General features: G+C 35.7%; 1 protein-coding gene and 1 non-coding gene across 2 annotated transcripts in view; both read right to left on the reverse strand.

The window, feature by feature from the left end:
- The window catches only part of LOC145676664 (uncharacterized), a gene marked incomplete at its 3' end in the record, with an annotated part of 6,290 nt that extends 4,448 nt beyond the window's left edge, over window positions 1-1,842 (reverse strand). Inside the window, exon 1 of the mRNA XM_081747509.1 lies at window positions 706-1,842. Within this exon, the coding sequence (XP_081603635.1) occupies window positions 706-1,724 (1,019 nt within the window). The remainder of the gene's footprint in view (window positions 1-705) is intronic.
- Window positions 1,843-24,786: 22,944 nt separating this feature from the next.
- TRNAR-UCG (transfer RNA arginine (anticodon UCG)) lies at window positions 24,787-24,860 on the reverse strand. Its single transcript has one exon. It is a non-coding gene; the product is annotated as a tRNA-Arg (tRNA).
- Window positions 24,861-72,089: the final 47,229 nt, after the last annotated feature.

A 72,089-nucleotide genomic window follows, 5' to 3' on the forward strand; every position in this document is an offset into this window, starting at 1 on the left:
GACGTCTTAGATGTCATATTGATGTTAGAAAGTAATTAGTGAAAAAGCTACAGAACTTTCTTGGTTACCTTTTTAGCAAAAAATTAAATGAAATCTTTAAAGTCCTGTAGTTATGGCTAGGCTGAAGGTAAAGGACGAATAATGAAAGTAAATAATCATGAAAGAATTATTAGTCCGAGGTAATCTTCGATAGAACCCATGGACACGATGCTGTCTACCACAGACTCTTATGGCCAGGTGCTGTATCAGGAACCTCTTGCACAAGAGATGAAATTTCTACCACTAAGCTACTTTGTTCAGGGTTTCACGTAGTGTACTCCATTTAAGAGATTATTCGATTTCTAATCATTATAAAGTGTTATAGCTACGTAAGTATTAATAATAATATTTTCTAAAATAATTTAAAAGTATCACTATTGCATTTATATATACAATAATTCTGGTTTTAAAAAATAAACTAAGGCGAAGTTTTGATAATATTCTATCATTTTATGAGACGGATACATTTCATTCAGAAATTCCTTCGACCACTAAGGATCATGTATAGTGATTTGCAAGCAAATTTTATGATCTTAATAATGATGTGTGAGTCTTTATTGATAGATTCAGATTAAATTTGGTATTTTTCTCAGTAGTTTGATGTTTTTCATGTGATTCGACGGTCTTTGAATCTAAACCGAAATAGAATTTCAAACAAATATTTACCTCTTATAGTTGAGAAAGGCTTCCAGTGCACGAGAAGGAATAAACAGCATTATTGTAGTAAAGTAAGCAAAAAAGTTTCCTCTATGTAGGTTTCTGGCTATTTGAAAGCAAAGAATTATTTCAGTTGCGAGGCTGAATAAGATCAGTATGCAAGCGGTCATTAATAGCTTATATGGATTTTGAGTGATGTTTCTCACTTCTTGATTTTGCATACTGATATCCTCTGAACTACCTTCAACATTACCGCAACATCCAATCTCAGGGTTATTACACTTTGGATCCTTGGTGAACAACGTATTTTCTTTGGTGTCTTCAACTTGCGACTTCCTGCATGAAGAATTATTGAATGACAAAACATCCTGAGCATCTTGTAGCACCAATGCAGTACTTTCCCATGAGAATTTGTAGTCTTCAGGGTCAGAGCACAATTTAAGTGATGGAGTTTCTGATAATTTTGTGCGTTTATTGCCAATTCTATATCTTGGAGCCTCAGACTTAAAAGGTGGAAGTAACACGTTCAAAAGAAGCTCCTCTTGTTCAGGTCTTTTTATTCCATGTTCCAATTCGTCGTACTGAGATGATATTTTTTCCCATGGTTCACGTATAAAATTAGAATTTAAACTTTGAGATTCTGGGGCATCTGGATTTTCCTTAACGTCTTCCAAAGATTCTGCACTATTCCCACGTGGTATGTCGCAACCATTATCAAGCAATTGGTTATAGGTTTTCTTGTTCTTGTGCAAAAGATGTCGCAAAGACGGAGGTAGTTTCTCATAAAATGACGAACTGTGACTTGCACTTTGCCAATTACTATCAAATTTATGTATTTCTGGACGTTGATCCACAAGTTCTGTTGTCAGTAATTTGTCCTCTTGATCAATACTTTTATGACATCGCTTCACAAGCAAATATTTATGTTGTTCCTTCTGTGAATTAGTAGAATATGAACCTGTTTCATGATTGGACTCAAACTTATTGTCGAATATGTTGTTTATTTTGAACATATTAACTGCTAGCATTCTTTTGCTATATTTCCCAATAATATTCTTTAGCTGTTATCATCGGTCTCCAGTATATAATAGAATAAAAGCAATTAGATAATATTCTTCCCCTTCTTCTTCTACCCCTCGCTATCTTCTTTCTTTCACTACCTTAAAAGGTGTAAAAGGTGTACAAAAACCCACGTATGAAAGAGTTTGATGGTCTACGGCCTGGAAACTCATTATTTCAAATTAAGGATTTTGTATTGTATCAGGTGCAGTCATAAGTTCTTGTCATCTAACTAATTTGTTATTAATGATTGGGTGATGGTGTAGTTTTGACACACCACATTTTGGAAGATTTACACATAAAATTGAAAACTTCGCGTTAAAAAATATATATATTTGACATATTTATGAGGAACATTTTTCTGCAGGGGACAGAATTAAACACAAAGTAATACAGCAAGTATAAGTTTACTAGTGTAAAATCATTACAAGTGCTTTACGACGGATAAAATAAGTTAGTGCATGAAAACTAACTCCATTAGATGCGATTTTTCATCCGTGGTGTATTTCTGCACAGTATACAGAAGATACATTTAATGTTTATAATTGGAGTGTTACTGTATGAAACCATGACAAGTGCTATTGAAACACATATTATTCCCAAAACTCACTTTTTGTCACTACCTTCGCTTATGTATATACTCACCATCGCTGACGCTTCTGCTCCCTTCGGACGCACCCCCGCGTTACCACACGGGCTCTCGAGCTTCGCACTGCCACACTTGGTTAGATATTATTCGTGCATTTTAGTGGCCACCTAACATATATGAATTTGTTTTTTCACTGTAGATTTTGTCATACATCCGAAAGCTGTTTTTATACTCAAATTGTAAAAGAATTGTAATGTTTTAACTATTACTTCTGGTAGGTTTTTTTTATTATTATTATTTATGACAAGTGTGATACTATCCTGTCGCCCAGCGCAAATCTTTTAGTTGACAATAAGAAGGAAATTAGTGAAAGAATTATAATTTTTCAACAGTTACTTCGGGTGATGTGCTAAAAGTGAACCTGCACGTATGATTGTATAAAAATATAAATTAGTAGTTCATCTGAGTCCCTCATTTAAATTATTTTAAGAATTCCACTTCTGATAACTTTTAAAAATGCTCTAGTAGAGGTTGTATTTTGTAGAGTACGGTATTTCTAGGTCTTGTGGTAAGAGATCTAGACAAGATAAATAATGTCCTTTCATCTTTAAACATTGTTTTTAGTATTACTTTTAAGCTTATAACAATAATTATACTATAATTAAGTAGCAAACGTATTAGTGAGCGTAATCTTCTGGGTAAGTCTTCCATGCATTTTTCATGTAAATACATCGTTATGTTCAGTTCTTGTGAACTGAAAAGAACATATTCAGTTCAGTTAAAGAACACATTGAAATAATAAAAATGTTTAAAAATTAAACTTATAACAAATTAAAATGTCAAATATAGCCAGCACTGATAGATTTTTTTTTGTATTTGTTTACCTTGTTGAAACTCCATCTCCGATATTCTTTCATATCAATTCAAGTTTTACATCTTCAGATACAGACATAATTCCAATCCCTATATCAGTAAGTGATGTTATTAATAAATGTTCTGTATGTTAGTAAATTCAATGTAAAAATTGACGAAAATGGTCATCGAAGAAGAGTTTCAATCCCTTGATATTATTTTAAAACTTGTCAGTTTGTTAGCTGTTTAATCCAACAACTTAAAGTCCGATCCTAACCACATGAACTTCTGCTAGAAATCGAACCTAGGTCTTCTGAGCAAAAGTTGAGTACGCTAATCAAGTAGTCCCGAAGGAGTTCCTATTATGAAAGAAAGACAATGATATACTGTTTATTTTTGGTAGTGGTGATATTCAGTGCTTAAAGTGACATCAGATGAGGTGACGGTATGGAACAAATATGACCACTTAGAGCAGTAAGTTTGACAGAATCCTAAAGAGCATCTCTACTCCTGACAATTTTGCACCACTTTTGACGTGAAAAATCTATAGGAAAAAAAAGAGAGAGAGTAAGTGAGGACTAATATACTAAATGTTTTACTCCCCATTATCATTAACCTAACAGAAATAAATATGTATAAAATGATTTTGCTTTCCTAAGATTTTGCTTAAGCATATCGGCGATCTAAATATGGAAGAACAGGGATAGTACGTTTACTTAAACATCGCATTTACAATAACATAGTGATCCAACGCGGCCTTTAAGTGGATTAAAATAAGAAACCACATATATGCTCATATTCTTTTTCGTCTCGTTTTCGTTTCGTAGGCACTCTCGTCTCATCTGTAAGCATCTAGTATGATTCTTTTCAATCTCATTTCCATTTTCAAAAGCTTGTTCTGGTCTCGTCTCGTGGTCAACACTAATTTTCTTATAATTGTAAACACAGAAATCCAGACAACGTGAAAAGAATAAGTTTGAACTTAAAAAACAGTCCTGTCAATGCCAGAGGCGGATCCAGGTTAAACATTTTAGGCAGGCGGTACGGTACTTATATATATATATATATTTTTTTTTTGAGGGGGTGGAATTACTCGCACAAATGTTGAAAAAAAATCAAGAGCACAAATTCTGCCATTGAATAAGGTGATAGAGAACTGTTATTTCTTTCGAAGCAACAGACACGAATTCTTTGATAGTTCAAACATATTTGTTGATTCAATGCTAAATGCACCTATTCTTTTCTACACACAAACTACAATTTGAATTAGTTATTTTTACCGGTATGCCATACCGGCCGATTTTCTAACTTTCGAATGCATAACCGACTCATACCGGCTCACTTTAAGCACTGGTGATATTCATATCATGATTGCATTTTATCATCAATTTTTTCACTGCATTTCTATGATTTTATGTAGTAAATTGAGATGTGATACTGTTTTTAACCCTCTAGCGCGCAGCTTTGCATATATGCAAAGTTTACTTTGAAAATGTATTGCACGATGTAGTTTCTAGTTTGGACATAGAAAAGCAGCTTCACGTATCAGCTAAGATGTCCTTTCACTAATGAAGTTCTGAATTTCCCGTTAGATGTCATAGTAAGCCAGCGTTGGACGCTTTGTCTTACTTGCTGGACGCGGAGTTGTCATCTTGTCATCTTTGAACTTTCTTTGCTCGTTCAGGTGGACACGTTTTGAACTGTTGATTTTTTCTATGTTAGACAGAAGTGTAATGAGTGCAAAAGTGTAAGTACGCTGACATTCATCGCGTTTTATTGGTTCTATCTGGTTTTAGTGGACTTTGCAAATGTCAACGCTCAACTTTGCATAGACCCTATATGTAAACACCATAAACTATCCCATAGACCACATATTATTTGCATTAATTGTTTTTTTTTAAATCCCTTGTTTAATACACAAAACCACTTCAAATTTTCAAAAAGAAAAATCAGTTTGACCGAAAAAAATGGTGCGTTAAAGGGTTAAGAAAAAGATAATACTAACTTACGACACATCATTTTACATGGAAGTATTCTAGTCTACTCTATACCATTTATAATACCGTGTGTGTGGATTTTCTCTGGGTTCTCCCGTATCCTCCCACTTCCTTCATTCCACCATTTCATTCATTTCTCATCATCATCGTCTCTTTTAGCCTAGCAGGCATAATCGTGGGCCGTAAAACTTAAAGATTTCCTTTTTTCACTATTTGTAAAGTAATCTGTTCTACTCTATTCGACACTACTCTGACTAAAGAGATTTTACTCAAAGGATTTACACTTTTACTAATTATCTTTTTACTGATTTATTCTGAATCTACGAAAATTTTCATTTTTGAAGATAATATTACAATGGTTCCATCAATCAGCTCATAGCAAGCTCACTTACCACGAGAATTTTAAAACAATACAAACAAGTAGCGTAGATTTAATTAGAATTAACTTAATTTGTTGAATTGTCTGAATTTTGAACCTAGTAAGAAATGCAATGAATATAAATTTAAATATTCTAATTTCTGGAGGTGAAATGTATTGAATTGGAGCAGCAAGCAGATGCAAGAAGTTAATATCATTCCACGCTATATATGTTTCGTTTCCGATTCACAATTTCGTAAAAAGTTGATTCTTCTCAATATAAATTGGCAACTTGATTTAAATGTAATAATAATAAACAAACCCTCTTGCACAATTAATTAACATAGCACAATCTGTATTATGTAGTAGTGGACAAGAATCAAATCAAATTGTCCTTGCATAGCCGTGTGGGGAATATTCATCTCTGACGTACGTAGTTTTGAGGTGAATGTTCAGTTAGTCAAGCACACTGTCCGTTTGTGTGATCAGGCGAGATGTGATAAGATTATTACATCACGGTTTCCATTACAGAGCAAAAAGGTGGTTAATGATATAATGAATAGATTATAACATACGTCACGACTTTACCTGCAGAGATAGCTCCGAGCATTCCAATGGAAGCTATATGTAACTCCTAGTTCTTATGCCTTTTCTTTAATTACGTGATATGTTTATACTTGTCTCCATTAAGGAGGGCTAGGAGCACGTCCTCGGTAAAGCAAGTTTCAGTCCCTCACAGTTCAGTACTAAGTATAGTAGACAAAGAAAGTAATTTGTATAGTGTGTCATCATGTGCATACGCCGGATTTTTTTTAGTTTTTCCTAGAATTTAAGGAATGATATTCGTTTGTATAACTGGCAATAAGCCTACAAATTAAAAGTAACATGTGGGTAACTATTAGAAGCATGCGAACTGAGAAAAACTTTGAGTCCTGACTGACTGATGAGAACAGTTATATACAGACAACGTAGGTCTTCTGCTGAAACTCCGATGAAACATTTGTTGTCCTTATTCAATACGAGTTAAATGGCGGAGCTGACACCATGCAGCTGCAATATATAGGAGCTGTTACCAGAATGCTATTGGTGCACACGGTGGATTTGTCAAAAAGGGTATTTGGACGGAGAATGCATTCGTACCACCGCAGCATACGAAAAATGAAACATCAAGACAGATTAAAAAGGAATGCGAAATCGTGATTATTCAGAAAAAACGTAGATAACATTCGTACTTCATGTAACCTCCAAGTGTAATGCTCTTTACAGTCGTAGCCTAGTAACAATTCCCCCACCCCTTGCCGCTGTTACCAGCACAAACTCATCCCTCTCCCAGCTATGATTGTGAGATTTTCCTTGACATAGGTCGTCATTTGGTATTTGTTTAGGGGCTCCGGTGACTCAGGTCGTCATTTGGTATTTGTTTAGGGGCTCCGGTGACTCAGGGTTCATTTCTGATGCGTTGCGTCTCTGGTTCATCCCTAGCTTGCGCCAAACGAGCTTTGTGGCTGACAAGCACCAGGTACGTTGGTTTTTCGGGGTTCTCTCGTTTTCTCCCACTTTCTTCATTCCGACATTTTATTCATTCTCATCATCTCCGTCTCCTTTAGCCTACACAGTATAACCATGGAACGTAAAACTGAAAGATTTCATTTAATTATCATGTGATGTTTGACTGTTGCCCAGTGTATATTTGGAGTACACAGTTCTGTGACAAATACTATAAACATGACTTATATTCTTTCCAGCACCAAGGTCCCTTAGACAGTGTTTCTTACTCAATCTCGTATACGTATATAAAATGGTAGCCTATAGCTTCTCGCTTCTTTACTTTTCTCATTGTGAGCCACGGTGGTTTCGTTGTAGAGCACGAATCTACGGTGTTTGAGATCCCAACTCCTACGAACAATTCTTTTTATACTTAGCGTCCTGCTGTACGTACAGTTTATCCACCGTACAGTATCTAGAGTACGGCAGTATTATCCCTATAGTCGTGGGTACGTACCCCTCCCACAGATGACTCACTACATTCGCTTGATGGTGTTATACGCTGGCCCACTTAGATTTAAAGTTACCATACTAACGTAGGGCATCACCAGATTACAGGGTATTTTTTCTCTCTCCGTGTGTACCTATTAGAAGTATATGCGTAACTGATTGGAGTATGTGTGTCACTTTTAAAAGTATGTGTTTCATCGTTAGAAGACAAGGTAATCAGCAAAAGATACAATCTGCTAGTTAACAGAGATTTTTTTTACATATACAGTTTATAAATAAATAAACAATCTACGCCATCAAAATAAAAAAAAATGTCAATTCTTATTGGCAACGACCAGCATACTTTATAGCATCACTCAACTCCATTTCGGATACTACGCAAGATAATTTGGTTTCAAGCAACTTATTTTGTTTAGATCAATTCGATGTATTTTTGGACAAATTAAAGTTTAGATTTAGTCATTTTGGACGAATCTTATTACCCATACAACGCCTTAACCCTTTGGGGATCCATGGTACAATTTTGTACCATACGGGTGTTTCATAGTACATTTTGTTATAACTTTTATTTGAGCTTTTTTGTCCGTTTTTCTTTCAAGTCCAGAGGCATTGTAGAAGACATTACGTATGGTTTCAGACCGTCCTGCGTCAAGACATAGGAGGTGATGACGTCATAATTTTGAAATATATATTTTCCCTTATGAAGCCTATGTTCATTATTTTTTGGCAGGCTTATTTTTTCACGTAGAAGATTGTACCGAGTAGTATTTACCAAATTTTTTCTGATTTCTGCGTTAAAACAGGGGGGACCCAGAGGGGCAAAGGGTTGAAAAAAGGGATATTTTTACCCAAAAATCCCGTTTTTCAGGATTTTCCCACCTCACATACATGATGGAGGCAAGTGAGTCATACCGTCTGAAAGGCAGTTCCATTCTAAAGAGAATGACGGTCGAATTATTATCCTAGGGTAATTAGGGATGCCTCAGCGAATTTTTATCAAAATATACTTCTGTATAGGGAAAAATGGGACATGGTCGGTATATTTTTTGTGGGCTTATTTTTGCACGTAGAAGATTGAAATTTTGCACAAACATTCAGTCCACCGAGTAATATTTACCATTTTTTTTCGATTTCTGCGTTAAAACAGGGGGTTCCAGAGGGGCAAAAGTTGAAAAAAGGGATTTTTAGACCAAAAATCCCTTTCTTTGGGATTTTCCCGCCTCACATACATGATGGAGACACGTGAATCATACCGTCTGAAAGGCAGTTCTATTCTGAAGAGAATGGTGCTCGAAACATGACCCTAGGGTAATTAGGGATGTCTCAGGATTTTTTTCCCTGAGATCATGGTGTTTTGCGGTAATTTGGGGCATTGTGGGGATTCTTGATAAAATTTCTCCCGCCCTTACTATTCAAGATATAAACTTGAAATTTTTTACACACATTTAGTTTATCAAGTACTATTTTTCAGATTTTTTTGAGATCTCTACGTTCACACAGGGGGGAAGGCCAGAAGGGCCCAAAGTTTGAAAAAAAATCCCTCACAAGTTTCCCTTTGACATCACTTTTCCCTCTCCTGGTATATGGTATGGGCAAAGGGTTGAAAAAAGGGATATTTTTACCCAAAAAATCCCGTTTTTCAGGATTTTCCCACCTCACATACATGATGGAGACAAGTGAGTCATACCATTTGAAAGCCAGCTCCATTCTGAAGAGAATGAGGTATGAACCATGATCCTAGAATAAATAGTGACGATGCAGTAGCTGCTTGACTGAAAGTCTAAAAAATAGCCCAAAAGCCAGGATCCGGAAAGGGTTAAAAAAGGACTTGATAAATGTATATTTCCCTAATAGCATTCCAGACTTTTAATAGCCTTACCTAAGCCTTCAAAGCTAACTCTGTAGGCTTGCACAAGCTTGCATTTACACAGCTGGAGGTCTAACCAAGGAACAGCAAACTTGCTAGTTCTTCGATTGCAAGTTTGTTTCACACTTGTCAGTAATACGTCATATAAGGCCAGCCTTAAAATTTCTTTAAATTGATTCACCTGTTAAGTATGACTTAAAATTTTTACATTTTGAAAAGTCATACACAGAGAGAATCTCTGAAGGCTAAGTCCAAGGCACACACGTTTTTGTGGAGCCTTCATGCTAACATCTGGGCTAATCGTATACAGATTTCTGCGTTAAGGCTATCAAAACTCGAAGCATGACTTAAAATTTACACTTGGCAAAGCCATACACAGAGACAATTTCTAAGGTGAAGTTTATGAACGGAAATTATGTGCAAATTTAGACTTAAAGTAGACCTGCGTACTTACTGGATTCATGTGCAAATTTAGACTTAAAGTAGACCTGCGTACTTACTGGATTCACTATCAGTTTCATGTTAATAGGTAGTGATTAATAGGTACATAATCAACTTTTGTTTACAAAAAGTGCTCTTTCTCCATCATTTTCTCGAAAACTACTCATGAGGATTTACACTAAAAAACATATCATTTTGCTAAGCTCAATGAGGCCTATTGATTGGTATATGGCTCATTTCTGAGTCTTTTTGTTTTTCATTATGCGCAAATTCTACAACACATATTATTAGCGTTTAGAGCCTTTCTTTTTCAACTGTGGGCTCGGAAAATATGTGAAACATACTTCTGTCCTATCACCGCTGCCCTCATGTGGAGGGAACCTTCCCTTTGATTGGGGAAAGAACTGAATGACCTCTGTTGTGTTGCCAATTTGCCATTCAGTCGTTTGTTCTTGGCGAGTAAAGATCGCAGGCTACTTAAAATGGCTAACAAGACAGCCCGTGAAATAATTCATTGTGGCAACCCTGTTTGCATCCGACTATTTAAAGATCTCGGTCCAGCAACTTGTTCTTCCTCTTTCGAGGAAGGTACGGAAAAACATATATAGACAGCAGCGCCAACAGGATCGCAGTTGAAATAGAAAGGCTCTACGAGTAAAAAAAAAAATTCAAAATGAGACATATACAATTGATATATCTTATTGAGCAATAGACTACGAAATAAGATGAGTGAGTGTAAAAGTTTGAACATAGTTTCCGACGAATTGGAGGAAAGCAAATCTGGATATTGATGCTGTACTGAAATTATGTCACTTCTTGAGATGAAACTGATGCTGAAATAAACCCTTTTTAAAGCTCTACTTGCTAGCAGATTGATAGTATATAGTATTCATCATCATCATCATTATAGGTATTCTGCAATTATTGCAGATCACTTGCCGCAACTGACAAGCTTCCATGCTCCATGATCTTCCGCTAACCTCTTCGTCTTCACATGCGATCTCTTCTGTTTTAATATCGTTCATTAATTATAGTCTCCTTTGTTCCCTATCTCTCTTTACTGTCACCATACCCTCTAGCACGTCCCTCATGATATAGTTCCTTCATAGACAATGTCCCAACTAGTTTCTCTTCCTCTTCTTAATAAAAACTAAAATTATTCTTTCCTCCCCCACCTTTTCAAAGGCCCCTCATTAGTTTTCCGCTCGAGCCAGCTAATTCTTTAAATTTTCCTCTAAACCCACATTTCGAAACCTCCGAGTCGTTTTTCATCATTTTTGCATAATGTCCATGTTTCTGACCCATACAGCACAATATTCCACACGAAGCATTTTATGAGTCTTTTTCTCAACTCTTTATTCAAAATCCCACAAAATAATATTTTCTTCCTCCTAAAGACTTCTTTCGCCATTACTATCATTCCTTTTATTACACATTTACACTTCATATCATTACTAATAATACTAGCCAGGTATCGAAAAATAGACACCTCTTCTATTTTCTCTCTTCCTACTTCTATATTTGACACCGACCCCTTCGGTCTAATCAGAATGGCTATTGCCTTTCTCACATTTATTTTCATCCCATATTCTTCACAGCTCTTCCTCAAGTTTTCCAACATCTTATTAGTTTTCCTTCCAGATTCTGCAACAAGCGCCACATCATCTGCAAACCGTACACATCTAATCATTCTACTTCCTATTGAAATGCCATTTTCATTTTGTAGGCTCTTTCTCCCTATCTCTTCTATATAGATATTAAATAACGTAGACGAGAGACAATATTCCTGTCGAACTTCCGTTTAAATTGCACTCCCTTCTGTCATTTATTAATTAATAGTATGTATGATTAATGAAATAAAATTAACAGACTCATAGCATAAAATTGAAATTATTTGAAATTTTAATTCTAGTTTAACTAAAATATTGACCCAATATAAGACGTACACTATGTGATCAAAAGTATCCGGGCACCCCCAAAAACATACGTTTTTCATATTAGGTGCATTGTGCTGCCACCTACTGTCAGGTACTCATTATCAGCGACCTCTGTAGTCATTAGACATCGTGAGAAAGCAGAATGGGGCGCTCTGCGGAACTCACAGACTTCGAACGTGTTCAGGTGATTGGGTGTCACTTGTGTCAGAAGTCTGTACGCGAGATTTCCACACCCCTAAACATCCCTAGGTCCACTGTGTCTGATGTGATAGTGAAGTGGAAACGTAAAGGAACACGTACAGCACAAAAGCGTACAGAACGACCTCGTCTGTTGACTGACAGAGACCGCCGAGAGTTGAAGAGGGTCGTAAAGTGTAATAGGCAGACATCTATCCAGACCATTGCACAGGAACTCCAAACTGCATCAGGATCCATTCCAAGTACTATGACAGGCGTGAGGTGAGAAAACTTGGATTTCATGGTCCAGCGGCTGCTCATAATCCACACATCACGCAGGTAAATGCCAAACGACGCCTCGCTGGGTGTAAGAAGCGTATACATTGGACGATTGAACAGTGGAAAAACGTTGTGTGGAGTGACGAATCACGGTAAACAATGTGGCGATCCGATGGCAGGGTGTGGATATGGCGAATGCCCGGTGAACGTCATCTGTCAGCGTGTGTAATACCAACAGTAAAATTCGGAGGTGATGATGTTATGGTGTGCTCGTGTTTTTCTTGGAGGGGGCTTGCACCTCTTGTTGTTTTGCGTGGAACTCTCACAGCGCAGGCCTACATTGATGTTTTAAGCACCTTCTTGCTTCCTACTGTTGAAGAGCAATTCGAGGATGGCGATTTCATCTTTTAACACGATCGAGCACCTATTCATACTGCACGGCCTGTGGCGGAGTGGTTACAGGACCATAACACCCCTGTAATTGACTGGCCTGCATAGAGTCCTGACTTGAATCCTATAGAACACATTTGGGATGTTCTGGAACGCCGACTTCGTGCCAGGCCTCACCGACCTACATCGATACATCTCCTCAGTTCAGCACTAGTGAAGAATGGACGCCATTCCCCAAGAAATCTTCCAGCACCTGATTGAAAGTATGCCTGCGAGAGTGAAAGCTGTCATCAAGGCTAAGGGTGGGCCAACACCTTATTGAATTCCAGCAGTACCGATGGAGGGCGCTACGAACTTGTAAGTCATTTTCAGCCAGGTCTCAGGATACTTTTGATCACATATTGTATATCAGTTGATAGATCAAACCAAACTGAACAAGAAAACATATTTGGAAGTAAATTCTCGTCTAGTTTTCGTGAAAATATAAAAGAATGAACTTTTGTAACACTAAAAATTATGTTGTTCGTTGTCAATATTAATTAACAGTTCTTATTTCGCTGCAAGAAATTCTTATTTATGTGGGAAAATCCACAGTTAACTAGCAGATTGTTGTTTGTCTTTTTCTTAACAGTGAAACACATATTCTTTACGTATATACTACTTGTAATATTGTAGAATTTTTAATTCTTAGCTGCGTAAAGACAGTTGAAATAGAAAACACTACTTATACACTTACACAAAACTTTCTTTTAGCGCAAACGTGTTTTCCTTAAAATGAGCCCACAATCTTTTGATAATATTTTGATGAAACAATGGGGCAAATGAAGTAAGAAGACTAGAACAAGGACTAATCTAATTAAAGAGCGGATACTTGTTCTTGTACAGAGAATCAGAATGTGGCAAAACCGGTGGTGTTGAATTTCTTATCAACGAACGCTAGTACCTCTAACCGATAAATGCGATATCTAGAGATAGTAAATAGCTCTTCTAACTGGGTAGCAAGGCTTGTTATGAAACTCTTCCAGAGATACACACCCAAGTGATTCTAGTATCTGTTACCGCAACAATCCATTTAGAAGAGGACGTTAAAGAATTGTACGAAGAAATTAGAGTTTAATAACAAAGGAAATAATTGCATGAAGATTATGATTGGGGATTTCAACGCTAGAATGGAACAGAAAGAGATAAACGAAAAATCATAGGAAATTTTCGGATATAGCGAGCATGGAGCCTTTTAGTGGAATTCACTGAAGCCGAACAGATGTTTGTTACGAATTTCTTCTTAGAGAAAAAGCGAAATAAAAAGTGAACATGGAGACATCCAAATGAAAGAACGAGCAAAATTGATTACATCAAAAGATGCGTGAGTGCATTGTTCTGAACAGGTTCAACACAGGAAGTGGTCACTTAATGGTAACATGTAAATCCACCACAAAATTGAACTAGAAGGAAGTAAGCTTGTGGGACGACAAGAATGTATAGAAAAGAAGACGCTCCAAGAACAACGTATCGTATTTCAGCAGGAATGTAATAGCAGTTTGTTGTACTCGAGGGAGATATGGATTTCAGGAGCTAATCCGAAAGTTACGAGAATTCTTCTGGATACAGCTACAAAGATAAGAAGCACTACGATGAAGAAGAATGCGAAGAGAATCTCCGAAGAAATATGCCGTCTGATGAGGAAGAGAAGAAAATGAAAGTAAATAATGAAAATATGAAATCCAAAACAGGATATATGGAAGTTTGTAAGATAATACGGAAACTAATTACAGAAGATATAATAAAGTTCAACAACATCCTCATACGAGAAACGATCAATGACAACATGAATCTTAAGAAGGTAAAGCATAGTATTAGTAATGGACGGAAGTAGATCATAGTGACGCAAAAAGAGAACAGCACAACCACAAAAATTGCGAAGAAATACTGAAGGAGATTCAATTATTCTACAGCAAGTTAAATTCAAGCGATGAATCTTCGTACTGTAACAAATCGCATGCTTCATAAGGAGAATGAAATAAGGAAAGGCACCAGGAAAACATATAGTTACATTAGAAATACTAAAGGAAGGTGGTGAAGAAGCGGAAAAAGTCCTAGCGCGACTTTGTAGCAATGTCGACGAAGCGGTCGAGTTCCCGAGAAATGGAGAAGCGACATGACATATTGCTACTTAAGAAAGGACATAATGAAAATCTATGTAATTATACATCTTAATCTACTTCCTGGGGTTTATAAAATATTTACGGAAGTATTAATATACGGATAAGAAAAACAGTTAGACCTCACCCAATCAGAGAACAGACTGAATTTAGAAGTAGTTACAGCATAGCATATATTCAAGTAGTAAGGGAACTAATAGAAAGGTAAATCAAATATGAATCACGCTTATGTGCTGCTTTTATTGATGATGAGAAAGCTTTCGATTCGGTGAAGACATCGGCTGTTATTAACACTTGTAAGTCAATTTGTGTCGAGCGCTTTATAAACGCTACAGATAATATCTATAAATAAGTCAGTGCAAATATTCAACTCTTTGGCTGTACAAAGACCTTAGAAACTTAGAAGGGAATACGACAGAGTGATACTATTTCTCCTAAGCTTTTTACAAAAGTACTTGAGTATATGTTTCGATCTTTCAGTGGAAAGAACAAAGGAGTAAATAATGTAAGTATGGAACATTTGACTCAGATTGGCTCTGCTGATGTCATCATTCTGTTCGCAAATAGCAACACAGACCTACAGGATATGATATACAAACTTAACGGGAAGAGCAAAGAAGTCCATTTAAAAATGAATATGAAAAAAACTAAGGTAATGTTCAACAACTTCGCAAAGACAGAGATTGTGGTTGATCACACAGAATTATAAGAAATGTATACCTGCATCTATCTTTCGGACAGAAGGAACTCATGGATTGTAATATTAAAGAAGAAATTAACAGACATATTACGGTAGGGCGGAGTGCTTTCGAAAAGAACAACTTCACATTGAAAATTCAAATGCCAATATGTCTAAAGTATAAAATTTTGAATGAATGTATTCTGTCTGTTTTGAAATAACGATCAAAGCTGTGGGCATTAACAAAACAAAATCAGACATTCCCTGTTTGCAGACTTCGCAATGAAGTATGGAAAGATGTAAGTTAGGAATCACCTGCAAAAATTGGAAAGAATCATGTGGATTAAAAAAATGACAGGAGTGATAGGTATTACCATGAAAGTAAAGGTAACGAGATGCAATAAGAAATGATAAGGATGGATTAAATCAATTCTTGACTGGATACTAAGAGACAAGAAACAACCTAAAAAAATGTTCTCATGCAAGATGATGAGACTAAATCAAGCAGCAACGCAGAGTAACGTAGGAAAGAATTGCTCTAGATCGATGGTTGTGGAGAAGAGTTAGAGAGACAATGGTTGTCTATGATGTTCTTATAGAAGAATACAGTTTACTAGTTTTCTGTGAAATACACCATGTATGCTAATTTTTATGGTGATATTATTATTATTGTGAACAATCCTTTAAAAATCCGAAAATTGAAATTGCTTTCATAAATTGTTACGGTAATACAATTTATGAAATTTAGGCCAAGAGAATTTTGTGTAAATTCTGACGAGTCAGGCAAATGTGATCGTATTCACAACTCTGAACTCATCAGAAGATGTAAAAGGTATATGTTGTGGTTGTTGAAAATCAAACAGGAAATAAGTCAAATCGAACAGAGAGAAACAACGGGAGTCAAAATCTGGTTAAAACTACATAGTCAGAAGTTATAGGTCGATCATCACATTTAAAACTATCTTAGTAGGATCTAAGCCTGAGGCTATAAGTTTTCAGTCAAGCTCATATACATGGCGCATTCAATTTAACTCCTTTAACCCATTTGGGACCAATGTATTATTTTTCTGATTTCTTTCATTTCGAGATGTTAATTTAGTTTACTACTGCGTAATTATTACAAAAATACAACATTTTGTTTTTTCTACTTATCAGATGTGACTTAGGCCTACCGCTCACTGGCGACAAAACAGTTGCGCAACTATCTTGTCGCTGTCGCGTACAGTCAGCAACTTCACGGCAACAAAACATTTTTGTTGCCACACCCTCGCTCACTGGCGACGGCAACAGAAATGTTGCCGGGCATTTAATATCACAATTTGGCCGGATTAGACACAGTATGTTGGGCTTCGAAGAAAGTGCTATTGATTGTGCGCTAATGCTGAATTTATGAAGGAAAAAAAGAAGAAAAAAGAAATACTGGGTACATCCTATATACAGAGAGAGATTGCTGGAGAAAAAAAAAATTACACGTTATATAATGATTTACGCAATTATCCCTCGAAGTTCTTTAGCTATTGTAAAAAGAATGTAATTACCTTTGACGAACTGTTGTCTCTAGTAGCACCAGCAATAACAAAGATAAACACAAACTTCACACTAGCTGTACCACCTGAAGAAAGGCTAATAGTGACATTAAGGTAAGCATGTACTATGTGTGTATTAGGTTGATTTACCTGTAAAATATCGTTAATAATAATCAGATCGACTAATGACATTGGTCCATTTAGTTGTACTGCAACATCAGATTCAAAATCTAATAGTGTTCGGTAGTAAAGCGGGGCCCTGGTGCATAGGGGCCCTGGTTCGATCACAGCCGTGCCAAGTGGAGTTTGTGGTGGACAAACACCGTATTGATGGGTTTACCCATTTCCTCCCACTTTCTTCATCCTGCCATTTTATTAATTCTCATCATCACCGTCTCCTTTAGCCTACCCGGCATAACCGTGGAACATAAAACTCCAAGGTTTCATTTCATTTTCATTTCAAAATGTAATAGACTCCTGTGTAAATATCTGTGTTATTTTTTTCTTGGCTGGAAAGCTCATTCCAGTTTCTTACAAATAGCGAAACTCACACTTCCTCCCACAATTTTTTCTTTCAATTTATATCTGAATATTCTTGCAAACTTTTTTTTTGTACAGTAAAAGCTCCTTATTCGCGCTTCCTTCATTCGCGTTTTCACTATTCGCGGATTAAAAAATGCGAGCCAATTCCTATATTCGCGGCTAAAGATTTCTTTATTTGCGGATCTAATCAGTAAATACATACATAATAATATTAAAAAGGATTCCAATAGGTAACCAACCCAAGATACTTTGTAAACGCCGTCAAATGGACTAATAAAATGTAAAATAGACCTTATTACAACTTTGCCTAAAGTATGTTGTTAAATGATATCGCCGCTGTATTGGTTCGGACTTTGACATAAGCCGCCTTCGCCGCGATCGGTGTTTTTGAGAATGTAAACAAACAGAATGAAAGCAACCTTATTACTCAATGAATAAAGTATATTTTTAAATGCCTCCACATTATTAGACGTTCCGTCCTTTGGTAAGAGCCGCTTTGCGTGTTTTATTGTTTCGTCTTTCCATTCGTTACAAAAATTGTGATCGAGTAACACGTCTCTACCGCTGTCTTCCTAATTTATACAGTAATGTCAACTAAAAAAATGAGAAACGAGTTTCGACACGAAAAAGTCTGTGTTACCGCTTAAAGTGAAAATAGAAATGCTTGGAGAGTCGTTTGCATCCATATCACGCTCATTCAATGTCAACGAATCAACCGTACGATCGATAAAAAAAATCAGAAGATAAAATAAGGTCGTCTGTAGCTTCAACTTCACTGTCAGCGAAAATTGTTCGTGATCCAGCAATAGAAAGAATGGAAGTGGCGTTGTCATTATGGATCGAAGACCGCAACCAAAAAAGGGTGCCCCTGAGTGGTCCAATGGTCCGGGAGAAGGCAAAGCGTCTTTACGCGCATTTTAAAGAACCTAATGGTAGTTGTTGTGGTGAATGTACAGATGGAGGATTTCAAGCATCGGAAGGTTGGTTCAATAAATTTAAGGTGAGACAATCATTGCATAACATTAAAATCGTTGGAGAAGCTGCATCTGCAGACACTGCTGCAGCAGAACGATATCCAGAAAAATTTGCAAACTTAGTAACTGATGGAGGGTACAAACCTGAGCAAGTATTTAATGCAGACGAAACTGCACTGTTTTGGAAGAGAATGCCAAACAAAACATTTATTTCTAAAAGCGAAAAGTCTGCTCCTGGATTTAAGGCAGCAAAGGATAGAGTTACACTGTTGCTATGTTCTAATGCATCTGGAGATTGTGTCATTAAACCACTGATGCTTTACAGATCGTTAAATCCTCGGGCTTTAAAAAATCAAAACAAGGACGACCTGCCAGTGTTTTGGCGTGCTAATAAGAAAGCGTGGGTTACAAGCGCTATTTTTTTGTGACTGGTTCCGGAATTGTTTTGTTTCTGAAGTTGAAACTTATTTAAAAAAACAGAATTTAGACTTTAAAGCGGTTCTAGTTTCTAGTTTGGACAATGCACCAGGTCATCCTCGCGAACTTGAAACTATGCATCCAAATATAAAAATGAAATTTTTACCTCCCAACACGACGGCTTTGCTTCAACCTATGGACCAAGGAATAATCCAGGCCTTTAAGCTCAATTACATTAGACGAACCTTCAAAATCGTATTGGATAATATGGAATGTAATCCTGGTATGAATATTATGGAATGCTGGAAGAAATTTGACATAGCAAAATGCATCGTAAACATAAAAGAATCATTGGAAGAACTGAAGCCACACACATTGAAGTCATGCAGGAAAAAACTGTGGCCTGCTCTGACTGCGGAAAATGACGAAGAATGTGTGCAAATTCAAACTTTGACTGCAAACATAGCCGAAATTGCGAATGGAATAGGACGAGATGGGTTCGAACAAATAGAATCAAGTGACATTCAGGAATTGCTTGAATCGCAAGATGAAGATTTGACAGAAACCGACTTGGAGGAAATGTTAAATTCACAGCCCATTGAAGAAGAGGCTTCAACAAGCACTGGAAACGTGACATTTAATTTGAAAAATCTTAGTGAAGGTTTAAGAATGACAAAAGAGCTTTGTGATTTCTTTATGAAAATTGATCCGTCTATGGAACGAAGTCTTATTTTTAAGAGGCAAATTGCTAATGCCACTGCTGAATATCAGTCTGAATTGAAGGAGCTTTTAAAAACTGCCAATCAAGAAAACATTACAAAATTCTTCAAACCATTGCCTAAGCCTGAAGATAATAATTAATCAATATGGTCAAAAAAAATTACAGTAAATTGATTTTTATATATGCATTTGTTTATTAATTTTTTCACCTAGGAACATATCCCCTACAATCCCATATAAATTACCATTCCGTATTCACGGTTTCTGTATTCGTGGCATATTTATGGAACATATACCCCGTGAATAAAGAGCTTTTACTGTATAACGCTGGGTGTTTCTCTATTTCTTCAATTTTTCATTGTCTTCATCACTAATTGAAAACATACATATATTAGCTTCAATTGCGAACACTTCTTTTCATACGCTACACACGGAACGAACTGTAATGTGAAAAAAACTTGTAGAAAATATTCTCTGCTTGGCGACACCTCGGCAACTTTTCTGTCGCTGTCGCCTTAGTGAGCGGACTCCCATAAGACTCAATGCATTTAGCCAGAGCAACAAGATAGTTGCCCGACAAAATGTTGCCAGTGAGCGGTAGGCCTTACACCCTGTACTATAAATAGGACGCTGGTCCTTTATGATATACTAGAGAGGACATATTCCTATCTAATTGCTTACTATTATTTTAGTGAAGGAAATTCAACTTTGTACCACTAAATGCCTCAAGACATTAGTAGAAGACTAGACTGCATTGAATAACCACGGCCAGTCTATCGAAGCACGAAGTCTTCCTGATTTGTACGTATTATTATTTATTTATGAAAATTATATAAAATTCGATATATGACATATAAGTAAACAGAAGATACAATGTCAGTAATTAATACACCCAATAGTTACGTTTGATGTACAGAAAATTGCTATTTTATAATTCCGATCTACCTGTGCTAGGTTGTGTCACGTGTTTTGACGTTGAGTCAAAGTTTTTCTTGCCTTCATAGTACTTCACGAAACACCTTGAAACATTACACTTTTCGCAGTACGATAATGGTTTTGAGGCATATTTGGTATCTTCTTTACGTCTTTCCTTTCATCATGAAGTAATCCCTTTATTGTCCATCTTACAATACATTTGAAGAGATGACCACCAATTTTGGTATATTTTACAGAAATGTTGCGCCTAAATGTCAGAAGATCTATAACTTTTTGGACTGAGTCGGTTTCGTAAACATAATCATGAATTTAGGATCATCATGTTAACAATTCGTGTAAATATCACCCAATACCTCTCCTTGCCTCTTATATCAATTCTAATTTTTGAAGTAGCAAACCGAGGTGGTCGACACCTCCCATATAGTTATTGAAGATGTTATTACGTGAGGCTGTTCAATTCTAATATGTTCATGATGATGTCGGCTCCACCTGGTCGTTCGCGAAACAGGATGTATTGTCAAAATTTGTTCTATTAGAAGACCTCAATTGTCATTCCATGTGACAATGAGAACTTACCTATCCTAATATAGTCTATATTCATATGAACTTTATGCATGTTTACTCAATTCTTTTGAATCAGTCAATGGATACTGAGACACTGGATTGCTTTGCAGAGTAATGGTTGTTCTAAATCCCAATTCACGAAAATGCATTAGCAGATCTCTACTTGACATTTTTGGATCATCTACGACTTGTAGCATATTGAGAATTACTCTGGAATCTAAAGAAAAATTTTGTCTATCATTATGTGTATCGTCGTTAGCACCCTCCTTTATCTTCATATTCTTTCCATAGTAGAGATCAAATTTTTATAACAAGTTTATATATATATATATATATATATATATATATATATATATATATATATATATATATATATATATCATCGCACAACTGAAAATGAAAATCGTTCTTTATCTTACACACCATAAGAAACTATTTCCTTCACTATAGCTATGTTGCACTGTGTCACTGTTGAAAATACAGCAGAATATCTCTGTAGGTGATTTATTTACAACATTTCTGCTTCAGTTCGCTGAAGTTTCTGTCAGTTTGTATACCAACTTGGGGAAGCTTTGTGTATGATGCGTCCATTTTTCTCCAAACTGGAACATTATGATTCAGCAATTTTCCTTTTCTACTACTTATTTCTATACTGTACCTATAATAAATCTTAGAGATAAATTGCGTTCAATTGAGAATGGTAAAAATTGATGCTTTTAAGTGTTTAACAATGAGTGATAAGCGTAAGAAGACGGAAAAATCAAGGGCGTTGGTCTATCTATACATTTCGTTTTTATTACTTGGTATATTGCTTTGGATCAGCGTCCTATTTATAGCACTGAAAATTATAACAAAACAAAAATATTTTTTCTATATTCTGATTGCCGCATACCTATTGCTGCCTAATATATTTAAACCAAATGCATTGTTTGTATTAAAAACAAAAAATAACGTTTCCCGTACCATACCCAATTAAAGTAACTTCATATACAGTAAGTTTAAGTGTTCATCTGTTACAGGGGGAAAGGAAAAAAATGTATCAAGAAATTACAGTACATTAGAATAGGTTTGCAATTCCTCCGTGTAATTAGCAGAACTCGACAAATTTATTCTTCTTTCTTATATATATATATATATATATATATATATATATATATATATATATATATATATATATATATATATATATATATATATATATATATATATATAAAAATAGCGTGTCCTAAAAATAAGACGTTGGCTCCAAATAGGTCTCCACGTAGGGAGTCGATCAAGTTTCAGTCATGGTTACATCAATTTTCAAAACGGACTATTCTATGCTTTTTTCGGTATTGGATCTTAACCGTACCAAGCAGTAATAAACTCCTCTATCTGAACTACCTCTATACAGATAGTTTATTTTTTAATACTTTAATACTTTATTATTATTATTATTATTATTATTATTATTATTATTATTATTATTATTATTATTATTATTATTATTATTATTATTATAAGAAACCTTATATTTTAAAATATTTCTTGTTTATTCTAGAGATAATGTTGTGCTTTTGTAATATTAAACTTTGAAACTACTGAAAACTTCTTTCCTCATGTATCAAAGAAGTACGTTCTACATCTCATGTACAGTTGCTCCCGCATGCGGGGGCTGCATGATCAATGCAGCTGTGCTGACGTCACGCAGCTTGAGGCATGTTTTAAATGAATTCCTAGAGATTATCGAAACAAGACAGCGTAACCTAAGCGTAATATTGTAATCATGTATGTACGTATGCGGTTGTCATTGATTATGAAATCATAAAAGTTCATATGTCGTTTGTGACGTCATCTAAAAAATAAAAATTGAAAAAATGTATTTAAAATATTAATCAATGAGAATTGAAAATCAGTATAGAGCATGCTTACTAGAAGTAATGATGTTGACTAATGGGAGTGCTTTTTCCTTACAACATTAAAATTATAGGCAATTAAATTGCTAGATATTGATATACCTTGTAACTATGATAGTATAGTGGATTATAGGTTGACTAATATTATATACAGGGTGTTTCAAAACAACACCGACCTGACATCAAAATAAGACAAAAAGTATAGACCAACCTGGGTGCACAAATGCTTCTTTTCGGAGTTATAGGCTGCCGATAACATGAAAAATGAACTTTAAAGGTTCATACTTCCAAACCTATGGGACCTAGCGTAGTCGGGTCAGGACTTCATTTAGGAACTAATATGTGTGTTATACAAAAATCCATGCTTCAGAATCCTAAGGTATTCTTGCAACGATTTTTATAGAGGGAGTTTGGATGCGGGCATATAATTTGAAGTACTTACCAACTACTCCTATAAACATTGTTGCGGAAGTACCTTAGGCTTCTGGAACTTGGATATTTGCATGGGGCACATACTAGATCCTGAGTGAAATCTTGACCCGACCACGGTAGGTCCCATAGTTTTGGATCTATGCACCTTTAAAGTTAATTTTTTCATGTTTTCAGAAGCGTATAAGTCCGAAAGTTAGCATTTGTGCACCCAGATTGGTCTATACTTTTTGTCTTATCTTGGTGTCAGGAATCACCTCCCAAACGTTGTCGGTGTTGTTTTGAAACACCCTGTATATAAGACTACATGTTCGAGCAGTAGTTCCCAACTAATATGTCGGGACACGCTAATGTGTGGTGCCGTTCGATTGGGTGTATCGCGAAATTTTAGGAAATCATGAACCACATAACAATTGTTTCAAAATCAATTTTGTAAGAAACTGTACTTGTGAACGCCTCCAACGGCTGCAACAGTGCTCAGTACTACATAAAGTCATTATTATATAAAAACTTACAGTCTTACACTACTATAATCTTTATTTATTATCAATAAAAAATCAAACAATTGTGTCGTAATGTTGTGGACGTTCAGTGAAGTGGATAACAAATCAAAATGGATCAGGATCTTTGGGCGCGAGATGTTTAGGGGCAAAGCAGTCCACGAAGAGCTGCTTCGGCGTGGTTTTTCGTTCTTAACTGGTCATTGAGAACTCCACAGATCCCATATCCTTATTGGAAATAATGCTGTTCTTCTTTTGCCGCCCAACGTTAGATAGGGCCTATATTATAAAGGACAAAAATTTGTTTTCGGGAGTCACAGACTTCTCTTCTTCCTATTTCGATGTATAGCTAGTGCCTATTTTTTTATCAAATCTGAAATAACTTTTTATTAATACAATAGATTTAGGATTTAGATTTCTGGGCTTTCGGCATCTAAGGCCATTTAACCCTTCACGTTTTGAGGGATGACGTCCCTCGGGGAAAGTGAAGGAAGAAAGATTGGGAAAGGAAGGAAGCGGCCTGGGACCCAGGCCCGTATCCAGGGGGGTCTAGGGGGCCGCCCCCCTACATTTTTGCGGGCCCCCCTAAAATTTTCACGGTAGGCTTCCAAATGAAGTATAATATGGTGATGAACTATAATATTTTTGGATTGGCCCCCCCTACATTTTTGGGCTGGCTACCGGCCTGCTGGGACCTATAAGTTAGGTACCACCCCGGCATTTGCCTGGTGTGAATAAGGAAAACCCAGGAAAACCGCATTCAGGGTGGGTGGCCTGAAAAAGTATGTTACATTTTTTTTGACCGAGTGCCCCCACCGGGAATCGAACCCGGGACCGCTCGCACCGAAGGCGAGAGCGTTAGCGACTACGCTACGCGGGGCCACGGTAAATGGACAGATCAAATACAAAAAAAAAAAAAAAAAAAAGCATTCAATAAATACTTCCTGAATCACCCATTAAAAATACCATTTTTATTCCAAAAACAGCTCTTATTCGTTTCTTCTGACCTCTTGGTACAGGCCAGTACTTAATAAACATGTTTTATGTTTTGTACGACGCATTTTAATAATTTATTATAGAAAATGAAAATATGTAGAGTATTGTACACATTTTAGATAAAGTCTGACTCAAAAAACCAAGTGCACAGTGTAGTATGAATATAGTCACATCTTTAAAATAACTAAACTAACGAAAAACATGTCTTTTTTTTTTTTTTACATAAATTACATGTCTTTATTACATGTCTCTTATTTTATTAAAAGGAAATATTCTTTTAAAACTAAGCCGCATAGTACAGAGACCGGGCAGTCAATAGTTTCCTACGGTTTCTTCCCATTTCTTTTTAACTGGTAGAGACAAGTTGTGCATGATATGCAGAAACTTCGCTCTGTTCAGGATGTTATTTTTTTATTTTTTGCAAAATTATTTGCGGAAGTTTTTCGAAATTTTCAGTGCTTAAACACTTGGGTTCTAGTTATGAAATACATTATAACATATGTAGGTGGGTAAACCTAATTGGATAATCTTTGTTGCGAGCGGTTCTGGGTTCCATTCCCGGTGGTCAATACTCGGACGGAAAGATGTAAAAAGCCTTTTCAGGTCAGCCATCCCGGTTCTTCTTCATTCACACAAGGCAAATGCCAGGACTATGCCGAACATAAAGGTCCAAAGCCCCCTCCTTTCCTTTCCCACTCCTTTCTTCCTTTCTCATTTCCCCAGGTAGTGTGATGGCCGAGGGATGTTATCTCTCATATGTAACGGACTAAAATGCTTACAGATGCCAAAAGTCCAGATACATAATTCCTCCTCCTCAGGTATAGTTTACGAGGAAATTAAGGAAACCTCATGGGAAGTACAGTGGCGCAGTTGTAGAATCTCTGGTGCGTGCGATCACTGGTTCGTTCCCCGGCCAAGTAGGTTTGTTACAGGTTTTCTCGGGTACTCCTGTTTCCATTACTTTCTCTTCCATCAATGTTTTCATCATCATTCATTCGCCTTAATCGCCATCCCCCTTAACCTAATGGGAGTAAGCATGGGACATTTAACCAAAGATTTCATTTCATTTTGTTTCGTTTCATAGAAAACCTTATATAAGGAACATTGTTATTTATTTAAAATTGTTATTTATTTAAGATTGTTATTTATTTAAAACATTTATTGTATGTGTAACAAGTACATTGTTGACTAACATATTGTATCTACTCTTATTTGTGGTATAACAAGTAACAGCTGCTAGTTGCTGTTACTTCTAACAGCATAGACACCCATACTATTTGTAATAACATTCATTGCTGCATCTGTACTACCTGCTATGTAACGTCATAAACGATAACAGCTTTCCTTAACTTCAAAACTAAGCTGACAGTTCGAAATGAAATCCATCTACGTCTAACAAAAAGTTCTTGAACACTCGACATCCCACGGCGCACACTACACAAAAGCTGCGAAAGCGTTCTCTGTACTACAGCTGTCAAGAGTTTGGATTTCATTACCGCCCTACATAACAGTGTGAAAGAGATTCTTGACCTTCAAACGTAGGATAAAGCATCATCTTTTATGTCAACAAGAAGTTAGCTTGAGTTCCCACGTCTATGACTGCACTAAATAAATTACTTTTATATGCAATTTGAAATATAGAGTACAAGTACTAACTTATTCATACAAAAAATTCTTTTTTTTTTTTTTTTTTTTTCAAAATTTTATGTTGAATTTCGTTAGATTTTGATTTCTGTGTAGCAATTAGTGAAACAAATTTAAATTTCCACCTCAATTTTTAAATTGTGTATGTCAATTTCAAGTAATAAGATCAAAGATAAAAATGTTCCTCGGACGCTGAATTAATATGAAAAACCCATTACTCGCTGTCCATTACTGTCTTTGTTCTATAGCAATAAACGTTGAAGCCAAAAATTGTTAATTTCAACCATTTTCGGTTTGAATAGTGAGTTAAGAGAGGAGACCTAGGGAGGAGGGAACCTATTCTTGGGACGCTGAAATAATCGCAAAAACACGCTTCTCGATACCTCGTACAGTTTTTGCCCTATGAAAATCAGTATCGAAACCAGAAATAGTATACTAGTAAATTCATCAACTTATAGTTTTGATACATTGTTGCGGGTTGTAATGATATACGAGGCTACTCTTCATGGGCTGTATCGATTGCAAAGAACCGATTGTCACTATTACCGTTTCTTTTCTATGGTGATAAATGTTGAAACCGGAAATGGTTAATTTAATTTTAAACTATATATGGTTTGAATAGAGTGCTAATGGAAAAGTTAGAATGTATTGTTTGGAAGCTGAATCGTTTAAAAATAACGTATCTAATATCTCTTACCGTTTTCGCTCTATGAAAATAAGTAATTGAATCTGTACGTAGTAGTAAATTTCAACACTACAGGTTTTTGTTGAGTGTTGCTGATTGTAATTATACCTGCTCTTGAGACCTCTTCAATCGATTGCAGAAAACCGCTTGTGGCTATCTATTACCCTTTTAGTTTTATGACTATATGCGTTTAAACAGAAAATTGTTAATTTGAACCACTTCCGTTTTGAATAAAGGATTACTGGAGAAGATGGAGCCTATACTTGGGACAACAAATTGACTGAAAAAAAACTCTATATGTCTTACCGTTATTTACTCTTTGGAAATCAGTATCGAAACTAGAAATAGTAATAAATTTCAACTACTTTCGGTTTTAGTAGAGTGTTGCGAATACTTCTGTTATGTTGCATTGAGAAGCTGAATCATATTTTTTTTTTTTAAAAAAAAATATATATTATCTTTAACGTTTTCGTTCTATGTCATAAACCTTGAACCTGGAAATGGCTAGTTTGAGCCATTCTGATTTAAGTAGAGGGTTAATCGGGATATGGAACCTATTCCTGGGACGCTGAATAGGGATGCGCTCGAGTCTAGTCGAGACAGAATTTTCCTGACAAAATTCGAGTTGAGACACAGCTCTTCCAATAGAAAAATATATATATTTCGAGTCGAGACATCACTTTTACAGCACATTTTCGAGACGAGACAGTCTCAAATCTTGTCTCGTGCGCATCCCTAACGATGAATCGACTGAAAAAAAAACGCTTCTCGATATCTCTTACCGTTTTTGTCCTGATACTTGTCGACACATGGGGGAATAGAAATATTATATATATATAGATATAGATATAGATAGATAGATAGATAGATAGATAGATAGATAGATAGATAGATAGATAGATAGATAGATAACGCAACCGCATACGATACACAAGTGAGAAGATATGGAAGAACTAATATTATACGTCTTCTCCAAAATGATTGAAATTTTCTTTTCTCTTCCACTGTAATTTTCTGGGCTACAATTTCAACTATAACTTATAAATAATTTTGAATTTGTAATAAGATATGTTCTCAAATTGTGTAAGTGTCATGTCGTATGTCGCATAGATATGAAAGTATTTCTATTAACAAATTTCTAGTAATAATTAGCGAACTTCCCATACTTAAATTTCTCACGATCACTTGCCCTTAAAAAAAAAAAAAAAAAAAAAAAGCTTCAATATTAGAGCATATTGTCAACACCACAGAGGTATAGTAAACGGGAGAGATTGGGTATTATCCGATTACGCATGGTAAGTCACGTTATGAGTAGAATTTTTTTTTTTTTTTTAATCCATCACATTTTCCAACTCATGCAACTACCCTTATGGAATTTATAAGCTCTGTTTATTTGAATATATGAAAATCACAAACATTCATTGGTATAAAAATACGTTTCAGTACATTTTTCACTTTTCATAATGTTTTTTTTTCCCGTAGTGTTTTTCTCTCGTACTTACTTATTCGATTCATTTAAACTTGCATGATTTATTATCATCAATACTCTGATAAGATACATGACGTTTTGTTACTCTGTCAGGCAAGAGTGAGAAAAATGCTACAAGTTCCCGAAAACCGGGTGTTCTAAAAATGAAGCCCACGGACAAGATAGCACCATTCTTCAGGTCAAAACTAAGCGAAAATGCTATATAATGACACATCTTCCGCGACCTCCTATAGCCCCTATGGGAAATTAACTTGGAACCATTAGTATGGCTCTACGAACCAATCAAGTAGTCACATTGATTGTTGCGCTAATAGGTAGTGCTAATGTGAAGGTCTATGAACTTAACTGCCATCAGGAAATAATCGATAACTACTTCTATATTTGATAGATATGTAAATTTTCTTCTTGGTTCTTTATCTGCGACGTTACCACATAGTCACAGCCAGATTTAAGTTTAATAAGGTCCTAAAGTATTGAAGGTAATATGTCCAGCTGTTCTTTGTCTATGGCAAATTGCCTGCACTGAAGTTCTGAGATGTATGCTACATGTTGCCACGTGTAACAAACCCATGCACAACGTAAGCCCCATTATACAGAAATGAGCAAATTAGTGATACATTAGGAGGCTAGCAGGAGGGGCCCATTACTTACATCAAGTAGCTTTTAGAACACAAAACACTGTTGTTGTAAAGCTAGGTAGGTTTTGTTTTAATTGCTTTTATCCTATATTTTTGGAATGTATATCCAGTTTTCTTTCCTTAAAATTTTTTCGGGGCCCCAGAGAGAGAAGAGTCCTAAGCTATAGCTTATTTAGCTTAAGAGTAAATCCGGCACTGCACATAGTTCAGTTCGCGTCTCCAGACTAGAACCCGATGTATTCGCGTTGACCTGTAGAATAGTGTTTTGAAGTTCTTGGGTGCCTTGTGATTTTTTTTTTCTGAACGTTTCGTCATCATATCTCTCGACCTGTTCGTCCTACGACATTGATAATTATATTTGAAACAGTATTCGATAATACAGAAAACAAAGTGTAAATTATTGGCTTCAAGAAATGTTCATGAGCTTCTGTTTAAAGATTTATAAAAATGCACGTTTATATCAAATGCATTGTTAAAATGTTGGATGTAATTTCAAAGGGAAATGTTTGCTATACAAGCCACTGTATTTCGATATTTAAATTGTATTGCTTTTAGTGTTTTTTTAAGATCAATAAAGTGGAATGTTAAGTGGACTCAACTGAGAAGTAAGACCTTGATTGGTCTTCAGGCCTCAAAAATTGGAATTTTGACCTGAAGGACAGATAACAAAGTGATTGATTAATTTCGATGAAAAGCTATTGAAAAATCTTCTTCACGAAAATTCACGTCAAACAACCAGATAACTGGCGAAAAGAATGGATTTTGATCAAAACACTGTGTTGAGCCACCTATTCCACAAGGTTCAGAAATTCATCTCTTACTTGCCACAAATTCGAGCGAAACAGCAAACAAATCAACGCTCGTACAATCGTCGCCGGTTCACTGCCTCAACATCGCTCAATATAGAGACACAAATGGCGTTTTCTTTATTGTATTATTGGTAATTAATGTTAGTGCCTGTACATCAATATGAAATAGCCAAAATAATAGGTTACCCTGACAACTCTGTAAGTAAAACAAAACCTTCATCCTTGAATGACCATGTTGTGTGTATGGTGGGACTGGGAAGGCATAATTCGCTACAAACTGCTATACTGGAACTAAAAACTCAATCCGGAGCTATACGTTCAACAAAGCAGAAATGACCGAATACGCGATATTGAGTTCTGCAATACAACATTCGTTCTCACATCGCAAATATGACCAAAGCCACAATCCAAAGACAGAAATCGAGTGGGAAGTAGCGATCGCCATTTACGTAAAAATAATTTTCCGGTTTCTGGAAATCACATTTTTCGCTTTCCGCTTTTCCGGAAAATTTTCCGTCTTCCGTTTTCAATTTTCCGTTTTCCGTTTTTCCGGAAAATGTGGCCATCCCTAGTGGGAAGTACTGCCTTATACTCCTTGCTCTCCAGACTTGGCGCCGCCATATTTTTATTTCTTTCGATCGGTTTCAAACGCTTTGCATGGTGTATCGTTTAATAAATACATGGAATTGAGGCCTTATTTAAACGCATTATTTGAGTCAAGACTATAGCGTTCTACCGCCTAGACATCAAATACCTTATTGAACGATCAGAGAAAGTCATAAATAACAACAAAAAGTATATTATTTATAAACCTGTTGTAGTTTGTTTGTTTAAAATAAATTTCAAAAGAAAACTCTGATCAACTATTACTCATCTAAATATATTCGCGCTTTTTATACTGATGCAGCTAATTAATTGACTCGCTTCTTAACCTGAGAGCACAAGATACTGGTAGATGCTAAAGTGACGGATGAATCACTCAATAAGTCCCCATATAAAATCGAACCCGTGATAGTAGGTATTGTAGTAGATCAACTCAAGGAGCATAGAGTTGTAAGGCCTATAAAGGGGCAGCAAATAAAGGTTATCAACCTACGCAATTTAAGATTATAACGTCTAAGTAATGGCTTGGATTCAACTCTGAACTATAGGTTATGAAGCAAGGTTGTAGAGAAAATAACTGGAGAGGGGGATTTGCCAATGCACAAGAACTCTTACTATAGAGAAGCTTCAAAGTTATTTTATGTTATTTGGTGTAAACTTACGAACTTCCAGAGAAGTTCTAACCCAACAATATAAGGCTTATATAGGCTTGACCTAAGGCTTATATAAGCTTGGTAATAACAATTGTCATTAAAAGCTAAGAACTAGATTTTCTTTTTATTTGCAGATCGATGATCCTTGCACCTGGTATTGTATATTAAAATGGATCTTGTTTGCTTTGGAAGAGAATTGTTTGCGAAATATTTTTTTTTTTTTTTATAGCAGCTCTAACAAGATTTTCATAGCAGATGCTAATATTTGTACCAGCAAAAGCAATCTAAAGAAAAAAGTTTTTAACAGCTTTGAGTGTGCTAAATTATTATTTAAAACGTGAAAAAAGACGAATGCTCTCTCGCGCGCGATGGAAAAAAAATATTAATAGCTTTACGTGAATAACATTTTTTTTTTTTTTTTTTGGGAGAATAGTTTAAGAACATAATCAATCATTTGGCGCTGATGATACAAACGATGAAAATTTAAAATTCATTTTACTTTATTTTCTCATTTTTTAAATTTTATTTCTCTCTCTCTCTTTCCCTTCATTTACCAATACAATTTGCCTTTCATTATTCTCTCCACTCAGCCTCTCTTTTCCTTCCTATCTTTCTCTTATTCTGTTCATAGCGAAGGGAAAGAGATTTATTTTGACGCCATATTCGAATTGAATAGCTATGGTAGTGACGTCACATTTCCCTGCCTCTTTCTCTCGACAAGCAGTTATAGATGTGGGTGTTGCTTGAAGTTCCCAGTTGTGGTGTAAAACAGTCCCCATTCAGATTGCGTTTCTATGATATAAAATCAATATACGTATATATATATATATATATTCCATTCCATGTGGTCTCTTTTCAAAAAACCCTCGCACCATAGAGAAATAAAATGAGTCATAGTGAAGAGAAATGGTTAATATTCTGTTTGTTTTGCTTGTCGAGGGACGGTGCTATCTGTATCTGCTTCTCAGAACGAAAATAACAGTAAGTGGATGTAAAAAGCTACTACCTTTTATATTTTGACTGTTTTTAAAAGGCCTGTTTCTCGCCTCTCCTCAATTTCAATTTTCTGAATCTGTCCATTTCTTCGCTCAGTGATTATATTTTCATTTTTTGGGGGGTGTTCTGGTGTAATGCAAATCCATTTTACACTTTCACTTTAGAAATTCCATTTTTGGGGAGAGGGGAAGGAAAGATGTGATAGTAAAGAAAAACTCTCATGCAAAATGCAGGAGAGTTGTGGTTAATGTGTTTAAGGAACCGTTGTAGGTAATTCATTATATTTTATTTTTTTATGGTACAAAAGACGGGTTCGATTCCTGGGGGGGGGGGGGGGGGCACTCGGTCGGAAAAGTGTAAAAAGCTTTTTCAGGCCCATCTATTCTGAATGAGGTTTTCCTGGGTTTTCCTCATTCACACCAGGCAAATGTCGGGGTGGTATCTAACTTATAAGTCTTAGGCCTCTTCTTTCCTTCCCTTTTCCTGGATAGTGTGCTCGCCGAGGGACGTCATCTCTCATACGTGATGGGCTAAATGACCATAGATGCCGAAAGCCCAGGAATCTAAATCCTAAATCCTAGGAGACGGGTGATTAACAATAGCGAATAACTATGAAAAATGCGTGGAATGAATATATAGTAGTATGGGAAGAAAAAGGAGAATTTCCAGAAAACCTATGCAAGACATTCTTTTATTTTGTGATATTAAAAACTGAAGTATTTTCTTAATCTTTCGGAGAAACCAAGCAATAAACAAATAAAAGTGAAATATTTTAAATAAAGTATCGAAAAACATTCTGGTAAAAATAGTGAAAGTTAGAAACAAATATTATAAACACGGAAGACTTTCACAAAGGAAAATAAACAATCCTGTTTTCTCAAATCCGAAATAGAAAATTAAAGTATGGAAAATAAGTGTATATACTCTAGAAATCTTACAAAAATCATCACATTACAATCACAACTCAACATCAACACATTCGCACAACATGGTTAACAGTGGTGTCCGACAATCTTAGTGATAGTGGTGTGCAGACTCAGCTGTCGATTGACTGTTCCTGATCATGGATTTCAGCCATGTGTAAGTACGCAACCATGAACTCTGTCCATTATTGAACATGGCAGTCTTAACATAAGAACGAGAATATGTAACCCCGTGTAAATCGAAAAATTATTTATTATCTTCTCCATATTACCATATTGTTTTAAAATGTTATTCATTTCCTTTTTGACTCTTTGGTGACGGTTATTCTTTATGTATGCTTATCCAACAAAACCACATTTTGTATTATTTTTAAAAGAATCAAGTAGTTTCTCTCCATACACTATACTACCAGCCCTATGGCAATCAATTATGTTTTTTATATATATATACGTGTTATATGGACGCGATATTGTCCACCACAAACCCACCTAATCTGGAATCGTACCAGTGACCTCACCGCTCGAAAGACTCACCATGCTCCCCTTCACATGCATACACATTGGTGTGCAATTTTGCTTTATGTAATCTAGTATATTCACATGGTTCTATGCCCCACGAATATGTTTTCTGAAGAATTGGTTATGAAAAGCCTCAACATTATCCATCCTGCGAAATATCGACCAATTTTTTATTACAGTTCAATGTCAGTCGAGATGTTGACAGCTTTTGTTTAGACTAGTATGCATTCTAACCATTGACTGCCTTTTTACATGCCCATTTATTTCCTCCATTCTTGCCATTATTAAATACGAAAGACATACTGAAAGTCGTGAGCAACATGTTTTCACAACCGTAATTTTTAGTTGTAAGTGAAACCAAGTATATCATCTCAATCTACAGACCATTCTTTCTTTCTTTCCAGACGTTGATGCTGTTTGTTGCTAGCACGTGATCACAGGCAGGATTTCCAAAATGACGGGCAGCATACTGTGATTGAATTTCTTGTTAAAGAAGACCAATCTGCTTCTGAAATTCATCGCAGACTACAGCGTGCCTATGGAGATGTGTGCATGAGTGCCAGCAGTGTTAGGAGGTGGGTGAAACATTTTAAGGATGGAAACACGAGTATCGAAGGTGAGACTCGCAGCAGGCCCCCTCGAACTGCCTCCACGGAATTCAACAAGGTAAGGGTTGTTGAGTTGATTAGGAAAGATAGGCCTAGGCGTATCACTGTGAATGAAATCTCTGCAAAACTTGGTGCTGGACATAATGCGGTGCAAGAAATGATTCACGGCTTAGGTTATCGGAAGGTTTGTGACCCATGTTTATTAACCGAAGACCACAAACGTCAGAGACAAGCAAATTGCCCAAACCCTTCTTCAGAGATTCGACATGAAGGTGATGACTTTTTAACGAGTATTGTGACTGGAGATGAAGCTGGTTCCATCATTATGAACCTGAAACAAAACGACAGAGTATGGAATAGCATAAGTTGAATTCGCCACCGAAGAAGAAAATGAAGACAGTCCAATCGGTAGGGAAAGTTATAAGGAGCGTCTTCTGGGATACACAGGGTTGCATTCTGGTTGACTTTCTGAGCCTGGAAAAACCATAAATTCTACCCGCTACATCTAGACATTTTTGAAGCTCCGTCGTGTCTTGCGTGATAAACGTCCTGGAAAGAGCATCCTTCTAAAGGATAATGCGAGTTCTCAGACCGCACGTGCCACTATGGAGCAGATTAGGAAATTTGGGTGGGAAAAACTTCCACATACTCCCTACAGCCCCAACATGGCCTCCGACTACCATCTTTTCGATGTTTTGAAGGAACAGATGTGACGCCATCGCTACGAGACAGTGGAGGATATTCGGCAAGCAGTGCGTCAGTGTCTACGGACAGCTAAGACGGAATTCTAACACGAGGGTATTTTCAAACTTGCAGAACGATGGGAAAAATGTGTGCAAAAAACGGAAATTATGTGAAAAAGTGAAAGACAGGTCTGTAGATTGAGATGATATATTTGGTTTCACTTACAAATAAAGATAACGGTTGTAGAAAAAAATGTTGCTTACGACTTTCAGTATGCCCGTCGTATTTTAATGTCTTTAATTCGTCCATATTATTATTTTTATTGCAATGTTTCTCGTTGCACTTTGACTTACCTACAATCATTTCCAGCTTATTTACTTACGCACTTTGAGGAAGACATAGGAATGTTACTTTAACATTTACTGATTTTGTTTCATCTCACGTGAGGTTTAAATTGTTCGCACTTAGGTAAAGCTTTCATTTCTTTCAAATATCTTAAAAACTACTAACTAATTCTATGGCCTATGGAACCCGGAGGTTCTATATCGCGTTCACAAAACAACTCCATTGTCTTCTGCCCTTAGCCAACTGGATCCAATTTCTACATCCTACTACTATTTCTGCGAGATTCATCTTAATGTTGTCCTCCGATCTGCGCCTAGGTCTTCCTAATAGACGTTTTCTGATTGTATTTCTAGTAAACACTTTGAAAATGTTCCTACTTTCATCCATTCTGACTACAGGATTTACCCACCTGAGCCTTCTAAACTTGATGTCCTTAACAATGTTTGGTAAATGCTATAAATTTTGCAGTACCTCGTTATGATGTTTCTGCCATTCCCCATTCGAATTTCTCTTGGTCCGAATATTCGTCTCAGGTTTTTATTCTCAAATACTTTCAGTCTGCATTCTTCCCTCAGAGTAAGGGACTATTACGCAACTATTCAATCTGTACAGCACAACATGCATAATTATCGTTTTATATATTTTAAGCTTCAAATTTTTCGACAGAATTTGCGAAGACAAAAGAATTTGAACTAAATAATAACACGAATTCTCTGCTTTCAGTCGGCTTTTAATTCCTTTTTGAATTTGATTTTGGTTTGTTAATATTGATTCTACGTTTTTGAAAGTATCCACTTTGTCGAAAGTATTATTTGATACCTTGACGCATCCATAATTTACAGTATTGCGGTCCCGGGGAAGTTCCATGTATTTAGCTTTCCGTGCATTTACTACTAAACTCATGTCCCTGCAAGCGTTTAATAAGGCCTCTGTATTTCTTTCTATTGTTTTCCTATCATCCCCTATTAGATTTACATCATCAGCATATGCCATAACCTGGTGAATACCATTCAGCTCTAGGCCCTGGTTGCTATCTTTGATTTTCCTTATAGCATACTCCAGAACAAAGTTGAATAATAATGGCCACAAAGCATCTCCTTGTTTCAAACCATTCTCGACATGGTAGCTCGTGGACTAGAGTTTTCCTACTCGGGCTGTACTTTGGGATTCATTTAAATACATATTAATTAATCTAATTAGCTTTTTCGTATTCCAAATTCTATAAGAATGTTGTATACGAAGTTTTCCTCCTGACTGAGTCGTAAACCTTTCTAAAATCGATAAATAATTGAAGTACCGGGTTTCAGTTCTTAAAAACTAAGAACTTTCTATTTATTTATTGTTTAATGTGTGTTGTATATTTATTGCCTGCATGAATTCCGAGTAACATTTTCCACAAAACATGAGTTCGACATTCAACAAACAATGAATTCAACATTTGTGAAGTTATACCAGTATTTCTCATATGTGATTACAAAATAGAATACTGTTGTATTCTTTGGATACCAAATGTCACTAAATACTCTGAAGCAATAGGAAATATACAGTTTAAATTCTTAAAAATGCGTTCCTATAGGAAAATTATTTTCTACCAAAGTATGCTAGTTATGAAGATTTAGTAACCAGTCTTAGTATGCAACCAATAAAAACCAACAGCTATTTGATTTAATGTTCTTCCATAAATTATTAAGTTAAAACAGATTGTCCAAGATTAGTTTCAGAATTGCTTTTGCGTGTTCCAACACGTGAAACTTGAATAGTAAATACAAGAACATTGTATTGTAAGTAAATAAGACATTGTCTCCTTTGTGAAAAATGTGTGCTTCATATAACGAGATAGTTAAATTTCATGTAGTAGATAGACATATATTCAATGTGCCTGAAAATAGATTCAAAACAAATGTCAATCAAAAACTTTGGTTCCGGGTGCGATTCCCGCTGGGGACACTCGGTCGAAAAAATGTAAAGGGTTTTTCAGGCCAGTCATCCTAAGGTTTAACTGGGTTCTCCTCATTCATACCAAGCAAATGCCGAAATGGTACCTAACATACTGGTCAAAGGCCGCTTCCTTCCTTCCCGAATCCTTTTTTCCTTCCTTTTCCTCGGATAGTGTGATCGCCGAGGAAGGTTATCCCTCGTAGTGACGGACTAACATAGCCATAAATGCCGAAAGCCCAGAAGTCTAAATCTTAATCCTAATCCTGCTTAATCAAAAACATCCAAACGAACATATACACTATGTTTGATAGGTAGGAGCAGGAGTTTTTCGCAAGTTGCAAAATCGCGAAAATTTTTCGACAAAGCCAAAAGTTGATTTTTCAACGAACTACCTCCGATTGAGTAACGAAATAGTAGTTTGAAGTCGCGACAAAATGCGATAACTCATATTTTGAGCGAAATATGCCGCAAAACGCCTTTTTTTTCGCATGTGTATGTGTTTTTGGTGTATAGCGAATACAATGTATGGTTGTTTTGTGAAGGCAATCGTGATGAAACTGTGGTAGTGCATTTTAAGTTTTTGGAAGTAAAAGAAGAAAGAAGTAATTTGTTGTTAGTAACTACATAAAGAATAACTTCATTGTCCTAAATAGTATTATTGTTTATTACTTATATTGGGCCTATATTAGCGTTAGTATAATTTATATTAAAGTTTGTATATTAGATCATGTAAAATAATTTACTTAAAGACAAAATCAGAAATTATATATCTCAAAATGCAACAAAATACGATTTTTTTAAATTTCAAATGGGAAATATTTAATATCTAATTTCACATTGCGAAAAACTCCTGCCCCTGTATGATAGTTATGTATTGTAACTGAGCATTAAGTCTGTTGTGTTCTCCTTATGAAATAAATAAATTCGTTCTCAATTGAAATTAAACATGTGGTTTACTCGAAAGTGTAACAACACAATTTTAACTATTTAAAAATATCCTTAGTCTTTATACACTTGGAAGATCTAAATAGAAACTCAGAATGTACAACTAGGACAAATATTTATGGAATAAGATTACAATCTTGAGAATTCCTTTTTATTTATTTATTTATTTATGTATGTAGAATAATGCATGTAACATGATCGAATCTCGTGTTTGTTATCGGCTCCAGGATCTCATAGCTTTCCACATCATACCTCATTAGACAAGTTGTCATGGAAACTACAACAAACAGTAGAGAAGAAAAAGCTAAGCAGAAAGACACAGACAGTGAGAAGGAGATAGAGAGTATACAGACGTGTCTCCATTGCTTTAAGAGGTAGATTCTCCTTTGCAAAACGTATTCAAGAAGGTTCTTGAACATTCTCTATGCAGTTGAAGATCCTGGAAATAACAAGATTAAACTTTAAAATATTAAGAAATACAAGCTTATTTCCAAGGTGATCCCTAGATCTTCTCGTACTTCCTATTTAGAACTAATAGTACAGGAACACTGAGTACGTAACGTTTCTATAAATTTAGATAAAGTAACTTTTATCCTTAAATTAAAAACAAATAAAGTGTTCCCTGCTTACGCTCTCAAGAATTAAGAAATCCGATTATAAATGTGTAATGATCATAAAAGAATTGATGGACTGAAGACAGTAATAAGAAACAAGAGAATCTTGAGAAAGCTCAGGAAAACACTGATTCCACTTTGGCAATATTTCCACATGATCTGGAGTAAAGTTGTTACCCTTCGCTCAAAAGGTTCACCTACCAACTAATCATAGCTCTAAATTAGTTGCTAGAAAACGCAAAATATTGGAAGAGTCAGCACCACAAGTCTCTACTATGTGGTTTGGGGACACTTACCCCACCACCCCCACCCGAACAAATTTATTTTCGAAGCTCTGGGTAACTGACCGGTCCGTTTACCTCAGAAGCCATCTCTGCATGAAACCTCCCTTAACGGACATTTCCATACACTCTCAGATACGGACATGGACAGCTTCTTTCCCCAGTAACATCTCCATAACGGATTGATTAATTCTCAGTTCATACGTATTTATGACAGTTAAATAAATTCGCTGTTAGTCGTTGTGATAATGAAGCCAGCAGTTACAAACAAATTTCGTACATAAACTAGCGTCTGCAGAATGTACACTGCGGACAAATATTGCGGGATTATCCCCAAGAAATTAAAAGAAAAAAACTGTCAGGATTCACGAGTTCTGTTAAATTTTAATAAAATGTTTCAGGTTTCGTTATCTTTTTTTTCTATTATATTTTTTGTATAATTAATGTATGTATTAACGGATTTCTATATGGAGGAGACACGAACTTGAGAATAAAATTATCACTAGTGTTTTGTAGCATATGCCCATCCAGCAATATTTTCGTTTCTTGACCGAAAGGGATTTCACCCTCATCCTCCCAGGAATTGGAACATTATATACAATACTATTTTTCATTAGTCTATACAATATTTACACGTATAAATAATGTATTTACTGTATAATGTGTACAATTACATTATGAGGCATAAGTAATCTAAATTCGTGTAACTGCTCTGTAACACAGTGCTCTCGTTTCTGAACAACTTACCGTATCTTATCAGTGTCCATCAATAAAGCTCTCTAGAAAAATATAACTTTCTGACTGGACGTTCTACCGATCTACTGGTGGTATTAAGAAGATAATAGGATTGCCGGCAAAGGTTTTAGAGTGCCCAGTGAATAACCAATGCCCAGTGAGTAACTCAGTGAGGTAGCTTGTATATAGTGTACATTTGTGATGCCAATATAGTTCAGAATGCTCCCGGTGGCAGATTTGAATTGTTATACCCTTGTGAAAAAGCTTCCAGTCTGGTGAAGTAGGACTAGAAGGTCTGAAAATAACCACACTTGTTTCTGATTCAAGATTTTACAACGGTGATACAACGATTTTAAAAGGATAAAGCTAGATTTATTGGAAAGAAGCGTTTACCAACAAGGTTTTCATTTCCAGCCTACAACTAAAGGATGCTGTTTTTTACGTTTCTTGATTATTACTATAATTTGTCCTTTCCCACCAACAACGGCTGGCTCAAAAACGTTTTTCATTTGTTTGGTTGGTTTATTATAATGTAACGTCCCTTTCAACAGAGAGGCTATATGAAATGTAAACCTACAGCAGTTTAATATGGGATCCGCAACACAAGAGCTTCCAGCAGGGATCAAACCCGAGTCTTCCGCTCAAAAGTCCCGGGGCTCCTCCGTGGCTAAGCGTTTAGCGTGTGCGCCTTTGGCGTGGGAGACCAGGGTTCAATTTCCGGCGGAAGCTCATGTAGTTCGAATTCCACGTTAATCAGTAGGTCCCGTCTGATATAGCCTCGCTACTGGAAAGGACGTTAAACTCAAAATCAACTCAACTCAACGCTCAAAAGTCCCGTATGCTAGTCATAGATCAATTTTCTTATTTTATGTTAACTGTTTGCGTCTCTGACAATATATATGACACACGCATCATTTTAAAAATTAATTCATGTGTACTCTTAAAAAGAAATCTTATTACATAACCTTATTAATGCGATAGTTAGAAGTCCTTTGCATTATCCCTAAAAATTCCAGTAAAGGCACACTACTAACACCTTAGATCTCATCAAGTTCTCTCTATCATAATATAATTCTACTATTCTTAGCCTCTTTATAATGAATAATAATTGTCATTTTCACAACTCATGCTTTGAAGGAAGTTTATGATTGACAGCAACAAGTCAGGGGTCTTACTTATGATAGTCACACAGTACAAGAGTTTTCTTTCAGACTATCCGTTATTGGAAATTTTAATGGCTCTGGTAGTATAATTCACAGCCTTTTCATTCGCCATTGAGAATGTCCACTGTTCAGAAATTATTTGTCCGTACGGGTGATAAAACCGCAACCGGGAACTCTCAACATCTCTCGTAGGAAGTATGTTAAAAGAATTTTTCACTAGAAAACAAGGTTGATGAATGTTTTCTTACAGTTCAGGTTTTATTATAAATCATAAATTAATTTCTATTAGATACCTTTAGATACTTTTAAAAGAAACTTCTCTTTGGAACGGCATAGCCTTTGCTTACAATTCTTAATATATATATAATTTTCAACCAATGATCTTAGACTATAAGTCGTGACTACAAGTCCTAAGGTACAAAGTGTGACATTCTTCACGTATATCAATAAATTTCAATGATTATTTATCGGCAAGGAATCAATCAATCAGATTTCACCAAAGATAAGTCTCAACCAATGCACCATAGTTCTTAGACTATGTATAAATCATGGCTACAAATCATAAGATTCGACGTGTGAAAATTTTGTTGAGTATCGATGGGTTTCTCTGTACGTTGTAGTAAAGTCACATCTTATATGATAAATTACAACATAGCCCAAATTTGAATTTAGCAGTTTTTTATCCATGGAAGGGGCAATACAAATCATCCAAAGTTACAGGAGTATACCTGAGTTCTAGAGAACACTTACAAATTTTTAAATTGATAATTTGCAAAATTAAAGGTGGGCAAATGTACCCTGCCCCCCGTCATTTGAGAGGAGTGTCTCAAGAACTCATATCCAATGAAAGATAATGAAACTCTGTATCTATCCATATGTTCGAATGAAACCAAATCTTTGAGGATAAGTTCAGCCACACAATCACTCACTCTATGGCCCATGGAACCCGGAAGTTCAATGTCGCGTTCACAAAAGCTCTCCATTGACTTCTATCCTTAGCCAACTGGGTCCAGTTTCTATTTCGTACTCCTATTTCCATGAAATCCATATGAATACTATCCTTCCATCTACGCCTAGGTCTTCCTAATAGACGTTTTCCAAATGGATTTCCAGCAATTTAAAAGAATGTGTACTTTCATCCATTCTGACTACATGACCCTAGCAATGTTTGGTAAACGGCATTAAATTATGCAGTTCCTCGTTATAAAGTTTCCTCCATTCATCATTTCCGTTCCTCTTGGGTCCGAATATTCGTCTCAGGAAAGTATTTATTCTCAAATACTTTCAGTCTACGTTCTTCCCTCAGAGTAAGCCAACATGTTTCATAACCATCCAGCACAACAGGCATGATTATCATTTTATATATTTTAAGTTAATTAGAACACAAACCTCCCAAATTGAATTCTCATAGTATTTTTTTTTTTTTTTTTTTTTTTTTTTAGAAAACTTCAACCATCGAGGCCAACTTCAACCATCGAAATTTACAAAAGTTTATATCCAAGTTCTAGAGAACAGCTACCAATTTTTATTTTTTAAGAATTCCCACATTTAAGGTTGGTCTGAATATAGACCTTCCAAAATTTGAGAGGAATGTCTCAATGTACTCATGGTCCAAGGAAAGAAATGAGACCCTGTATCCATACATGAGATAAGATTTCATCTTAGATGTTAAATTAGGCCATAAACCTACGAAATTTGATTTTTTTAAAATTCTTTTACCCTGGAAAGGAAAACAATGGACCACCCAAACTTCATGAGTCCTAGAGAACAATTACCAGCTTTTTTTTTATTCTTTGACAATTCTCAAAATTTCAAGGTGGACCAAATGTACCTTTGCCGAATATAGAGAGGAGGCATCAAGGTATTCATCAACAGAAGCATAGGGCCTATATATATATATATATATATATATATATATATATATATAGGGCCGGATTTAAGGGGGTGCAAATGCAAGTGCACCGCCTCATTGTTAATATACACTACCTAAAATGAGAAGCTAGCAGTGAGTCTTGCTAAATCAATAGTTTAAGTCATTTTTCTAAAGGTTGAAGGAAAAGAATTCATCGAGAGCAGACACTTAGAGTTTCCAAATGAATTCCTCATTCACATCACAGATGCCTAAAGGCATTTAAAAAAAAAAACTCAAATTTAATTCAAATGTACTGGTAGTTATTGGTGCACCCCCCTCAGAGAATCCTGGATCAGGTCCTGTATATATATTGATATTTTTTTCTACGAATAAGATATATATATATATATATATATCTTATTCGCAGAAAACAATTATCAATTTTTAGTTTTGGCAGTATCCAAAATGCACCAAATGTAACCCTATCCTCCTAAAATTTAGCTAGTACATTAAGGTATTCATGACATGTGAAAGAAAATAACTTGCAACATTGATATTTTGTCACTTTCCAAATTAAGAGGTAGGCCAATGCAATATGCCAAAAGATATGACACAATTGCTGACAATGTCAGACCATACATTGCAAACCTAGTTAAGGAGACCTTGAAGGTACTTCCATGGGATGTTTTACCCCACCTACCCTGTTCACCAGAAGTCGCTCCTTCAGACTACTATTTGTTTCGGTCGATGTCTTTCTCAACAGCGATGCCAATTTAGCCTATTTTTTGGCTAAATCTAGCCTATTTGGAGAGGCATTTAGCCATACAAAAGTACGAAATGCTTATAGCCTTAAATATAGCTTACTTTATTAAACTCTTTTGCCACTTTGGCTCTTTTTTTATTAGCCGTTAAATTAATTCTAAAATTACGTTTTTTCTTTGGAAATCAATTGTAGCTGATTTTAAAAAAAATACTCCTATTTGTCATTATACATACTCGTATTAATTAATTTCTCCTGACTGAGGGTGTTTTATTACGTAACAAACCAGGTCTTCCTCTCTCTCCACCCATTACAGATACTTAACAATACTTGTCCAATTTCGCTCCCGTAACAGCCCCCTTTGCTACTTTTTAATTATATTAATTTTCTCATTTCGTCACAAGAAAGTTTTCTAATACAAATTTAGTAACTGTTCAGTTCTTCAAGCCACGGGGATTGTTTTAGCTTATTAAAGGGAACAAATAGGACATCTAATTAACTTGAAAACATTCAATGCAATCATGACGATTCGTGTGGGTGTACGGAGAAATTAGAAGCGTTGTAACGACTATGACCTGCCGAAAGAAGTACTACTGAAAATTGGGACAATGGCAATCTACACAACCAATCCACAATCCAATGGTGCATCCAGTTCCAGCGCCTCGGCTAGTTGCGACGTCATCGATGATGACTTATTTCAATTCACCTGATAATATGGCTGTTGACTTTTACAAATCAGATGAGTTGTTGATGGATTTTATTGTAATTTAAAGTTAAATGTTGCTTGTTAGTCTTCAGCGAATAAAATTCAACATTTCAAGTTGTACTGTAACTCACTTCTAATCTTACACACACACAAAACTGTTTAAAACCTACAATATGGGTTATAGGTTAGCAGTTCAAAATATAGCCATTTTTGGGTTAAAAAAAAAAAAAAAAAAAAAAACTTATTTCTGAAAGTTATCTAGCCTATTTTCTTCAGAGGTTGTTGGCAACACTGTTTCTCAACAACATTCCAAATCTTTGTTGAGCGTGTAGTAAAGTGGTAACGTTATAATGTTGTCACTTTCTACAGAAGACTTTCACCTGTAACTATCACGACAACTTTTATGTTTGACCACTTCCTCGGTAGCCTTAATAGTTCTGTAATGTAGATTTCTTTCTCAACTCAAATTTCTACGTGCTTTTGAATTGCTAATTTGTTTCTATAGCGCTATTCAAATGATAAGTTACGCGGCCTTGAGCGGGATGTCTGTTTTCTCCAATTGTAGTTACGCGATGTTGTCAGTTTGTGGTATGAGAGTACATGCTGACTTTCGCGCCATTACGAATGTTGTCAATACCAGACGCGCTATCTAGAAATATTATATTACTATACTAATTGCTGTCTAGTAAGTAGAAAAATGAATTATCTGTCATGATATAGACTTTTAAATGTTTCCATATAAAGGAATTGCGAAAATCTTTAGAATACGTTGTTTTGCATAACTGCTAGTAGATTTTATTCAAGCTTTAATTCAATATTTCCCTCTCATATGGAATCGAAACCGTGACCTATCTCAAGATAGAACTTACTAACACTACTTGGGTTCTCTTTGCTAGGAGATGATATGTAACTGCGTATTTTTAACAGCGTTTTATGTTTGACTATTTCATCATCCAGTTCCCTCTCTCTCTCTTCTTTTCTATTCAATATTTGAGCTCATGATTGCTGAACAAACGTGCATTCATCTAAATGGTCTCATAAATTATTGCACCTAGAACAAATTTGACTGCTTCGAGTCGCGGAGAGCTGATACAATTAGGCACGAACAAGGCTTCTTACCTTTTCTCTTATAACTGTTCCACGAATTCTTTTTCTAGTAAATACAATTCGCAGTGGTTTCGCGAGTTATAGAAAATGTGGTCCAAGAATTATTTTTAGAGTTTATTTTTTTAATTTAAGAAAGACATTTACATCGGAGGAAAAGAAAAAAAAATACTTAATTTCCAAACACTATAAAAACAGAGACTTTAGAATACATTTCGTTTGTGTGGCTCATCTGTACTGAAGCCAGGAAATCTTCTCTTAAAGCAATGAGGAGGCTAACCTCCTAACAAGAAGACTGCGGATAATCCTTTGCACAACATATAGAACAATTACAAGAGAAGATTTAATGAAGTAGTGATTAACAAAATTTGTAACCTATTATAATAAAGTTAAGTCTCAGGTTAACAAAGCGGCAAATTCGAATTATTACAAACAATTCTGATAGCAGAATGAAATAAACGATGAGCTTTTAGCAGTCCTAATGGAACAAATTAAAAGACAATTAATTTAGTTCACATTTAAATTTTCATGGACGTTGAATATTCTAAATAGTGTTGGAATAACATTTTTAACATTGTGAAAGAGCAAGAAGGAAAAGGTGAGTCAGCAATCCGACAACGTTGAGCTATATATCGTGTACCATTGGATATTGCTTATATTGCTTCTCATCTGAAAAGAGCTGTAACCACCTATAATACTAACAGGAAGGAAAAGAGGCTTTTTTGTCTGTTCATTTTTTTAAAAAAATTATTTCAGTGCAGAGATTTCATTTAAAGCACTGAGAGCACTTGTATGAGTTATCGCCTTATTTCAATTTAGACTTAAAACTATAGTGCAAAGTTTTCAGGTTTCCGGCACACTTTCCTTCTCTTCTCTCTCTCTCTTTCTATCTCTCACAAAGTAACATTTCCAAATCTTCTCATCTTCTGAAATTTCCGCAAGTAACACTCGATGCTAGAAATTTTCTCACTTTTATTTTGTTTTCTTCTTGGTTCCTACAGATAGTATCGTTTGTGGTCTTAAAAGTTTGATTGTGCATACAAACAAGCAGGCCGGTAGCCAGCCAAAAAAATGTAGGGGGGCCGGTAGAAATTAGAGGGGGATCCAACCATATTATATTTCGTCACAATATTACAGTTCATTTGCAAGCCTGCCGTGAAAATTTTAAAAGGGCCAGCAAACATTTAGGGGAAGCCTTCCCCTAGACCCCCTTGGATACGGGCCTATAAACAAGTTGCAATAAATTACAGTAGATTATAAACGCCTAAGCATATACATTAGTATTTAAATACAACGTATTATATTATAGATTAGATATTGTAATATGGCGTTACAGAAAGAAAACGTCATTTGAGAGATGAGCAGATTGTTTGGATTGAATGGGTTATCAGCGCCACGAAGTGGAAATTTTAAGACCTAAACATTGGATATTTATAATACGTAGGAGAGTGCTTTATACTGAAGTTGATAATAGCAAGGGTAAAACCCGAAACTGTGTGTATATATAGTAATGCAACGAGCTGTAAACCTTGTGAAAGAAGGCTATTATGGTGTAAAATGAAACTTACTTTACTGAACTTAGATTGTTAAATGAAAGTCGGTTAAGTCCGAACATTTTATATATTTTTATGCGATAAAAATTCTGTTAATTATCGTTTGTTAAGGAACTGTATTTACTTGGAACATTCATATAAAGCTCCCTGTTTCTGAAGAAAACTGGTATTATTTAACCTAGAAGGAGAATTTAGCAAGATTTCGAGGTGTAAGTAATTATCTTTATTTATTGAAGTTGCCGAACCTAGTAGAGGGAACTCAGTGATGTGAGTTTCGAAATGTTGCTTTTGAATTACCGTATTTCTTCGAATATAAGGCGTACCTGGAATTTCACCTCATTTAAACTCATTTTTTAAAAAGCTTCGAATCTAAGGCGCAGAAATGATGCATATACAAATACATTCCTATTTCGATAAGCATTTTCTTATCAGTAAAACGAAATGTTCATTGTTCGTGAGCGATTATCATCTTTATGTAGTCTGTCATTGTTGTAATACAACCAATTTTAAGCAAATTAGTTGTAACTACCAGTATTAAAGACCAGTAGATTCTATGTTGTAACCTACGTGCAATTAATAAAAATGTATATGCATCGAATCCAAGACGCCATCGAATTTAAGGCGCACCTGAATTTTGGATGTCTAAAAGCTGACAAAAAGGTGCGCCTTATATTCGAAGAAATACGGTAGCTAACATTCGACTAGTGCGTTACTTCAGAAATGCTAATCCAATCAATTAGAACGTGAGGTGATTTCTTCAAGATTGAGGTCACCTTATCCATACGAATGTCCCCGCTTACTTGCTCTGGGAGGTTTCATGAGCACAGTGTACCACAGTATGAAATATAATTTTTATAATATCTTTAAAATATTAAAGATCATGTTAATGTTCTTTATTTTCTCTCTTTTGAAGGCACATGTTTCGTGGTCTTTGATTGTTAAATATATCATTATACCTGTTTATTTAGAATTATTAACGAACAAACCAATTATTAAAACATTTAATTTATAATAAGCTATATAATCACAAAGTATTATCAGCTTAATTTTCCAAATCACAAAGTATTATCAGCTTAATTTTCCAATTCTACTAAAGAAAATCTACTTTACTAGAGGAATTTTAGTTTTTTTTTTTTTTTTTTAATCGACCTTTAAATATCTTCTTTCCAATAACTATACTCTCCCATACTTCTTTCCTATGAGTAAAACAGTGGTAATATTATTGGAACTTCTGTTTTTGTACTGCGATCATTTTATTCTGCGACACGCCACTGGCTTAAGATGTATAAAAACTTACTCCAACTTTAGAATTTATATTTTATTTACAAGATAGATTACGTAGCTCATTATGTACTATTCTGCTATAAAAGTTTCCTTTCGAAAATTATTAATTAAAACTGCTTCTCGTCATTATTTTTCCTAATTTTTCTTTTCTACATCAAGAAATAAGGTGATAACAGAGACAATCTACATCCGATATTGTTATATATTTTTTGCTTTTTATATAAAAAAAATCGCATCAGTGCGTTAATAGTACTTCCTTTTTTCTCTCTCTCTCTCTGCCTACGTATCGTTACATATAAACAAATTATTCAGTCGTTCAGATATACAAAGAGCTAATTACAAGATCGAATTTCATGAAAATAAATGATTAGCTTGACCTAGTGACTGACGATAGGCATGTGACAAACATTCACGTTTCTATACTAGTTACTATGCATGGATATTTAACAAACAAACAAACAAAAGAAAGAAAGTGAAAGATAATGAAAAATGCTAAAAGGAAACTTCGGTCGTGTATCAAGAGGTGTGTGATCAAATTGTTAAGAGCTCTTCCTACACACTAATTATTCAACAGAAGATACTACTGACCTTGAATATAATTCTTATCTTTGAATATAGTCATTATTTTGTAGCTGCACTGAAGAAAGAAATGTCTTTCATTCAATTAGGAAAAAATGTATTTTTCTTTTTTCAGAAGTAGTTTTAATTTTTAGGTAAACAGTTCTGATTTTATGTGCTATAATACGGCAAGTTGGATCCTTCCTTTGCGCAAGGATCTTGGAAGGAAAGGGTACTTTCCCCTGCTCTTAGGCTGGTAAAGTAAGAAGCAGTAGGTATTATTTCCATTATTGCCAACTGCGAAAACATAGTAATATTAGTTTACGCCAGTAATCGTCAAACCGTCGATCGTGAGCTACTAGTAGCTCGGGGGGATATTTTCGGTAGATTGCGTTAACGCTCCGGTTAGCTAACCTTGATTTCTCCACTTGGTAGGTAATAAACAAATGTAAGTTGTTTTTTTTTTTTTAAGTTGGTAATTCTTTTGGTTGGTAGCTCACAGTAGGATTTAAAAGTAGTACGTAGCTCAGAAGCTTTATAAGTTTGGCGACCACTGGTTTACACAATGTTTTATATAAGAAAGAAAAGTTACAGTCTTAATGTGTCCGATCATGCTTTCAGGATATGTGTTAAATGAAATGGGGTGATAAAAAAGTATTTAGTGTAATGAAAAGTGCGATTGGAAGGAAGACAAACCCATGAGAAAGCGTACGCATGCAATGCTGTTCACTACTAACGTTTACAGAATATCAGGAAGGAGGGGAAAGGAGTTCAAGCTGCCCTCCCAAGCTATTATGCCCCAAGGCTAAGGGAGATTGTGATGGTTAGATGGATGATAATAGTGAAATGAAAGTGGGAGAAAACGGCAGAACGCTGACAAACCATGCACCGGTCGCGGTGTTTGTCCATAATAAAGCTTACTTGGCGCGAGCCAGGAATCCCACACGTCAGAGATGAGCGCTTTACCAATGGCATACTTCAGCCACTTCAGGTTTCTTATATATTTTAATATGGCAATTTTTATTTTGTTTTCATGATATGTTGCTCAAGAAGGCTTTGCGTACGCCAGTACACTCCATTTTAAAATGTGCTTGCGTACTTGAAACCCGTAGCTAGGTGGCCAGAGGGCTCCAACTCCCTTTAGATCTCTTAAACTCCCCTGAAAATTTCAGTTGCTTGTTGGTATGGATGTATCCACGACAAATATTCCTACCGGGAATCAAATCTGGGCATGTACACACAGCAAATTCGCGCGTTAGCCGGTGACCTGTCAATATATCAACATGGATCTATTGTTTGATGTAGAATCTAAACGATATGTATTCTTACAGAGAATCAAACCCATGATTTTCATTCCATAGGCAATGAAACTGATTGTTCAACTAATCATTGAAGTTTCTTTCGAAGGTATGGTCTCCCTATTAAATACTCTCTTTCAGTTCTGCTGGAATTTTATTAGTAAACAAATAATAATAAAAATGATAAATCAGAGGTAGTCTATCTCAGAGTCCTTGAGTACTCAATCTCTGAAGCCCATAACTCGCTCTGTTTAGTACCAAATTTATGATGCTTGAATTAGGAGATTTAGAAGTATACAATGATTGGTTTGTTGATGAAACTTAAGTGTTCCTTGCTGAAGAGATATGAAACGTGGTCCTACACACCAAGCGGGACTCGAACCATATGAGCTCCCGCCGGGAATCGAACCCGTGGCTTCCCACAACAAAGGAGCGCACGCTAACCGCTTAGCCACGAGGGAGCTAACATTTCGTTATATAAATAAATGAAAAATGAATACATTTGTACTTTAAAATGTCGAAGGTGATGTGACAAACATAATGAACAATTTCATGATAAAGTAAGCAATGGTTTATATTTAAATAAGCTGCAATGGAATGCAAGGTACTGGAAGTTATCAAAAATATTCTTTCTTAATGCTGGAATACAAGTTCGTTGAATGGATACGTGATATTTCACCTTGAAATATACATCTTGAGTTCGATTCTTGACAAAACTTGAAATATGTTAAGAACTTTAAGCCGCCTTGAGGAACTCACTGAAGTTTAACATCCCGTGGCTATAATATTGTGTTTAAAAACTGATAGAAGTAGCGATAAATCCAGGAAGTGGCTCACTGAACCATCAACTCTTTCCCGATTTGCTTGAAACCAGCCACTTATCCTCGACTGTGAGTAACCAACTTGTAGACTTTTACGCTATTTCGAATCCTGAACTGGGTTGTCAACTTGAGACGCAAGCTTTCATTCGTAGCTAATGTCGCACAGGGGAAAGAAAGAGAAAGAAAAACAATTGATTGGGTCGCCGAAACTACTTTCTTTCTTATGCTACGATTACGGGCCAGTAAGCACAACGCTATTTATTTCCAGATTCTTGCACACCAATGGTGTCATCGCTACCACGAGAAGGAAAGAGAAAAAAATCCATTGCCAAATAACACAATATAACTTACATATCATATTTATTCAACCTCTTTTAGTGAACAACAGATGGTCGCAATCGATTACATCATGTCAGCAATTGTAAAGTTTCAGCTAGACTCAATAACCATAGTGTTAAAAAAAGAAAAAAGAATCATTGGACATATGTACTTCAGTTTCTCGAAATTTATAGAGAACTTCACACACCAACGCAATGGAATAACCAGTAGTAACAGTGTAATAGATGTTGTCCTTGATAATGCGTTAGACAGCTGTTTACATTTCTCGAACCGACATTCAGGATAGAGAACTTTAGTAAGCTACATCGTAGTAGGCGGGAAAAAGAATACAGAAAGGTACATTACTGCTTACAAGAACATCTTATTACAGAGGGAGTAGTTATACGGCTGAATCGATGATCCTCCTTCCCAATGCACATAACGTTTCCACTCTCTTTCCGCAACCAACTGTATTAAGAGGGCGCCACACCTCAACTCGGATTACAAATTTAAACAGCGGCGGAGACATAATATATCTATATGGTAGAAACATTCATAGGAGGTACTAAACCAGCCAGCAACCTAAACTTCACCCCTGATACCACCACATCTAGGCGTGAATACCAGTAGCAATACCCACCGTCTTCGACGCATCCAACTAGACGGTTTAACGTAGCTTCTTAACTAACGATTATGGACATATATAAATACTTCAAGGATCGACATAAACCTTTTCCTTGCGTGGCAAATTCAAATTACAGATCATGAACTATGGATTATAGCAAACAATACGGAGTGCCCACTAACGGGTCGAACATGAGCTAGCTGTCACTAACTGAACCTTTAACTTTACCAAGTCATGACAACTATAAAATAAACAATACGGAGTGCCCACTAACGGGTCGAACATGAGCTAGCTGTAAAGTAAATGATACATTTACACATCTGCTCGACTAAAGAAATTACTCTCTCTTAATGCAAGAAAAGAAACGACATTGACATCGGACTACCCCGTCGGCGTGTGGATCGACTTACTGGATGGAGAGTTCACCTTTATTTTAAGCAGTCATGTTAAATACGAAATGCATGGTATTAAACAACAATTTAGACACCGCAGAGAAATGGAAAATTAAGTGAAATACACAATATTGATAGTTTGTGAATGGCTAATCTTATAAACGGAGACAGTGTCAATTTTACTAATCACTTGAAATGATAATATTGAATAGTTCGAATACGAATGTTACTTCTTCAACAAGTTGTGTCGAAAATTCTAATATTAGAAAGAGGTTGCCTGGATATGGATGATTAAAATCAGTCCAGCAGCTACTCACAGAATTCCCACTAGTAGATGAGATTAACACCTCAGAAACCAATTCCAGGAGGGCACGGTTACGGCAGCATACGTGAACGAGGAACCAATCTCTAGAAATCTCTCCAGGCCACACTGGACATGATGCAACAACCCACTCCAATCAGAGCGCAGAATTGCTACGGCGGCACCAAGTTAGAAGAAGTAAACGACGAACAGGATACAGTATCTTACTCAGCTTTCACGGCAACAGACACAAGTCGACCACAATTACTAAAGTCACTGCAGAGGACGATCCACACTGACGTCACAGGGAGAGCATTTTATCTTCACTTCCATAATCTCGTGAAGTCACCCATACCATAAGGCAGGATTGATGGATTATTAAAAAGCAGCGAGGTCAGACCAAAATCAAAACAGGAAGACAGTTTCTAATGTCATCGTAGAGAATATCAACCCACAGGCGGAATTACGGTAGACATCTATGTTCTTCACTTCGGATGTTGAAGATGCGTAGGTACTTAGTCGGAGCTAGACTAATAAACTTCCGGGACAAGCGACTCAAAAATATAGTTTGATAATTTCGTCAATTTAGACTACTTCTGCATTTCACAATAATAAAACACTCCTCTTCTATAGCATCACTTAAGTGCAAGTGATCACATAACTCTGTTCAATATGCAATTATTGTCTTCTGTTAATTCAGGATATAGATATTAAGCTACTTCCCAGTAGCCATGTTCATTACAGTGCAGGGAGGGAGAGCAGAAAAGGCGCTCACAATCTTCCTTGCATCCTGATTGGCTGCTCTTAATTGCGCAGCATATCACAAAACTAAACGGAAATTATTATATAAAATTTAATATAGCGAGATAAAAGTAGATTAAATATAGGTTACTATTTAATTAATATACTCACAAACAAATTATTCAATCTAAACGAAAATGCAAACACTTCAGTCTAAACACTAACGCCATCTCGCGGAATCGAGAGAATCTGACTCGATGCAGGCCATAGACTAACAAAGAAAGTAGCATAATTCAGCTAAACAAACCAGCCCAATTGTCGACCATATTGAATCCATCAAAGGGGTCGAGAATTTGGAAATAAAAATGGAAAAGAAACAACACTTAACTAAGAGCTAATTCAGTAATCATATCAAATAATCTCTTTGGGAAAGTGTAACGATCAAAGAGGATCGTTACATGCTTATAAATCAACATAACTAATTACACCATTTCTACATGCCCGATTTTAGGTCAAAAGATATTTTTCCCATTGCAGATATTTCAGAAGAACAAGTAACGGCAACATTTCATTAGCAAATGTAACAAATCATCAAACTTAATAATGTCTATAATAGACTACTTTGGTTGTTTAAACCTGCTTTGATGAACACCTATATCAAACTTTTTCAAAGATTTGTGAGTATTTTTAAAGTTACGGAATTCTTGTTCTTATACATAAACGCTAATTTTGTTTGAGACGAATAAAATTTCATTCTGAAAAAATGGCCTGCAGACCACCTTCTAGAATATCCCTCTTTAAGTTGTTGTTGCAGTTTATTTGGGTTTAGCATCACGTTTCAGCAGTGAGGTTATATGAGAAGTGAACCTACAGCTTAACATTGGTTCCGAATCACGTGAGTTCTCATCAGTAATTGAAGCCCGTTTTGAAAAAAAAATTTCCGACCACAGTCAGCTGTTACTCGTTGAGGTTAGAAAAAGTTGTGTGTTATACTTGGTATTTGGAAGATGCGACGAAGCTAATTACGAATTTCGTGTGACCTGGAGGCAGTCAGACCCGTGACCTAGCATGCCTGGGAACGAAGAAACATCATCATACACATGGAGAATTTGTATGAGGTTGTTAATCTAATTCTAGCCTTTCCCGTAGACTCTTCAATCGCACCAACCCAATATGTTAATCTACATTTCCTTTGCGAGGCATTCTGTCGTTGACAATATCGGTATCATGTCAAGCATGCGGCGAAGAGTCCTGCAAACGACTGCTTAGTCCCCGTAAACGCTAAGCTCGCCTCTATCCTAATGGAGTCTGTTGGTTTTCCCCTTTATCCTTCATATTCTTTTCCACAAATTTTATAGGATCTTCAAAATTGGGACTTTCTTAGAAACTTCTTCGTGTTTTTGAAACCTAGATATCTTAGATAGACATAATAGGACATACATAATTCCTTTCTAAACTGAAGATTTATATGCGTAGATTTTCATCTGTGAAGTTGTCAGTCTTAACAAAGCCAGTAATTTTAATTGGAAGACATTGAGTTTCGATGTCATAATCTGGAAGCAGATGTTTATAGGTACCCAAATGGAAGATTAGCTTCATGCTTTGAATTTTATTTAACGAAAATGGAGAACAGCTGAGTCTTGTGAAGAATATTATATAAATCACGTCATCTTACGTCATTCATAGTATAACACCTACACACGGAATTTCCTACGTATATAGTATAGTATTCAATCTGTACTTGCGCCAATAATAGATATGGAGTTGCAGTGCGTAGGAATAGGAAAGACACCCTTAATGTTTTACAATCAGGTCAAAAGTATTTTTTACAACTATACCCTACTTGCAATTTTAAATGGGCTCAAACTTCTCGGTTCATTTCTTGAATGGTTCAAACGTAAGTATTTTTCCTCCAATCTTGTCCGTAAAGCTGCGCATTCTTAAGATATTAGGGCCTGTCCCCATTTGAAATCTAACTACTTATTTTCCTTTTTCCAATATTCTAATTATTTTCCCATTGTTCTTAATTTTTTTTAACGTTTAAAACATTCAATATCACAATAACACAAATAAGAAATCTAGGTTACAAAATTAACTACTTTTACGTCTCTATGCTCTATTTCAAAATGTTAGATATTGATTTCATATAAATAGCATTCATCAACGTTGACTTCATATATACACTATGTCAGAATTCCACTTAAAATGCTAATATAAAAATGAAATGAAATCTTTGAGTTTTAGGTCCCACGATTAATCCAGTTAGGCTAAAGGAGACGGTGATGATGAGTAATGAATGAAATGGTAGAATGAAGAAAGTGGGAAAAAACGGGAGAACCCCGAGAAAACCCACGTACGCGGTGTTTGTCCATCACAAAGTGAACGCTCTACCACTGAGCCACCGCGGCCCTAAAATGCTAATATCAACAACAGAGTAAGTTTTGTTCTCCATTTAGACAATGACAGCATATTCGCAATTTTCAATGACTGTTGATCAAATGGGACTCATTTAATCTTTTCTTTTAAGTGGGAAAATATTTCCTAAACGCGACTTGAAACGGATAATATGAATATCCTATTCCTTCATTACACCACGTCAGTCAAAATCGTAGCTAATTCACTAAATCACTATGACGGAATATTAAGATCAGAGATCTTGCATTTTGACTAAAATGCCCATTCTTCCCACGGAGAATAAAAGTATTGAAAATATTTGAATCCTCTTCCCTCTTAGGATATTCATTTGAATGAAACTGTAGGATGGGACGGTGGCTTAGTGGTAGAGCCCTTACCTCTGGTGTATAGGGTCTGTGGTTCGATCCCTGTTCAAGTAAGTCTGTGGTTGGCAACATCGTGTCTGTGGGTTTCCTCTCGGTACTCCGGTTTCCTCCCAAATTCTAATTCCACCTAACGTTAAATTGAAAGACTTAAATGGAACTAAAATCTTATGATGATTAAAACAAATCCACAAGGATAATCTACTTTTGGCATAAACCCAATCCCAACCCAATAGAACCTACAATCTACCCCAATAGAATATGAAGTTTAATTGAAGTGACATGATAAAAACCCATCTTGAAGTAAGTACTAATTATGCTCTAAAAGTTATTTCAAAGAGCTACGAGATGGGACTGGCGTGCTACCCAAAGTAGTTCTGACCGTCACTAAAATGTAACATATCGTTGTTCTGCGGGGTGTTTTAATTGATAGTTCTGTTGGAACAAATCGTTTATAGCTATATTTATGCATTCTACTGTAAGAAATACTCTGTCCGTGCATCTCTCCCAAAACTAGATACCACCGATAAAAATTTACAGACTAAACAAAATCCCATCAAAAAAATAAAAATGTTAAAAAGCCCAGTTCTCATACATTAATCACTTCATTCGACCAGAGAAACAACAGACATCTAAAATAATGCCGAGTTCTATTGAAATTCGAAAATCGGTATATGAAATTTGCAACTTCAGTGATGAGAAGAACAAGTGCAGTGCTACAGTTGCAAATTTTGTATTCCGATTTTAGGATTTCAATAAAATTTGGCATCCTTTTGGATTTCCAGAATTGAACGCTTCTGTGTAAGTAGATATTCCGAAATAATGTCGAGTTTTATTGAAGTTCTAATGAAATTTGCAGCTTTTGTGTTGCAGAAAAGTTCTACAGTATCGTCTTGAAAGGCTTCCATTTCCGAATTATTCTCAGTACTAAAGTTGTCAAATTGATGTTCCGATTTTCGAATTTCAATAGAACTTGACATCGCTTCAAATGTATATTGTTTCTTCTGGCCGAACGATATCATTAATGTACGAGAACTTGACTATATTTTTTACATTTATGTTTCTAATGGGATGTCTCTGCTTTCTGGAAAGCAATTACAATGAATTATCTAAAACGAGAGATAGAACGTTAGTTTGTTCGTGCACTAAACAGTAATAGTGTTGAATATTCAAACATTCTTCTTTCGTTTGCAGTTGCAGATTTCCTTATTTATAGAAAGTACGTATCTTGCAAGTTTTTATTGGTTTACAGTGACAGCGACCCAAAATATGATTTTTACATAACCATATCATTCATTCTCTATAAACTGATACAGTAGGCACCTTTAGAAGCTTTAGCTTATACGTTTGTGTGGAATTTCAAATTCTTTGTTTAGAAGAAATATGATATTGTATTTGTTTAGATTAGTATTTCTGATTGACTCAGATCTAAAAGTTTTCATGTTTACAGAAGGGACACTAAAATTTTATAATCGTGTTCACAAGTTAATATTACCATGTCATTTTCCCATGCTCCTCAACTCCTCACTTCGGAGACAAATTTGGATTTTTTTTTTTTTTTTTTTTACTTCACTTGCAGCATATGTCTTTCATTTGTACTAAATTTTAAGTTTACATATTTACAGAAAAAAACACTATAGGTTTTGAATTGTTCTCATAAATGTGACAATATGTAGGTTTTGCATTTCCCAAATAATATTATTACGCTTAAAGGATAGAAACTGATCTGGCTCACGCCGATTTGATCTCAGATCATTTAAGATTAGTAGAGGAATCTACATTACTGCCAGGAATTATTTTGCCGGAACATTGTGGTCACTGGGGTATGGGGAGATCATATGTGCTTGGTATGAAAACTTGTCCGATCAAACTCACATTTAGCACTTTATGATTTTATACTATCTCTAAAGCAAATTATTTATCCCGCATAAATGGATTGCTAACTAATAATTTTAAACTTATGTGACGGCGCAGTAGTGATTGTATTCTGATCTATAGTAGAAAACCACACATAATACAATGTTTGCTTCGAAAGACGCTCAAGTACCTTAGCTGGTATAAACTATGCTATATGTGTGTTAATAATGACAATGGTGCGTACACGTAGTACAATAAAAGTCAATCTGTACCCATAGAAAACATACACAGAAAACAGTCGTTAGAACATATTGACTCTAACAAGGGAAGGTATAAGGGAAACAGTGTAGAAATATGTAACCACATAATGAACTTATTCTTAGCCTGAGCACATGCAACCAATTATTTCTTCGACGCATAACTTTTGTTTATAGGCATAGTAAATATACATTATTATATCCGAAAGGTCTCAAAGTAACATAGTAAGAAATTATTTTCATATCAAGTTAATTTATTGAGTACATGTCGAAGAGTAAGTAGCCGCATAGAATTACTTTGTTGCTGTCATGATATTAACTATAAGGGCAGAGTCAGAAACTTAAAGTGGCATAATGAACATCATATTAGGTACCGGTAAAATAACATATCCAAACTTCATAGTTATTATACTGAAATTGAAATGAAGAAAAGTAATTACTTGGTATGACCTCTTAACTACGTGTTCATCCACGGCTTCTCACGAAATATTACGTCACTGTAGACAAATAGCTTATAAATTGTTGTATGGAGAAAAGAACTATATTATCGCTTCCAGTTAATTATGAATTTCGACAGAGGAAGTAATTCCCAGAAATACTTTCTATCCAAGGAGTTAACTGTTTTTTTTATATATATATTATTATTATTATTTTAAAGTGAGAATACTATCCCGTAAACGAGAAAATTTAGTCTCAGGTACTGTAGACCGTACTAATTACCTCGTTGAAACCATATGACTACTTATGCAATCCGTTGATTGCAGCACCATGAGACCATCCAGCGATGAAATATAAATAAACAAAAAAGGTTACCTGAAGAATGTGTAGAAAGTAGGGATGGCAAAAAATTTTCGGATCCGGATCTCGGATCTGGGTCCGGATCTTGGATCTGGATCCGAAATTCGGATCTCGGATCTGGGTCCGGATCTTAGATCTGGATCCGAAATTCGGATCTAGGACCTGGATCTCAGGTTCAATTCTCGGTAGGAACATACATGAGAAAATTGTAAGCTGAAACAATATGAAAATAGTATTTAAAAGTAAGGAAATTGATATTAAAACTTTAGCTATTTATTGGGACTGTAAGGCTGTAGTTAAATTAACTCACACGTTTCGTGAAGATATATTACGTCGTTATTGTTTATTTACTATAAGCTACCAGATACATCCTCAGAGGCCACTTTACACTGTAGTAATCAACAAATGAAAACATTGGAAAAGGAATGGAAGGAAGGTTTCTAGAGCCTTAGATCAAGGCAGGCCCGTAGCCAGTCCAAAAATGTAAGGGGGCCGGTAGAAGTTACGGGGGGGCCGACCCAATCATGTAGTTCATCACCATATTATAATTCATTTGCAAGCCTACCGTGAACATTTTAGGGGGGCAGTCAAAATTTAGGGGGGCCCGGCCCACCCTAGCTCCCCCGTGGATACGGGCCTGGATCAAGGTACTAACCTAGCATTTGCCCATTTAACTAAGGAACAACCCTGGAAAATCCTCAGTCAGGATGGCTGGTCTCCAAATTCGAACCCGGTATTATCCAATTGCGAAGCAAGAATCCTAACAAGTAGCCTTAGCTCGCTCCATATTATTATTATTATATAATTAACGTAATGTTTTAAAATTAGTGCAAATTAAATCCTACTTTCTTTATTGCTGATGTTATAGTTAATAAACCTACATGAGGCATCAGTTCCCCATCAAGAAAGAATACTAGAACCGGAATTCAGGAAGCGGGGGTGAAGAGATTAATAAGGATGAGGAAACTATGTACGATGCAAAAACAGTAATTATGACTTCATCACAGATATATTCACTTACATACGTCAATTAATATTTCTCTGATACAGTGCACTCTTACTTTCTATAGTGGTAGTAAAATGGCCCGCTTTTGTAAACGAACACACTAAGCACGTGCGTATAGGCGCAATGTCCGTGCAAAGAAACATAGGTAAAACTAGAAAAAAATAGGGAAAACGAGGGGAAAATGATAAACCGCCCTTCAACTTAAAAAAAAAGCTAAAAATGACTAAACTTACAAGGGAAGAGAGGGAGGTTATATATCGAAGGAGAAGATGGTTTATACACCAATCGAAAGCACTAATGACGCTTATTACGAAACTGTAATAAAAATTTTCCGAATTCATATACTATGCAAGTTATATGAATATACATGGTATCCAGAAAATCAGTTTCCACCCCTAAAAATCGCAAACGGAGAGACAGATGCCAAAACAGGAAACACGTGTGTTATCATTTCAAAAAATGCAATGATTAAAGGGTCTTCTACGGAGCACATCATTGGAAAGCTATTGTTAAATGTAAGTAAAGGAAACAAGTTTGGATACTCTACGATAACACTGCGCAAACATCTTGCTTTTTAGTTGTTTTTTTTCTGTAGTCGAGTTTTAGTTTGTTTTCACTTTATTTTTTGTAATCAACGGAAAGAAAGGAAATGCCCCTACTGTGAGATTATGCTCTTTTGATCCAGTAATGTCTAATTAAATAAATAAACGAAGAAATATAACAAAACAAAAGAAAAATAAGAAATAAAGAAAAGAAAAGAAATAACATTTCACATCTTTGAGTATAGAACTGACTAGTTAACATACAGTATAGAATAGTGGTACTTATGTCCGTTATCAAGTATAAAATGATTACCAAGTATAAAATGATCTACCACGATTTTGCATAGAGTAATTTTAGAGAGCCGAGACTTGTTCCGTCTTCTTTCATTTCCAAATAGTTTTCCAACGATAGGCTACTTGACCCCCTTACCATTTGAAATTTTTGAGATGGATCCCGCCTGGGACCCTGCGAGTGGTCCTGGGACACACTTTTTGCTTTGATACGTTGTACTTTTAAAATGATCAAACACATGTTTCCCTTTTTTGGCATCTGTCCCACCGTTCGCGATTTCTAGGAGTGGAAACTGCATTTCTGGACACCCTGTATACTCATATAACTCGTACAGTATGTGCATTCGGAAAATTTTTATTACAGTTTCGTAATAGGCGTCATTAGTGCTTTCGATTGATGTATAAACCATCTCCAACTTCGATATATAATCTCCCTCTCTTCCCTTGTTAGAGCTACGAAAGACGCGAGGCGAATTTTATTGAAAAGATTGTTTTTCCTTACTGATTAGTTGTGTTAACTATGAACATGAATTAAAAAGAAAATAAGAAGCTAGCTCTGAGTTTCGCAAACTAGTTGAAAAGAAAATATTGGATAAAATTTAATAATAAAGAAGGCATTTATGATATTGAAACAAACTAAATTCTTGGCACGACAGTCCTTTGGTTCCTACCAGCGGGCTTACGTTCAAAGTGGGAATGTGTAGTCAACGCATCGACACCCGAAGTCCCTAATGCCGACTTTCTAGAAAGGAGTCCGCTACCTCTTACTTAAGATAACTCCCCAATTGTCCTCACGATGCTGGGTCAACATCGAAATTGTTGAGTGCCTCTCCGGAAATTGAACCCATAACCATGGGCATCGAAGGCACGCGCTAACCATTGTTTTTTATATATAAAAAGGTAACAGCTTTTTATCAGATTATTTAACCAAAGTATATTTGTAGTAACCAAAGTAGCACATGTAGTAACCAAAGTATATTTTGGATTTTAAATACAAACATTAAATATATTCTTCAGCTGCATCGATCGATATTAAGAAATTCGCAAAGAAGACTCCTTCTGAACTTCCGTTACATTTCACAAAACAATCGAAATTAAAATCCTATTTATGTGATCGCACACAGAATTAAATCGCAAAAGTTTACAATTATTACTGGAAATTAATACTGTCATCCATTACGAATATTTCAAAAGCACATAGTTTTTAATGTATTGAAATTTCATTTCTTATCGATAGTATGAAACACAAATAGTTGTAAATTTTCATAACTGTTCTCCAAGTGGATCTGTATATAACCAAAGATAGTTTTGTCTAGTTTAACAAAAAGTCCAAAATAAGCCTCTTGGAAACAGCTCTTACACATAATGATCGCTTTTGGTTGCTATCCCGGGCTCCAAAATCCCTAGCTACGGCTCTGGTTGATATCTATTTAGTGTGCTGATACGATACGAAACGCTACAAATGTTCATCATAACATGAATACAGCTATTATCATTAACTTTGAAGGGCCTATAGTAAGTGTGCTGCTAAGATACTACGCACAAAACGTTACGAATGTAGCTATTTCTCACTCTAATTCTAGTCAAGTTATGACCATTAGCTTACATATAGGCTAGTACATGTGCTGATAGTATGCTACGTACAAAATACTACAAATACTACAAAATACTACAAATAATACGTACAAATGTAGTGCTTATCCTAACACAAATCAAGTTACAAACATTAACAAACGCCGATCTTATCAAGAAGGTTGTAACAAGGAACGGACATGAACCTGTGATCCAGACATCCGAATCAATCTTAGTCCATTCGATAAACATAACAAAGATATGTTCATGCACAAAAAATTAGGTGCCGTGAACAGCTGAGTAAGTCCCTGGGACCCATTAACCTTGTTACTTTAAAGAAAATCGTAGACTCGCAGTGAAATAGCTATTGCATCAACACTGTTCATTGGAAAGTCATGGTTTATAGTTCATTTTCTTCAACATGGAACAAGCTTTCTAGAGGTGCTATGTGTTGAGGCTCATAACGTACTTGATCACAGAAAATTGGGAGAATGTCGGGAAAATTCCCTCCAGAAATCCCTCCCATCAACCTTGGAACTCTCTGGAGTGGCCCTAGGTAAAAGCACACAATCCAAATGTATCTCGAAAAATACAATAGGAGATTAAAAAAATGTGTGTACTAAGTTTTGTATTGATACACAGAATAAATATGAGGAAAAAGCTTGTATACCAACACATTTGATTCGGATGTCTGGTTGACAGGTTCGTGTCCGTTCCTTGTAAGATACTACGTACAAAACCGTATAAGTGCATGGCTTATCCCAACATGAGTCAAATTACGACTAAATAACAAAATTCTACTGTTATGCCCATCAGCGCAAACCTGTCTTCAACATTGGGGGAGATGGGTAAGACTGTTCCCATATATACTGTATATTTTTAAGCGATGTTCAAAATATTTATGAAGTTGAAAAACAATGCTGTGGAGGATCAGGGGAGCAGAGTTGTCTTCAACATTAGGAGGCGGGCAGGTTTGAGACTTATTCTTGGAGGAGATGGAAGATGAGACTCATATTGCGGTAGATGAATCTGATTTCTGAGGTGAACCTGTTGTAAATAATCAGACGATGTAGATGAAGTACTGGTACATATCACTGCCGAGCGGAATGAACACAGATTGATGTGACCTAAATGCGGCAGGACACAAAGTTCAGTTTGAAATATTAAAGAGTACGATTCTTTTTAAAAATGAAACAAGACAAGAGACATCAATTTCATTTCACTTTCCTTTGTGGCAATCGGAAACAAATCATCACATTACCCCCCCCCCAAAAAAAAAACACATTTCAAATCGGAACATTGAGGGAACAGTCACCTCCAGTCCAAAATTGGAGAGTACATGTCCCCCTTCATCCCTCATGATTTGCGCCAGTGCTTATGCCTTGAATAGTTTATAGTTTTCTACTCTTATGCTCTACCACTAATAGAAAAGATGAAAGAGACATTTCTATATCTCTTTAATTTAAATACACAGTAGCGGAGGAAGAATGTTTCAGAGAAGTAGGCTTGGTTTAGTGCGTACATTGAGTAGGTTGGAGCCTGAGCCTGAGGCGTCGTACTTAATTGAAACAAAATAGCCGGCAGAAAGCGAGCAAGAAGTTTCTGCTGAAAATATTAGCTGATCCCCTTTTATCTCATAGTACTTTTCAGTATATATTCTAATTTATTCCTATAATTCTTGTTATCTCTTTATTCATTTCATTTTTAAATTTCTAATAATTTGAAACTAATGACAGAAGGCTGAAAGCTAGTTCAAAATAGTTTTCTATATGTATTACGTAAAACATAATGTACTACCATGAGCAAAATAAATGACGCGTCTCTTTATTTTGAAGTTTTTTGAAAATATCTCCGTTTTCTTTATATGTTCGAAATTTCGGAAAGTTTCCCCAGCAGGAAACGTTAATAACAAGCCCGTTTTAAATATTTGTGTTAGATATTAGTTTAAAATAAATAAATTAGAAGCGAAAAACATTAAATCGACTGAAATTACGGGAATTACCAACTCTGCTAAAGTGGGAAATTTTCAAGAACGCGAGGGAATTCTACAGTTCAACACGAAGCAGCGACATCTATGTCATTGAGAGAAATGTGGATTAATTCTACAAACGAAACTTTTAACGAAACATTTCTAATATGTCTTATTACGTGCATTATCTGCAAACTCCAAATATATGAATCTATACTAAGTATTAACGTATAGATAGAGCATATAGTGGAAATTGCCTATGGAAAAGGACGAATTGGTAGCACGATCGTAATGAAAAATCATCTTTACCGTATAACATGTTCAATTTGCGTAAGAAAACAAATAGCTCAGTTAGTTAAAGCAACGAGTCTGTATGCCGAAGGTAGCTGGTTCGAATCCCCACAGAGGTGCAACTGTCATTTCTATTACTGTGGTTATTTTATTTATTTTTTATGTGGGAAAGAATCAAATTGTAACATATGTGTAAAACTCATGACGATACCAAAAAAAAAAAGAAAAGAAAAAAATGTTGTCGCACTTGCATTAGTGTCCCTAAGTTTTGTTTGTAAACAGTTACGTAATTATTTTCCCTGTGCTCACTGCTCACAATATGCTCGCTGGTGCATAATGAATGTTTCCCAGTAAAAGCTAATTCTAATTTGGAGATTTTTATAAAGTTTCACAATGTTTATCATTAAATAGTCTTCTATCTACTTGTTTGGACACTTTGATACCAGATTTCCCTATTAAATGTTTAATTTTCAGTAGATGTTTCATTACGGAAAAGTTTTACAGTGTATTTGTCTTGAATTGAAATTGTTTTGAATTTACTCCACGAGGTAAGTAGCCTGGAGGAGGAGAACTGAAGTAGCTGATATTCTACGTAAAAGCAACCAATTTTAGATTGATGACGCTTCTTACCTTCAGCACATAATCTTTACGTTAGAGAGTCAGAGAGAAAAATCCTTTTTTTCCCCTCCCCTTTGACCACTCATCTTAAAGCTCTACATGTAATGATTCGTGTCACATAATTTCGTCTCTCCAAAGATATTCATATAATAATAATAATAATTATTATTATTATTGGCGTAAATGGCGCCCCCACAACCCTGTGGCGTGGGGACCGCACAAGCTGCAAAGTCAAAAAATATATAGAAAGTACGCAGGGACGGACCAGGCCAAATTTTCACCTGGGCAAAGTGACTTTATGGCGCCCTCCCCCCTAGTATTAGCCTATATTTTACATTTATCCTAGCGTTTTTAATAGTTTAAACCCATTTTTTCAGAAAGACATTCATTACCTAGGAAAACTTCACAAAAAATATGGCCTGCTATAAACAATACGAACAACGCCCCCCCCCCCTCCAGCTTGGTCTAGTGGCTAGCATGCCTGCCTTCTGTGGTCCCGGGTCCAATTCCCGGTGGGTTACTGTTGAACGATAAACGTGGTTCGGATTTCACTATAATCAGTATCCACATCTCCTTTGGCCATTAAGGCATAACTGTGGAACGCTAAACTCAAGCAAAGAAACAAACAATACTTACTCCCCCTCCACTCTTTATTCTACATGCCATCTCTCAATTTGTCGATACAGTCCCCTTAGTGCTATGAAACTCTTCTTCCATGGTGAAATGGAAAAAGATTATGTAATTGCCGCTACTTTACAAGAATATAAACCAAAAAAGTCAGTAGGAAACACATTATAAAATTTACTTTTTGAGGCTCGTTTTGGCGTCCCTCTGACTCTTGCCCCGCCCAAGGTCCGGCCATGAAAGTATGGACGCATAACTAAGGGCTGCGGACGTGAGGTTAACCTTCATGTTATGCGACTGGTGTTTGAAATGTTCAGTAACTGATGGGTTAGTAAAATAATTTCGACAGTTAAAGTTTAGCTAAGACAAAGTTACCTAACCAAATACATTTGATATCGCGATGTTACAATTTGATTTTTCCTCACATAAAAAAAGAGAAAAACAATAGTAAAAAAAACTCTTACTCGTATTAGGCTCCAACTAACAACCTAATTCGTACAGACTAGTTGCTCTGACCAACTGAGTTTCGATTTCTTACGCGAAAGAAGTCTGTTATATTACGAGGCATGCTTTTCATTATGATCGTGCTGTTAATTTATTCTTTCGATAGGTAATTTCCACTCTTTGCTTTACCTATATAAATAAATGTATGGATTCATATATTAAGTGTCTTTGGATAATGTGTGAAATAATTTCGCGACATATATACTTGCTTAAATGTATTGTATGCTATGATTTGCCCTGATTGTCTGTTGATATGGTGGTTGGAAAACACACGTCAAAATTATTCGAAGTAATACCAACACAGCTTAAGAACAGGGACTGAACTGAATCATCACTCGATTGACCTTGAGGGCAAAAAACACCAATGGGTAGCTATAACGAAAGTTCAGCATGCATTTCTGTGGAGCTCTGTTCAGTATCACGGTTCTCTGGCAAACACGTTTGTTCTTAGGAGTATATATTACAAACCTAACCTTTCGATACAGCGCAATTGCAGAGAACCAAAGTAAAGGAATTCTTGCCCTTGTTAAGTTGGGGTACCACCATGTGCAATAAAAAATATCGCGTCTCCTTGAAGTGATACTTTATCGAAAATAACTCGTTTTCCTTTATATATTCGAAGTTTCTGAGGGTTTCAAAATGAGGAAACATTACTGAAAAACAAGGGCGCATTTATGGGTGGGTTCAGGGGGTCCAGACCCCCTCTGAAATCCCAACTTTTCTGTAAATTTAACCTAATTTTGGGGGTTATTTTTTTAAAAAAAATATTATAATTTATCCTAATATTGAAGTCGGACCCCCAGATAACTTTGGACCCCTCCCGAAATAAATTCCTGCATACGTGCTTGCTGACAAAGATATTTTCAATATATTCGTTAAATAATAAAGTAAAATAACTAAATTAGGAGCAAAAAGCTTCAACACGGTCCAACTTTTGTCCACTGCCAATATTGTTAGAAGGTATATTAATAGCAAAAACTTATAGTCAATGCTTAACATTGGAACTTCATCCCGAACACAAGCCGAGTTACGTTTGGCAACATCGCACGGAAACAAATGAATGCTGAATTGCATTGTAACCCGTTTCTACTACTACTATTTTTATTACTAACTTCGCTATGGATCTGTGGAACTGTATAGTACAACTTATTTTAACGAAAATTAAAAAAAAATAATTGTTAAATCACTTTTTGAATATTATTTTAAATCTTTTTTTTTAAACGAAAGAAGTGTTATAAACTTTTTTTAAAAATAATAAAAATAATCGTCCCTAGTCAGGATTTGAACCCACGCCAAAACCAAAGCATGCTGCGCTAGCTCACTCAGCTACGAGAGCCGACAGCGTTTATCGTTTATTTTGTGCTATATTCACGTCATGACTCGTGATGTCACCAACAGGATCACGATATAGACGTCATTATTTTTCCTACATTGCAGAGTCCCCCGAGAATTGATCATTGTCTACTCGGACTGGAATTGTCATTTGGAACAAACACTTGAATATGAAGCCAAAAGTTCCTTTAAAATAGACGAAAACTTCGAAAGTTTTAAGAATTTTAATATTTTTGCCTTTTCCCATATGGGGGTCATAGCCTCTACACCGAAAAGCCCCCCAAGATTTGATCATTGACCACTCGGACTGAAATTCTCATTTGAAACCAAAACTTTAATATGAAGTAAAAAATTAAACTTTTACATCAATTTGAACTGACTGGATTCCGGTTAACCACACCATTATGTTTAGTTTAGTTAAGTGGTAATTTGTGACAGCTTCATATCAACAAAAGAATCCTTCACTTCACCGCTTCCCCCCCACTCAGGAATCCGTGCTGGATCAGCCACTAGAATCAATAGACACATTTCCTATTCTTTTTGTCACCCTTGGTTGTGTAGGAGCTCCCTCGAACAAATAAAGAAGCGGTAATATTACAATCAAGGGGAGCTATGTATTAGGTATCTCTTTAGTTACTTACCCCTAACCGCACAGGGTTATCTTCAGTAGAATTAAAAATGCTACGTGATATTCCAATCATGAACGGGGAGAGGGTGATATAAATATATTTTCTTATTCATTTTGTCTGCCCTGCTTATCAGAAATTACGTAACGTTGTCCCTGTTTGTCAGTAACGTTGTCCTTGTCTGTTGGGAGGAAATGAGAGGGGCAAAAAACCGTCGTGCCGCCTCCCACATGGTTGCTCAAATTATTACAAAAGAAAGCATTTTAAACTAAGATGTCTAAGGTTACTACATTAGGTAAGTAAGGTATCATGGGCGGCATTAGGGGGGGGGCAAAGGGGGCATTTGTCCCCCCACTTTTTTGAAGTAACCCATTAATGTATATAGTTTCATTTGGAAATGTAATGTTTTTGTATGTATTACGGTCTCATAGAAAAAATGGTGCCATATAATATTTGTCATTGCGTGAGTATATATTGGTTGTTTTCCCGTGAAGTTAAGAAAGCAACAGGAATTGCGTTTTAATTGCCACGGAAAACATCCCCAAAATTAACCTATTGAAGCACAATAATTCCAGCATACTTTCAATTCAGTGGTATAGAAGCAAAACCTGATAAATCCATTATTCAATTTTGTCAGGAAACGAAGAAGTGACGCCCTTATGCTTCAGAATTGTTGAACATTTTTTTGTTTAGTGATCAATAATACAAATGAGTGAATCAACAACTAAACAAAAAAGTTGTTAAGAAATTCTGAAAACATGAGGGCGTAACTTTTTCTTCGTTCCCAGCCAAAATTCAAAAACGAATTTAGAAGGTTTTGCTTCTATACAACCTTCTTACAACGGCTCGATATGTTAGTCAGCCGCTTTGAAACTAATTGAGAGAACATTTGCAAAAAAAAAAAAAAAAAAAAAAAAAAAAGTGTATTTCACAAGGAATTCTTTAATTGCACAAAGATTGACAGTTCCTAAAATGTCTTTTCTTCTTTCTAAAGTAAGGAATATTGATTAAAAAGAGCGTAATAAGAAACAACTTCTACCTTTTCCATTGTTTTGTAGTGTAATATACGAGTGAAGTGGTGTGTTTAGGGGTGTACGAGTTTATACACAATTAGATTTAGTAAATTCAACATAATTCTAGGTTTTAGAATTATTTTGTATAACTGGAGTGTGAAATGATTCTAAGTGTGGTTGTGTTTTGATGTATTCCAAGTGAGTTAAAACTGCACCTAATGGCAACGAACATGTTTCGAGAAGCTGCACAAGCAAATACATGTATTGCTTTAAATGTCGTAGCAAATGTTTGTTGTATTTACTGGCTTTCATTTTCCAAGAGTAATAACATTCATTTAAAAGCATATGTGGAATTAAAAATTAAGTTGTTCATTAATCCCCAGTTTCAATATTACTTCTACATAGCATACCTCATTATTCATTACTATGATTAATATTATCCTTTCTATTCATTTGTTTTGTAAATTTGTTATTAAATAATCTGATTACACAATTTTCTAGACAGAATGTTAAGAGAAAGAAATGAAATGAAAGTTTTAAGTTTTATGTCCCACGCTTATGCCGGCTAGGCTAAAGGAGACGGTGAAGATGATAAATACTGTAAATGAAATGGTGGAATGAAGAAAGTGGGAGGAAACGGGAGAACCCGAGAAAACCTACGCACAAGGTGTTTGTCCGCCACATGATCCACTTGGCGGGAGCAGGGTTTGGACCAGGAACCCCATGCACCAGAGGTGAACGATCTACCACTGAGCCACCGCGACCCCCAGAATTTTAAGATGTTCATGAGCAAGTAATCAAATCTCTTCTTACACCTTTGTTGTTTAAGAATACAAAGGGCTAGTGCCTACTTCTGTTGCTCTTGTCAATTTATTTAATAAAATATAAAAATACGATATACGGTATTTTAACTGAAAAAGATAGTATCCTATTAGTTATACAACCTTTCGTCAAACAAAGTGTTGGAAACAACCAGGGAAACTAACAGTGATATACAAATATTCAGATCATGTCTTGCCCCCCCCCACTTTTAACGTCCAATCGCCGCCACTGTATGGCATATTCAGGATTATTATTATTATTATTATTATTATTATATGAATGTCTTTGGAGCACCGAAATTGTGTAAGACGAACCATGGTATGTAGAGGTGGTTTAAGATGGGTGGTCATAGGAGAGGAAAAAACAGGATTTTTCTCTCTGACTCTCTAATGTAAAGATTATGTGCTGAAGGTAAGAAGCGTCATCATTCTATAATAGGTTGCTTTTACGTAGAATATCAGCTACTTCAGTTCTCCTCCTTCGGGCTACTTACCTCATGGGGTAAATTCAAAACAATTTCAATTTAAAACAAATACATTGTAAAACTTTTCCGTAATGAAACATCTAGGGAAAATTAAACATTTAATAGGGAAATCTGTTGTCAAAATGTCCAAACAAGTAGATAGAAGATTATTTAATGATAAACATTGTGAAACTTTATAAAAATCTCCAAATTAGAATTAACGTTTACTGGAAAGCATTCGTTATACACCAGCGAGCATATTGTGAGCAGTGAGCACAGGGAAAATAATTACGAAACTGTTTGCAAACAAAAATTAGAGAGACTAATGCAAGTGCGACAACATTTTTTTCTTTTTTGGTATTGTCATGAGTTTTACACATATGTTACAATTTGATTCTTTCCCACATAAAAAAATAAATAAAATAACCACAGTAATAGAAATGACAGTTGCACCTCTGTGGGGGTTCGAACCAGCTACCTTCGGCATACAGACTCGTTGCTTTAACTAACTGAGCTATTTGTTTTCTTACGCAAACTGAACATGTTATACGGTAAAGATGATTTTTCATTACGATCGTGCTACCAATTCGTCCTTTTCCATAGGTAATTTCAACTATTTGCTCTATCTAAACGCTAATACTTGGCATAGATTCATATATTTGAAGTTTGCAGATAATGCATGTAATAAGACATATTAGAAATGTTTCGTTGAAAGTTTCATTTGTAGATTTAATCCGCATTTCTCTCAATGACATAGATGTTGTTGCTTCGTGTTGAACTGTAGAATTCCCTCGAGTTCTTGAAAATTTCCCACTTTAGCAGAGTTGGTAATTCTCGTAATTTCGGTCGATTTAATGTTTTTTGCTTCTAATTTATTTATTTTAAGCTAATATCTAACACAAATATTTAAAACGGGCTTGTTATTAACGTTTCCTGCTGGGGAAACCTTCCGAAATTTCGAACATATAAAGAAAACGGAGATATTTTCAAAAAACTTCAAAATAAAGAGACGCGTCATTTATTTTGCTCATGGTAGTACATCAAGAACAGCCCTTTCAGATTCCGTGAGTCGCCCAGTTCTAAAACGGCTCTTGTACATTTATATCAAATCCCAGAAAACCTAACTCTACCTTGCTGTGTGTAATTTGTACTTTTCAACCACCATTA

This window comes from Thermobia domestica, unplaced genomic scaffold, assembly GCF_964235325.1.
Source record: "Thermobia domestica unplaced genomic scaffold, izTheDome1.hap1.1 HAP1_SCAFFOLD_276, whole genome shotgun sequence".
Taxonomy (NCBI): domain Eukaryota; kingdom Metazoa; phylum Arthropoda; class Insecta; order Zygentoma; family Lepismatidae; genus Thermobia; species Thermobia domestica.